The sequence below is a fragment of the Pleurodeles waltl genome, chromosome 10 (genome assembly GCF_031143425.1).
Source record: "Pleurodeles waltl isolate 20211129_DDA chromosome 10, aPleWal1.hap1.20221129, whole genome shotgun sequence".
In the NCBI taxonomy this organism is placed as follows: domain Eukaryota; kingdom Metazoa; phylum Chordata; class Amphibia; order Caudata; family Salamandridae; genus Pleurodeles; species Pleurodeles waltl.
This window is the reverse complement of record NC_090449.1, coordinates 356,326,617-356,398,705: the sequence shown is the minus strand read 5'-3', so window position 1 is coordinate 356,398,705 and position 72,089 is coordinate 356,326,617.

The window sequence follows — 72,089 nt, the reverse complement described above, 5'->3', positions numbered from 1 at the left end:
GCATGCATTGATTCTTTCTCTGCTGGGTAAGTGATGAATAGATTCTTACCTCTCAGGGAAGGGATGTGTCGATTTCCAGACAAGCAGCCTCGAGTCTGTGTGGTGATGTTGAAGATTTTGAAGCCCCAGGGACAATGCATGGAAAATCCGGATGCATGGCAATGATGAATCCGCCCTGAGCTGGCGATGTGTTGAATTCACCAGTGTCAATTTTTCTGCCACAATGCAGGTGCTGCATTAATTTTTCTGCTGCTCGGCTCCTGTGTGCAGATTTTCTCACAGGTTCTGCCAGCCTCTCCTTCCAGAAGCCCGAGGACTGGATGTGGCATCACTTGGCAAGTCTGATGGTCCCAGCAAGAGAGCCCTGGTGCTGGCAGATGAAATCTTTGATGTCCCCGAGACTTCTTAACAGTAGACAAGCTCAGTCCAAGCCCTTGGAGTAACTTCACAAGCAGGATACACAGCAAAGTCCAGTCTTTGTCCTATTTCAGGCAGAAGCACCAACTGCAGGCCATCCCAGCAAAACACACACAGAAAAGGAGCAGTACTCTTCCTCACAGCTCTTCAGCTCTTCTCCTTGGCAGAGGTCCTCTTGTTACAGAAGTGTTCTAAAGTTGTTGGTACAGCAGTCCAATATTCATACTCATTTCTGCCTTTGAGTAAGACAAACTTCAAAGGAAAATCTTTGTAGTGCACAAGTCCCTCCCTCTTCCTTGCCTTGCGCCAGCCACACTCTGGGGGTTGGAGACTGCATTGTGCGTGCTCAGGCACAGCACTTTCAAATGCAGTTGCCACATCCTCCCTCCCACTCTAGCTCAGGAAGACCCATTCTGATATGCAGGCTACACCCCAGCTCCTGGACTAGAGTGAATTCACAAACAGCCCAACTGTCAGTCTGACGCAGACGTGGATTCAGCAACCAAGCAGAGGCACAGAATGGTTAAGCAAGAAAATGCCAACTTTCTAAAAGTAGCATTTTGAAACAGACAATCTAAAGACCAACTTTTCCAAAAAATTTATTTTTAAATTGTGAGTTCAGAGACCCCAAACTGCACATCTCTATCTGCTCCCATTGGGAAATTACACTTAAATGATATTTAAAAGCAATCCAACCGTTAACCATAAGGGATTGATAGCCCTTGAAATAGTGAAAACCGAATTTAGCAGTATTTCACCATCAGGACATGTAAAACACACCACTACATGTCCTACATTTTAAATACACTGCATCCTGCCCACCTAGGACCTACCCTAGGGGTGACTTACACGAAGTAAAAGGGAAGGTTTGGGCCTGGCAAGTGAATACACTTTCCAGGTCGAATTGGCAGTGCAAAATTGCACACACGGACACTCCAGTGGAAGGTCTGACCCATGTTTACAGGACTACTCATGTGAGTGGCACAATCAGTGCTGCAGGCCCACTAATAGCATTTGATCTACAGTCCCTTGGCACCTCTAGTACACTTTACTAGGGAGTTACTAGTAAATCAAATATGCCAATCATGGATACAAAATCATAATCACAATTTACACATGGAACACTTGCAATTTAGCACAGGTCGGCAGTGGAAAACTACACAGAGTACCAAAACAGCAAAAATGAAACTCAGCACAAGTCAAAAATACAAGAAGCAGAGACAAATAAACGGGGGAAACCACACCAAGGATGCTATGTCTAACAGCTGGGCTTTCTGTTTTCCTCCTAGACAGTCACACACAATGGGGGCTTAGGAGTGACCTGATGGTTCTTGATAGGCCATCCTGGACAGGAAGGGAGGGAGGAGCTGGCCACAGCCTCACTCATACCTGAATATGCTGTGTCCTGTCCGCATACAACTGTCTAAATAACCCCCTTTGGTGAGTCTGGAGCCATGGCAGGAAGGGCAGGGACACTGTGCACTTCAAAGGCATGTCTTTGAAGTCTCCATCACTTCAAAGGCCCAACTGGCTATAAGTACTGGAACTTTGATACCATCACATCAGTACTCTTCTGGACCTGTGGATACTCTGCCAGGAAAAAGGACTGCTGTTTTGCTGAAGGACTGCCAATCTGCTGGACTGCTACTCTGACTTCTGATTTTCTGCGCTGACCTGAAGCCCTCTCACCTGGGACTGAGAAGGACTGAACCTGCATCTCTCCAACCCAGAACCTAGAGTGACTTCAAGGGCTAGTTGGCTGGCCTACTAATCCTAAGTCTCAGGGACATAAAGGACTTCCAACCACCCTGCTTTCACATCTGGACTCTGCCATCTGTGGGTCTGCCCTGCCAAATGGTGCCACCCCAGTCGTGGACCCTTGAAAGTGGGGCTAAGGTGTTTGCTCTAGGAGAACTAAACCAACCTCTGCAGCAGGAGCAGAACCGATGCTTCCCCAATGGTGCATAGAACAGAACCAATGCATCACTGCTACTGCGTGGGTCAGAACTGACACAACAGACATGCACCACTGCACCTTGGGACTGGGCCATCACCTTCAAAACCTCCACTACACAACACTTTCCCTGGCACAAGCTCCTCGCATCCCTTGTCAATGGCAGCCTCGATGAAGACACAGAACCTCCACATTGCTGCCACTACGTGGATTGGATCCAACACATAGGCCCTCATTCCAACCCTGACGGTCATAGACCGCCAGGGTGGCTGTCCACGGAAGCACCGCCAACAGGCTGGCGGTGCTTCATGTGGTGTCGCCCAGCCGGGTCCGGCGGTTTCCTGCCGGATTAGCCCCAGCTGGGAGAATCCTTCATGGCGGCGCTGCAAGCAGCGCCGCCATGGGGATTCCGACCCCCTTCCCGCCAGCCTGTTTCTGGCGGTTTTCACCGCCAGAAACAGGATGGTGGGAACGGGTGTCCTGGGGCCCCTGGGGGCCCCTACACTGCCCATGCCACTGGCATGGGCAGTGCAGGGGCCACCTAACAGGGCCCCAGCATGATTTTCACTGTCTGCATAGCAGACAGTGAAAATCGCGACGGGTGCAACTGCACCCGTCGCACCCCTGCAACACCTCCGGCTCCATTCGGAGCTGGCTTCTGTGTTGCAGGGCCTTTCCCGCTGGGCCGGCGGGCGATCTCTTGGCGGGCGCCCGCCGGCCCAGCGGGAAAGTCTGAATGGCCCCCACGGTCATTTGACCGCCGAGTGGTCATTTGGCGGCGTAAGTTTGGCGGGCGGCGACCGCCACCCGCCAAACTTAGAATGACCCCCATAATCTTGTTTGCACAACACATCCTCGACACTGGTCTTCACATTATAACCCTTGTCACCAGGATCCTTGAAGTCAATGCATCAGGATCTCACACCACAGCCTTGCTGTATCTCTGAACTGACGCATCGCTCTGGTTGTATGACACATCTGTGTTTTAGACCCATGCAACTCTTTGTAACCTGGACTTAAAGTACATTGGTTCAGTTGGTCTAAATGGGTCCCTGTAGCTGGCCTGTGCTCTATTGTGGTTGGCCTGATTTTTTTTACCTTTTTCCGGTCTGACACAATCACATATCCAAGGTTTGGCACTTATTGCTTCTAAGCTCTGTTTGTCAGTTTATTTTTTAATAATTAATAGCTCAAGTTCTACTTATTGGATTTTTTGTCATTTTGGTCTTGCTTTATTTATTCATTCAAGTTCTACTTTTATAGCCTGAGGTGGAATACTTTTTGTGTGGTGTTTTCACTGCTTTACTGTTTTAAGTGTTGCAAAAATACTTTACACATTGCCTTCAAGTTAAACCTGACTGGTTTGTGCCAAGCTACCAAAGGGTGATCATTGGTGTAATAAATGGGTTTTTTAGTTGTCAGAGTATGCATATGGGTAAGTCAGATACAGTCTAAAAGGTAACCAGTATGCACCCTCTAGTAGCTTGGCACAGAGCAGTCAGGCTTATCTAAAGAAGCAAGATGTACAGTATTTGTGCAACACACACAGAAGGTAACACAATGAAAATACCACAAAAAGACTCCAGACTGATGTAGAAATATATAGAAATAAATAATCAAGACCACAATGACAAAAGAGTAATAAGTAGAAGTTGCGTTATGAGTTTTTAAAGAATAAAAAGAGTTGTAGTGCTTAGAAGCAAATATCGCTTTATGAATTACTTGAGGTTGCGCTGAACCTGGGCAAAGTCAACAGTTCAAGACAACCTCGATGGAGTGCTGGCCGAGGACAGGAGCTATGCAGGTCTGGGGACCAGAGTACCTTGATCTTAGTTGTAAATACAAAATGCGTCAATTTACCTCACATAGTGCTGGTGAAGCGTCAGTCCTGAAGGCGAAGCGCTAGTGCTGTGATGTGTCGGTTTTGAAGCCGATGACCCAGGTTTCTTCGCGCAGTGAAGGGATGCGTTGAGGTTCCTTTAGGATTGGTGGCAAGGTGATGGTTCCATTGTAGTGCCGATGTGATAGTTCCAAAGAAGATGTGCTGTATTTATCCACGCAGTGAAGAGATGTGCAGTTCATGCTCCAGCAGTGGGGTCATTTTGGTGGTGCCGATGTGGTGACAAACTACTAGTGAAGCACTGGATCCAAGTGTGATGTACCAGTTCTGCTCCCATAACAGGGTTGATGCATCAATGAAGGCTTCCAGCAGGCAGGAGATGTGTTGACTTCCCTGGTGCAAGCATCTGGATCTACTTCCAGTTAACCAAGCAGAGGAGCAAGGTTATAGACTTTGATCCCCATGAGTCTTTAGCAATAGGAGCGCTTGGCAATCACTTGGGGTGCAAGGCAGAGACCATGTCTCCCTCAGCAAGGTTGGAGAGCAACAGGCAGCAGGGCAGCACAGCAGAAAGTAGTCCTTCCAGGTCAGCAGACCAGCAGAGTGACAGTCTTTGATGCAGTACAGCTGTTCTTCTGACAGAGTACAGTTGTAGGTCCAGAAGTGTCTGATTTGGTGGGGTCAGAGACCCAGCACTTTTACCCAAAAGTGCCTTTGAAGTGGGAGTGACTTTAAAGAAGTGACTTTGAAGTTCACAAGTATCCTCAGACCTGGCTCCAGACTATCCAAAGGGGTAATCAGCCTTTTGTGTGGCAACAGGCACTGTCTATTTAGGTATACGTGTCATCCCCTCCTACATTTCCTGCACAGGAAGAGGCATCAGAATGCAGATGACTGCAGATGAGCAGTTAGACATATCTATCCTTCCTGGGGTGAGTGACGGTGTAGCTGTCACTCACCCCTGACATGTATTGGAGACAGGCTGCAGGCACACAGAGTTGTAGGAGCAGAAAATTGCCCAGTTCCCAAAAACATTACTAAAATACTTAATCTGACTTTACTAGCAAAGAGGATTTATCATTGGCATTCCAAAGATATGAAACATTACACAGCTGCTCCTTTCTAATCAGGAATTACAGCTTAACAGGATCTCAAGGAATTCCAAATGTTAACCTATGAGAGGAGTGGGCCTCATAGTAGTGAAAAACAACTTTGGGAGTTTTCAACTACCAGGACATGTAAAACTTAAAAGTATATGTCCTACCATTTAGTAACAAAGCACCCTGCCCTATAGGCCACCTAGTGCCCAACTTAGGGGTGATGTGTATCTAGTAAAAAAAAAAGTGTAGGGCTTAGCAAGGGGTTTTCAATGGCAAGTCAAAGTGGCAGTTAAACTGCACACAAAGGCTCTCAGGTGGCAGGCCTGAGAAATGTTTAAAGAGCTATTTCATCAAGTGTCATAATCAATGCTGCAGGGGCACTAGTAGCACTTAATGTACAGGCCCTGGGTACAATGTATGCCACTTTACAAGGGATGTACACGTATATTAAATATGCCAGTGTTGTATACATCAATGTTACCATGTTTAAGAGAGAAGCATTTGAACTTTAGCACTGGGCAGCAGTTGTAAAGTGCTCAAAGTCCTAAGGCCAACAAAAAGAATCAGCAATAATTTGAAGGAAGTAGGCAAAATGTTTGGATGAAGACCATCCTAAAAATGAGAGGTCTAAAAACAGGTTAATTTACTGTTTGCCTTTACCTTACCATGACAAGAATTTTGGTTGCTACTTGACCAAGACTCACATCCCAGTCAACCAAGAACCCGATTTCTCAGAGCATTATCAAATCTCATAATGTCGCTCAATGTATTCCTATAGAACTGCCACTCTTGCTTCTGTGATAATAGCTTTGGGTCTTTTTCATTACAAGGACATGTTCGACATTAAATTCTTATTTGTCCTTCTTTTAAATGCCAGGCTCTCTACCCTATGGACAATAAGGCCCACAAAGCGGTAACTCACCTAGTTAAAAGGAAGGTATTGACAAGGGTGAGTGTAACTCATGTAATTCTCCGTAGTTTAATTTGGTGAAATTATAGTGCAATTATGTGGAATCATGCAAGGAACGTAAACCTGCATTTAGAGCTATTTCTTTTAGCTCAAATGCACCTAATGATGCACTTTGCACTAAGAAAATAGCACTTAATTCAACAGCACAGGAACAGCAGTAGACAGCAGCTTCTTGCTCTCTGTTCCTGTACTCTTGGGAAGGCATTTTTGATTGACATTAAGACATGTTAGACAAACAGCTGTACTTGTGTTTTTTTTCTTCATTTTTGCATTACAAAAGTAATGATAAATCAAGGGAATTATTCCCTTAACTCCAGCATAATTAAAATTTCACCTAAACCCGGTTTAGACCTCTCAATATTCGTTGTTCTGTCAGGTTGAATGTGCGGTTTAAAATTGTAACAGCCAGGCTACATATGTCCTTGGCCAGCTGTCATGTTTCATTGTCACTGTAGTTGGTGGCACAATGGGTGCTGAAGTCCACTACTGGAAGATTAACTTACAGACACAGGTACATTTTTGGCCATATACTAGGGACGTACAGGCTTGTTATATATGCCTATTAGGTGTACACCAATTTTATTGTGAATGAAAGGAGAGCACAGACACTTTTATTAATTCTTTTTGTTAAGCTTTCCAACATGAAACAAGAAAGCATGGTACCAGAACAGCAACACCATTCACATCAAACATTTTTGGTGATAAGTCTGAATCATGAATACAAAATGGTGTATACTATTGTACCATACAATAATAAATGTCAGTAAGCAATTCCGGCACAACAGTAGGTGTCTGACATTGATCATCTCTGTGAGGGTGAGGAAGGACCATGTGTCAATTTGCTGGATACAGGGGAGGGTGGGACAAGGGTTGAGGAGTGGCAGTGTCCTTGAGTGTCTGGTGATTCATTGTCTGTGAGCGATAATACATAAGCAGGGAGTGGCTGCCAGATATCCCTCGGGTCCGAGGTAGGTGGCTGTAAAGAGGCATATATTTCACTAGTCGTGCCATAAAATACTAGGCTTCTAAGCCATGCCTGTGCTGTGGGAGAAGCCCCAGAGCTCCAGAGTAGGGCTATTTCTCATTTAGCCAATAGGAGTGCTATGGCCGCGTAATTCCACAGAGGTTTGGCCACTGACTCCACATGACCTAGTAGAGCCATTAGGTGATCCGAGGGGATCTGGATGTCAAGCATTGATGAAAGGTTAGTAAAGTCTTTGCACCAGTATGTTGATATTTGGGCACATGGCCATGTCATGTGTACAGAGTCTGTGTCGTTGGCAGCACATTTCAAACATGTGGAGGGTTGCGGGGGTCAACTTTGGCCCGGGAACTATGTGTCATATAAATTCTGCATGTGATTATGGGATACCATGTGCGTCTGGGAGCAAAAAGCATATCAGACTTTGTCGGGTAACAGATGACCCAGCTCCACCTCCTATGCCTCTTGCAGCCTTCCATCCCGAACTGGAAGGAAAGTAAGGCAAGTGTGATATAACTTAGAAATTGTTATGACTGGAGTCGGAAGTGATGATTAGAGTAAGGGGTGTAAAGTCTGCCGGTGCAAGCGGGTAGGTGGGAAGGACCACTTAGTGCAATGTTCAGGTGGCTGAGTACGAATTGGCCCATGTTAGTCACGGTGTGGAAACGGACATCTTCGGTCCATGAGAACACATGGCCATCAGGAAAAATGATTGCCCATAGTGATTAGGTTATGAGAGTGGAGGGTGGAGTGCACTTTTTTTTTTTCTCGTGCGAATGGAAGACACAGGTTGTCCTCGAGAGGGAGGGCTGATGAGTAGAGCAAGGTGCATGCTAGCAAGTGCACGATTCGGCGCCATGCCCAGCAAGCTGTAGCAAGTGGTTGAACATCTGTGGGGTCCAGTGAGATGCCAGATGGGAGCAGAGATCTCAGGCACATGGAAACACTAGGGGCCAGATTTATGTAGTCCTTGCATTGCTCCAACGCCACATTAGCGTAATTTTACGCAAATGTTGTGTTGGAAGGGGAAAAACGCATTGCTCCACTTTGTAACGCATTGTGCCACAATATGCCTGCGCCAGGCATAATGTATGCAAGGGGGGAATACCAGCACTATGGGGGGCTAGAAAAATGGTGGAAAGGAATCTATGAGATTCCTTTACGTAATTTTTAGCAGCATTTTTTAGCACCTGCTAAGTGCAGGCATTAGAAAGAGGCTCCTATTGATTACAATGGGCCTCTGAGCGCTTTGCAGGATTAGCGCTATCATTTTTGACGCTAGTCCTGCAAAGCGCTGGACTAGCATCAAAGATTATAATGCTAATCATCCTAACTACCGCCATGGTGCACCATATTATAAATACAGCGCTACCATGGTGGTGTTAGAGGGACGCTACGGGGCGCAACAAAAGTGGCACTGCACTAGGTGCAGCACCACTTTTCATAAAGATGCCCAGAGGTCTCTCTCTGGGATAGTGTATGCCAGTCCTGCATCAGGGTGGTACCAATAATATGCGTAATGGCACTGGGTGGTTTAGTAGTGTAATTGAAAATAAGGAATACCAAAACCCTCACGCTCATACGGTAGTGTCAGTATGTCTCAGCGAACGTGAATGCGTTTACCAGCCCAGAAGCAGAGACAACCAGTTAGCAAAAAGCTTTGCCAGAATTTTGTTCTCAAAATTTAGTAGGGAACAAGGGTCTATATGAGCCACAAAGTTTGGAGGCTGTACCCAGTTTCAGAAACAGTGAGATCACCGCTTCCCAGAGTGTGTGTGGTAGCACCCCGAATTCCATGGCTTCTTGATGCATTTCGAGAAGGTGTGGACCAGGAAGCTTTTGTAAGTTTTATCGAAGATACTGATGAACCTGTCCGACCCCGCCAATAGTGAGCAGGACCTCCTGTTCAGTAAAGGATTCACTAACGTATTGTTCCTGTGCTGCACTCAGCCACACCATGGCCACCTCCTCAAGGTAGTGTAACAGCTTGGGAGTGCATGAAGGGACTCAGTATAGAGTTGAGTGTAGTATTTGAGAATATGTGCGTGCACGTCAGAGGCCCCCCAGGCTGTAGTGCCATTGGGCAACCGCACTTCGGGAATGAACGAGAGCGATTTTGGGGGGTCAGAGTTGGCATGCCAATGTGCAGCTAGTCCTCTCGTCCTCGCTGTACTTAAGCGCCCTGGCATATTTGCCCCAAAATTTAGTTCCACTTTCCGCAAGTTCCCGGAACTTGTCCATGAGTTGGGACCGCACCTGCAGAGATGCTCCCTCAACCCGCACGGCATCCCCACAATCCAGATTGGCCAGTGCCACCTCCACTCGGGCAATGTCGTCCCTAATGGAGCATATGACCCTCAAGTGCTTAGATATGACTATCCCTCTTAGGTAGGGCATTAAAGGCCTCCCAGAGCACCACTTTAAAGGTCGCCGTGGTCTTGTTAGTAGTGAAGTATTGCGTAATGGTGGTGGGACTGTCCGATTGAAAGACGTCATCATGGAGGACCATGGCATGGAAGCTCCAGGGACGCTCCATGTAGTCCAAGCACAGTATGCGTAGCGTAAGGCGGAAGAGAAATGGTCAGACACAGTGCATGGAAGATGTGGTATGACCAATCTATGGAAATATCGACAGCGATAAAAGCCAAAAATCGATCCATGACCAGGGGTTGTGTGGGGCAGAGTAGAATGTGTATAGTATTGTTGCTGTGGGAGATAGGTGACAGGGATCGCGCAGTGAGTGTACTTCACAAATATCTCAGAATATTAGTCAGGAATGTATTTTGGTGGGTGGGTGTGTTTATGTAGTATTCAGGCCCACTTCCATGAATAAATTGAAGGACACCCCACGTATAAAATGATCAGCTGGTCCTCTGTCAATGTGGGTTTGGATTGTGCAAAAGAATTCAGGGATGCCGATGTTAGGGGCGCATATATTGAGTAAACCAGCCTGGCGGCCCCCCAAAATGATCCTCACAAGTAGAAATCTGACATCGGGTTCTGCGATAGTGTGCTGGTGGTGGAAGGGTATGTTCCTATGGATGAGAGTGCAAACCCCATGGGAATAAAAAGCTATAATTGGAGAAATAGCGGTGGGGTATTGTTCCCCAGGTTTTAGCAAATGTACAGTTGGAGGTGTGAAGTATGTAGGTCTCCTTCAAAAAAATGATCTGTGAGTTCGGTCTAGTCAGATATTGTAAAACGTGTTTCCCCTTGTGTAGGTTATTGAGTCCTTTGATGTTCCAAGATAGGAGTGTAACATCCAGGGTCAGTTGTGGTTTCAGCTGTGTGTCAGACATGCGGTCAGTGACGGGTGGGCATGTATGAACAATGAAAAAATTAACAAACATTATGAGAACTATTGATATACAATTAATTCCATACCCCCCTCCCACACCTAGCAAAAAAGATTCAGGTGATACCCAGAGCAATGCAAAACAGAATAAACCCCAAACATCATGTAAGGGTGACAATGCTGCAGTGGATGGTTTCCAAGTCCAATACATGTATGGAAATGTAAGGTGTATTTGAAGAGAAGCCCAGATAGGGCATTCAGACTGATTGTGTCAAACAACGTCTACTGAGGCGCAGCAGGAAGATATGTACCCAGTGGCAGGCCCCCCACGGAGTGTGGGGGTGAACTGCCAGTCCAGCATGTTCTGAGTCTCCGAGTTAAGTTCATGGCCTGGAAAAGAGCTCCTGGCTAGAAGTGAGGTGGATGTGTGTCAGGAAGTAAGTAGTCTAGCACCAACAGGTCTGCTTGAACAGATGAACTGGAGTATTTCTTGCAGAAGTCTATCACGTCAGCAGGTTTAAAAAAAACAACACGGTTTGACTTGGACATCAATGCGCAGGCTAGCAGGGTATAGCTTCCCATAGCAGAGTCCATGGTTCCTGAGAGCAGCTTTAACGCCTGGATTTTCCACTTTGCTTTTTGCAACGATACGGTGTAGTAGGAGTAGATGGAAAGTGAGGTACCCTGATACCACAGAGGTGCCCATTGGTGTGCCAGGCATAATACTTGTTGCGATCTCTGGAATTCAGAAGGAAAGCGATAATTGAGTGAGGCGGGTTCCTGGCAGCGAGCGTGTCATCAGTGAATGGTAGGCACACTCCACCACAAATCTGGATGTGAAGTTGAATCGCTCAAACAGGTCAGTAAGCAGATGTTCAACAAAATAGTCCATGAGTCCTCTATTTGTTGATTAAGGAACCCCCAAGGATACAGATGTTATTGGTACGACTGTGTTAATCAAGGTTCACGCTTTTAATTGCAACTGTTCACAGACAGGATTTCAAGACCTCCACTCTGCGGACAAGGGTTGTGGCGGCATCCTCCATTTCAGATATCTGGTCTTCTGCATGTTCTATCTGCGTATCCTGTTTGTCAAGGCATTCACCATGCGGTCAAGATGGCTAGCTATGGTGTAGAGCCTGGCATCTTTTGCCTTAAAGCCAGCACCAAGTTTCAGTATTATTGTGGTAGTTCTAATGGACAGATCAGTGCCCTCACCCCTGTGGGCCTCCATCTCAATCACCATGGATGATCCCTGCTGTGGTGGTTGCCTCTGCTTGTCAAAAGTGAATTTTTTCCTGTTTGGGATCCCCTCTTCCCATTAATTATGTGTTATTGGTGGAGTGGCATATGCATGACCTGTGTTTGTGTGAAACAGCTAGTGGTAGGGGTCCCCAGGCTATCACGATGTTCCACAGTGCCCCCTGTGAGTTGACACAATCACAGGCCCCACCAAGGGTTGCAACGCTGGCCCTGTGGGACACAGCCAACAGCCAATCAGGTCCCCCCGGTTCAGTAATGTTCCAGGTTGTGATCCCTATTGTATTTGTGTGCCTGGTACTGGCACGGTAGATCAGCCACACAAATCCCTCCGCAGCAGGGTGTATGCAAGGGAGGTGCACAAACAAGGAAATCCTTGTAGGGGCCAATAAGCCAGCACCCAAGATGCTCCTGGGAGTGCTGTGCCATTACCATAGACATGATGACAGCCCCCCACAAGGGGGTTCAAGTGAAAAGTCCATATCTGGCATTGTGGATGTCTGCAGGGCAGGCTCCAGCTGTTCTGCAAGGCCAGGGGGACATATCACAGCAGGGTAGGCACAGAAGATGCCATGGGTGGTAGAGGGCCCTCACCGGCCCCACCAGAAGACAGGTGCTGCCGCAGGCCCGCCTGTACCACCGGTGTGCATGAATGCCGGCATGTTGGGAGGAAGGGATGTGAGGAGTGAGAGGAGCCACACAGCCCAGCTCCTGCAGCCCACTCCCCAAGCCCGCCTGCAGCCCCTGTTGTTTCAGGGCTTCCAAGGCACTGGGCCAGGTGGTGGACTCCAAGCCTATTTCGGGGTACCCAGTTAATGATGGGTGCTCTCCCAGCACCATCCCCCCATCAGGTGGGCAGGAACCAGGCCAGATCACTAGGTGGGCATTATCAAAGCAGGGTTGCAGGGCACCACCGAGGTTGGGATCTGATCCAGCGGGAGCTCTAACGCTGAGAGACCTATATTATCAGGGGTAAAGTGCCCAGTTCTTTAGCCAACAAAATCAGTCAAGGCAAAAATCTGGGGGCATACCATCCAAATGATGGTTAAATGCTACAACATGCATGTTGAATGAATTACTGGCAGGCATTTTAACACACCTTTCACAATTAATATTGGCTCTTATTAAGTGCCACACAATATGTGTGAAGGCCCACTATCTGGACATATTACCAATTGTACCTATTGTGAGTTTCTTAGTAAAACAAATGTATACTACGTTTTTAACCACCTCTGTGACAAGGTAACATTTTGTAGCGAAAAGGAAAACTATCCACACATTACTATCTGCAGGTGACTGTGGTAAATGTTGGGGGAAGAATGTATAAATGTTTGTAATACTGATATTTTGTGTTGTGCCTCATTTTTTATTCCTAAAATGCTAAATTCAAAGGCAAAGGCCAAAAGAAATTTTATTTTCACTGTCTTGTTTTACATCTTGGCTCAGCAACACGGTCCACATGAGCCCCACTGTGCATTTATTTTTTAACGTTGTAATTATGGATGTTCCATTCATAGTAAATCATTCAATATATATTGTTTTGAGCAAATGTTTTTGGCTTTGCTTTCTTTTTTAAAACGTTGTGAAATTTGCACAGAAGGTCAGTTAACTAATTGAACTACTATACCACTAAAATACCCTTAATCATTGTTTGAGAGATGACACCTGTTACTACAATCCTATGTTTCGATGTTGCAAGTAGAGTTTCAGAACTGTAAGAGGTACAAAACTCTGTATGCAGTTCTAGACTCAGTCTTCCTAAAAATAAATAAAGCAAATCTGTGCCACTATTTTATAATTTAGTTATGGTCATTTAAATAATTATTTCTTTAAATCAATCATAGTAAAAATGAGGTGACCTCAAGTTCATAGCAGAGCCTCAAGAATTGATGCAACGGGACTCAAAGCTACATCAATCAACTAAAATACATTTATCACATCTCTGCGGAAGATGGAAAGGCTCTGAAAATCCATGTCAGGTTGGGTTCATATCTCTTTAGCAGGAATGTAGTGTTTTGTAACTTAGAGATGATGGGACCCTTTTGGTTCTTGATAGACTCTGGACATCTGTGATGTAAGCGTTCAGGTGTGATTAATAGAATTCATGATGTAGAAAGCTGTAATATGTGGAAGTGAATTTCTTATGTAAGTAGGGGCATAAGTGTTATTTAATGTTTGTTGCTTTAAGGAATGTAGAGTATAGAATTCTGACTAGGTCATGAGAGAATGTTTGGGTTTGATTTAACTACTGACTGGTGTGCTGGAAGAAGAAGGTCGTGGGTCTTGTCATTGAATAAACTTCTACTTTCTTCAAAGAGATAATTCTCTTAATTTTATTGGATGCGCGATTACTACAATTTATGGTGACGATCTTAAACTTAGACCCACCGACAGTGAGGATTTAATCCTCATCAAGAGTGCTGATCGCCGTTGGTGCATGTGTTTTGGGACCTGTGTGTCGGATTGAAGACAACTCGTGCTGGAACTACATAGGGAAGAAACGGAGTAATATACGAGTCAAGTGAGAGCTTGAAGGCCTCCAACGGTTGCACCAACAACGAAGGGAGCAGCATTGTTCGAAGTGGGCGCAGAGTTCCAGGCAGTAACACGCTCTTCGTGAGGATCACAGCGCCCTGAATGACGCATGCAATCTCGCTCTGGTGCATAGCGTGGTATGTCATCACAGTGGTTGATGTTGCGTGTCTCCATTTTGGATGTGTTGGTGCAGGTTGCCTAGCAACAAGTTAAAGCAAGTGAGACATGGAGATCGTACACGGAAAGTGACTGTGTTTTCATGATTTTTCATCGTGCATGCATCCAAGACGATAGAAAGCACACAAGTGAGGAGGAGATTTAAAAAATGTCATATTATTTGTTCAAGAAATATTAAAGGATGGCCAATAATAGTAATTCAAATGCCATGCAACCACCTCCTTTTTTGGAACTTCCTGGAAAACCTAGTAAACCGTGGCATAAATGGCTAAGAATTTTTGAGAATTATCTGGAAGCCATTGATGGTTTAAAATATTCACCTGCTCGCAAAAAAGCCATTCTATTTAATCTTTTGGGTAATGCGGGACAAGATGTTTACGATAATTTACCTGTGGTTTCTGCACCTACGCGAGATGACTCTTGGGATGTTTATAAGGAAGCCCTGGCATGTATGGGAAGGCAGTACGTGGATGAACCTTCAGTAATGGTGGAAAGACACACATTTTTTAAACGCAAACAATCTGCGGATGAATCTATTGAAGATTATTTGGCTGTTTTGCGTGTATTAGCATCTAAATGTGTTTTTGGGAATTATCTTGACACTGCCTTACGCGATCAATTACTTTTTAACTGCTTTAACAAAAAGATTCAAGAACGCATCTTAACGTGTAAGAATCCATCTTTAGATGAGGTTATGGATATAGCAAGAAGTATAGAGCGTTCTGTGGTTTCATCAAAAATTTTATCGGAGTCTAGTATCAGTGTGTCCTCTGACATTGCTAAAGTTTCCGCTGTTGAGGTTACACCTGTTAGTAATGAGGCTAATATACATTTGGTTACACATAAGGGTAGTGTGAGAAGGAATGTTGACAAGAGGGTGAGTGGAGCATGCTACAGATGTGGGTCGAGATTCCATTTAGGGAATTTTCAAAATTGTCCAGCTCAAGGCAAGAGATGCAATAATTGCAAGAAAATTGGACATTTCTACAATGTATGTCATGCTAGTAAAACAAGAGTCAAGGTTAGTCAACTTGATGTTGAGAATGACATATTGGCTGAAGCGATTAACAATGTATCGGTGTCATCACTAGAAATTAGTGCATTAGGTGAATGTGGAAAAAGATGTAAAGGTCCTATGTGTGACGTTAAAATTGGAGCAATTGACTTAAATGTGATGGCGGATTCTGGATCTCCAATTACAATTTTAGCGGAGAACACATTTCACAAATTTTGGTCTGAAAAATTACGGAAATCTACAACTATTAATCCCAAGGCTTTTGGGGAGTTTGACATAATCATGAGGGGATACTTTGAGGATAGTGTTTTGTTTAAGGGGAGGAACATTTTTACTAAAATTTATGTAGCTGTTAACGGACGGGATATTTTAGGTTGGCAGGACCAAGCTAAGTTGGGCATTATGTTACGACCAGGTCATGAGGAGCCAGTCACTTTAGGTGACATGCCCATTTTAATGATTCAAGAAAAAAACATATGTGACAATTTCATTAAGATGCTGCAAGATAAATTTCCTCAAGTGTTTTCTAGCAAGATAGGAGTTATTAAAAATTTTGAACATGAGATTGTACTCAAGAGTAATGCGGTTCCAGTGATACAAAAAGTAAGACCTGTTCCTTTGTCAGCCAGAGATGATCTGAAGAAATTACTTAATGATATGTGTAATCAAGGCATTATTAAACGTGTGGAAGCATTAGAATGGGTTTCTGCGGCAGTTGTCGCACGAAAAGGTAACGGGGATATACGCCTGTGTGCTGATCTAAGAGTTCTTAATAGAAATATCCTTGTTAATTGTCATCCCCTCCCACGTATTCATGAAATGCTGGCCAGATTAGGTGGTTGTAAATATTTTTCTACAATTGATTTACGCTCAGCGTACCATCAGATTCCATTGGCTAAAAATTCACAACATTTGACTACGTTTGTGACACCTTTTGGCTTGGCGTCTGCTGCCAGCGTTTTTCAACGATTGATGGATCAAATGTTTGGAGATCTTGGAGGTGTACAAACTTTCCAAGATTATATTTTAGTTCACACGGAAAGCCTAGATGAACACATTGTACTTTTAGAAGAGGTCTTAGGTAGATTGGGTGCGTGGGGTATGACAGTAAATTTTGAAAAATGTTAATTTTTAGTACAACAGGTTAATTATTTAGGACACAACATTTCAGGTGATGGTATCAGACCCAAAGAATCTTTGTTAAAAGGTATACATGAAGCGGCAGTTCCGGGTGACAAAGATTCCCTTAGGGCTTTTTTAGGCTTGAGTGAGTACTACGCACGTTTTGTGCAAGGTTATGCAGTAGTTGTGCAGCCGTTAAGGAATCTCTTGAAAAAAAATGAGAAATTCATATGGTCCAAGGATTGTCAGGAGGCGTTTGTGGCTGTAAAAAAATTAATCACGTCTGCTTCTGCAATTAAGCCATTTATATATGGGGCGAAGTGCATAATTACAGTTGATGCCAGTGGAAGAGGTTTAGGGGCAGTCCTCAGTCAAATGGTTAATGGTCAGGAACGTACCATTGCATTTGCCTCACGTACCTTGAATGTGGCTGAGAAAAACTATAGTACGATTGAAAGGGAAGCATTAGCGTGCTCTTGGGCCTCTGAAAAATTTAAAATGTACATTTGGGGGAACAAATTTGAATTGCATATGGATCATAAACCCTTAATATACATGTTGGGAGATAGTTGTTCGAATAAAGCTTCATCTAGACTGATTAGATTGTTGGCTAGGTTACAGGAATTCAACTTTGACATAAAATACATTCCCGGTGGGAAAAATGTTAGAGCGGACTGTTTGTCACGCCTGCCTGTTGAATGTGATGAGGTGGTGGATGTCAAGGATAAAAAATGGGAAGGATTGGAGTACGTGTTTACCATTGGAGATGTAAATGAACAATTTCAGATTTCTGAGAAAGAATGGGTTGAGAATTGTGACAAAGATGAGTGTATGACTCAAGTGAAGAAATTTTTAATTGATGGTTGGCCCAATGAAAGATCTATGTCAATGGAGTTGAGATGTTTTCATCAGGTGGCTTCAGAAATGTCAATTGTTAATGATATCTTGGTTCGACAAGATTTGTTTGTTCCTCCCAGTGTTTTACGTCCAAAAATGATTGCTCTGGCACATGAGGGACATTTAGGTATTTCGGCAACGTCTAAGAAAATAAAACAAATCTATTGGTGGCCAGGTATTGATGGGCAAGTTAGAAGATTTGTTGATTCTTGCACGGAATGCTTGTGTTCAGACAAGCATTGGAAGACTTCTACGGTTCCTTTATGTCCGGTTACTTGGCCCAACAATGCTTGGAAAAAATTGGGTTAGATTTTTCGGGCCCTATTAACATGCCGGGTTGTGATGAAAAGTTTTTGATTGTGGCTATTGATTATTTTTCAAAATGGTTGTACTTTTCTTTTGTTAAGTCTGCTGATTCTGCGTCTGTCATAACATTTTTGAAACATCTGTTTTACATAGAGGGGAGAGTTAAGGAGATTGTGACGGATAATGGCTCCCATTTTATTTCTGAATTGTTCACCAGTTTTCTGGTTAAAAATTATGTAAAACACATAAGGGTACCTTTATATAGTCCCTCTTCCAATGGTTTAGTTGAAAGGGCAAATAGATTAATTAAGGATGGTGTTCAAACTGCAATTGCTAATAACCTTGATGTCAGAGATTACTTACAGTTCAAGGTGTGGAATTATAATATTACACCACAGAGTACAACAGATGTTGCTCCTTTCATTTTGTTGAGAGGTAGGAAACCTATTACGGCCATTAGTCCAAATTGGTTATTGGATAAAGTGGAACGTTATCAAAAAGTAGACTTACAAAGTCTCAGAGAACATGTCCGTGAAAAACAAGATTGTTATGAGAAAAACTATGATTCCAGGATGCGTGTTAAGGAGGGAACGTTGTGTGTGGGAGATTGGGTTAGTAAGGGGCAGTCTAAATTCTCTGAACCTGTAAAAGTTGTAAGGATGAACAGGACAGCAGTTCTATTGCAAGATAGGGGGTGGTGGAATTGTAATGTTTTAGTCAAAATTACTCCTAAGCAAGCTGGCATCATTTTTGAAAGGGTGAAGGCACATGGTAGCAAGGTAAGACAGGATTGGTTTGATTTAGATGCTCATACATGTGCGGGCCGCAGTAGGGAGTTGCATGATAATTTGAATCAAGGAGATGGTATGGGGAGCAGTGACAATACGGGGAGCAGCGACAATATAGTTGTTCCTTCTCCGCCATCTAGTTTCCAGTCTACAGGTGGTGGAGATGCTTCAATCAGGAGTAGTTCTAGAATGAGATCTGCTCCTACTCATTCAAGGGACTTTGTATATTATTAATGATTTGTAAATATGTATATTTCCTCTGTTTGATTTTCCTTTATCAATTTTAGAGTCGATGTATTTTGTGTGCATTTTTATTGTATATTTGTATATATATTTTATGTTATTGCTTTAATTTCTTATTTGATTTATGGAAAGGGGGATGTGTAATATGTGGAAGTGAATTTCTTATGTAAGTAGGGGCATAAGTGTTATTTAATGTTTGTTGCTTTAAGGAATGTAGAGTATAGAATTCTGACTAGGTCATGAGAGAATGTTTGGGTTTGATTTGACTACTGACTGGTGTGCTGGAAGAAGAAGGTCGTGGGTCTTGTCATTGAATAAACTTCTACTTTCTTCAAAGAGATAATTCTCCTAATTTTATTGGATGCGCGATTACTACAAAAGCTGAGTTAGCAGTTACCCACTGACGAATAAAGACATATAATACCAAGCTCCGTATGTGGCGTTATCATTTAAATATACTGATGTTGGAGATGACGCTACAAGTGACAATGAGATAGGAGATATGTAACCCAAAGAAATTATAGCGCTCACCCAGAGAGTTTGCCCGTGGTCCAGCAAACTGCTTGTACATGCCCCACGTGCCTCAAAGTGAAGATTGACGTTTGGTGTATGTGGAGTCAAAGCGTCACTCCAGTCAGTGCCAAGGTTTCAAAGAAGACGAGGGTCTTGCACAGAAATGTGTGTATTATTGTCCAGGACCCTGCTGCTGAGGCTGTGAAGTTACTGCACCACAATGCAACACAGAGTGATAAGTTATATTGAATTATAATGCTAAAGACAGAAACAATATAGTACAGAAAAGCGTTGAAAGCAGCGATAGCTGAGTACAGAGAAGCACTAGAAGTAGTGATAGCCTGATACAGAGAAACGCTAAAGGCAGTGAAAGCCAGGTACAATGCAGAAGGGTGAGAATGGTTATGAACAGGTGCATGAGTAAAACCAAGTACTTACTTTAAAAGACGAAGAAGGTGCAGTGCTTCCGGTAAGCGGCCCGATGATCCAAGTTCAAATGCTGAGCTTTTACCTCCAGAAGGTGAGAAGACAGGTGCACATCAACTGCTGTCTGAACAGCACATACTTTCACAGACTGGAGAAAGAGGCATGAAATACAAAGCCTCTGCCTTTTTTATATTACTAAATTGCATACGCAACAAGCCTTACAATAATATAAAAGTACACATCAAAAAGACTAAAAATTCAGAAGAGACCCATTATCGCGATTTAAAACTTAGTAGCAGTAATGACTTCATTCATAAAAATAATCACATATCCCTAAACAATTAAATATAAATAATTAATTTAAAAACAGCTACCCCCCCTCCTCATCTTGGAAGAGGGGCATCCCTTTATCACTGCCTATCCTCTACTCGGGGGGATCCCGTGGGCAAAGTGCTTATGCTCACAACATTTTATATTAGCGGCAATAACTCACATGGTTACGGGGTCTTGTTGGAGCGAAGAAAGGGACCCCAACGTTAGCGTGGGGCGAACCATTATTTCATCTTACCATTAACTCCTAGGCCCCTATTGGGTCTTGTCAAATGTTATAAATCAGCCATCCCTAGTTTGGCTGGCAAGTCCTTTAGCCTGGGCCAAGTGGCCCATATATACGAAGCGATCAAGTTATTTTCCCTCCTAATGCCCGGCCTTGCGCAAAGTGTGAGTGCAGTTTTAGTGCAATTTGCTCTACTAGACTTAAAAAGAGGGAGGAGCCACCAACGCCTTGCCTCATCAAATTTCATACAGGCTAAGGTGAAGTGAGCTGTGTTATCCACCTCCCCAGGGGAGCAGTCACAAAACTCCAAACCTACCACCAGCCTGCGAGTACGGACCAGGTAGCCTCTTAGGGGTGGCACTCCCAGCTTGTATTTCATATGGAGAGTCTGCTTCAATTCAGGGTACAACATATCCAAATAAGCCTGGGGAGCTGGATCATAGACATTGTTAAAATAATAGTGCATAATTAAATCAGGCCTGAGTTCCTGGTACACCCTCATCTTATTGAATTCCCAGTATCGTTCTTTTACCAGGCCCACCATACTCTTGGTAACTCTACCCGGATCCACCCATAGGTCCTCCAGCTGAAGGTTCCCTAGGGCCTTTTTAACATAAGCTCCCCAAGAACACCCCCCAGAACGACCACAAGTGGTGGCTTCTTCCAAAGTTTCTAAGTACACTACTGCCCTAGGGTTACACACTAGCCTCACCCAATACAATATTGGCCTCAGAGCTGCTAGTTTCGAAATCGATGTCAAGTTTAGTTCTGCAAAGAGAGCTTTCATGGGGGTTCCCGGCCCCAGCCCCAATAAAGTTCTCGGAAAATTGTTCTCGGCAACCTGCAGCACTCTACATTCGTATAACCCCAAAGTTCTGCACCACAGAGTGCCACAGCCACTGCTTTTCAAGCATATATCTCCAGTATAATGCTAACACTCCGGTTCAAAGCCTTATACTTAAATCTCAGTATTGCCCCAGCCGCTTGTTTTACGGGCTATGGCTGCCTTCCGAACTTGGCAGTCCTAACTTAAGTTCTCCGAGAACCGCACCCCTAGATAATCAAAGTGCTTGGTAACCTCAATTTGGGCATGGTTAATCGTTAGCTTCCTCCGTAGATTAGGAAAGGGCTGCAAGGTCATCCCCATAGTCTTCATGCAATTAATGGTTAATGATTTCTCCTCACAGTATTTCACAAAGCGGGCAAGGAGCCTATGGACCTCATTTTCAGTGTGTGCCATAAGAACTGCATCGTCCGCAAACAATAATATTGGCACCCTCCTACCCGCTGCAAGGGGGACATCGAACTGCTCCCCTAAGAGGAATTGAGTAACATCATTCAAAAAAAGGCTGAAGAGTAGGGATGCCAGGATGCAGCCGTGCTGAACGCCTTTTTGCACGTGGAAGGGGTCTGTGCATTCCCTACCCATCCATACCTTACTCCAGCTGTGATGTCCGTATGCAGTGATGATATAGCTTTCACTAGGTAGGCATCAACCCCTAGACTTAACAGTGACCTCCATAGTTCACGCCTGTCTACTGAATCAAAGGCGGCTTTCAGATCTATGAAGACCAGGTACAGCGAACACTTCTTGATTACAGTAAATTTATATGAAATCAGGTAGAGACAAATGATCTGGTCGATGGTTCCAATTCAGGGATGAAAGCCCGCTTGCACTTCTGTTAACACAACCTGGGTGCCGACCCACCCCTGGAGGCAGTTAACCAGAACTTCCCCTAGGACCTTCCTGGCCCTGTCCAACAAAGAGATCGGCTGGTAGTTAGCAGGGCATCCTCGATCGCCCTTCTTATAAATCAGAACAATGACGGAAGAGCGCCAAGAGTGCAGTACTATGTTCCCCTCAAGGGCTGCATTGAACACCTTGGTGAGTATCTTGGCCCAATAAGGAAATGCCTCACAATAAAGGTCCACCAGCACCATGTCTGGGCCCGGAGCCTTATTCCTCTTCATTGCTCCCAATGCTCTAGTTACCCCTGGGATTGAAATTCCTGTCTCACAGGGGACAATAGGAGGGATATCGACTGTGGGGGTACTATATAATGTACTAAAATGATCAACCCAGGCAAGGGGCCCTATGTTAGTTTCTACTTCAGTCGCTGCCCCCTTTCCCACTCTTGCCACCAATGCCCAGAATCTTTTTGGGTCACGGTCAGTGGTAGTTTCTTTAGGTTCAGCCCAGAGTGTACTTTGGTACAGCCACTTCTTAATTGCAAATAGGTACTTATAGCCCTTTCTATGTGCTCTAAATTTCTCTTCACTGACAGGACCATCATGGCGCGGGAATAGGGCAAGCGAGACCTCTCTTTTTGCCTTTATACACTCCTCAACAACCAGCCTTTACAACCCCCCTGCCCTTTTCTACTGTTGTCAACTGGCTTGGGTGTTACAGGTTTAGACCACAAGGCCGTCAACTATGTCGTATGCTGCAAGGATTGGGGGTCTGGCAATGGGTGAAGTAGCTGTAATGAACTGGCCTTAGTTAGCCATTATGGATTTCAGTTCTGAGAGATCCTGCAGGTACTTTTCCCCATCCCACCGTGTTCTCTTTCTGCAGTTAGTCAGGAATATCTCCCTCTCGTATAACCCCGGTGCCTGCTCTATCATATTTCCAAACCCCAGAACATTTGGCCTCATATTGACAGCAAGTGGGTTGTGATCGTTTTCTATCCTACTAACCACAGTCATATCAAGAATAGCTGGCCAAGCTTCCACATTAACAATAACGTAGTAAATGACTGATTGAAATCTGCCATTGTCGAAGGTTGCCTTTGCAGCACCACCAGACTTGGAACGGCCATTAACAAAGTGGAGGCCGTTACTGAGCATAAGGTCAGTGAAGGCCTCGGCTTTTTTTGTAGACTTTGGGCAATTCATCGTTGTCTCCGGGATTCCCATACTCTGATCTTCTGTCATAATTTCACTGTTATTGATGGCATCACAGGCCAATGTGTTAAAGTCTCCACTTACCAGTATCACATCCCTGTCTCTATCATGGCCCCTTGATGTTTTATCATTTACAGTGCCTCTTCTAATTTTGCAAATGTATGAGGAGCATTCTTTCCAGATTACCGGTACCCCCGGGGACCATCTTGGCTGAATGTATACATTCATAATTTCCATTACTCCCTTTTTACCCCTTCCTGCCCAAAGTCTCACATGCTGGACATTAGCATGAGCTAGCAGGTGTGGCACATCTATTTGCTCTATTTTGCAGTTTAACCTGCACGAGACCCAGATTGAAATACCACCAGATTGGCGTCCCTTCCTAGACCAGATGACCAACATGTCAATTCCCAGGGACCTATTAGTACACGTTCTTTACACATCCCAAGTTTCTTGAAAACAGCCGATATCGTACAAACTAACAAATTGTAGCCAGTCATTATCTTCCAACTTGCTAGCCATACCAGCAATGTTCCAGGACAGAATTTGCTGGAATCCCACCTTCAAATTGTTACATGGAGTCAGTGTAGGGGAGAGCATGTTGGGACAATAGTAGAGTTCCTTATCGTTCAATCACTCTTGTTTTGAAGCTCCCTGCCAATGCCGCTGCTACCTGTGACCAGTCCTCGTAATTGTCCCCTCTAACCCTCTCATCGTGGATGGGGATCCTAATTTGCCCACAGATCTTATGAGTAGTAATGGTCAATGTTTATCGCACTTAACTGTCCTTGGCTAGGGTTTTCTTCTTTTTTTGACATAGTATAGGTCCATACCTGGGAGAACTCTCAGTCCTTAGCATGTCTAGATTATTTCCACACTGTTTGTCCCACCTAGGTTCCTCCTGGTTAAAATTGGGGCATGGCTGCACATCAACCCCCATTATGTGAAGACAATCTGCATGGTTAAGAATTAGGCTGGCTGTCCCTGGTGAAGCAAATTTGACCAGAGCTGAAGGGCAGTACTGGGCTCGATCACCTCGAGTGGTTTCAGGACGCCCCCTACAATAGTCAATCTGTGTATGCTTGCATCCCAGTTCTACTAGTCTCATATCACTGGAAGAGAGGACTCTCAGCTCAGGCACATCGTAAAAGAGGCAGAGTAGTTGTGATCTATTTAGAGGTAGATTGAGACCCACATCTGGAAATAGATCTACAAACTACAGGCAGTGTCCGCTATATCTTCTCACTGGCACAGTACCAAGAGTGGTGACAGTGTCAGTATGATATGCATGGCGAGCATCCACACTATCCGTGAAACTGGTTCCTGGGGGCACTTAGAATAGTACAGCATCAAGGTTCAAGTTTGAGTCAGGGTGAACCCTCAGTTCACCAGATGTTTGCAAATCACCCTGTTCAATTGGGATTATCACAATCTCCTGGGTGCGAGGCAGAGAACTACCTGCCTCAATCATTCTCTGTGCACCCATCCCTACCATCATCCTTTTTCTCATCCTCTTTATGGTGCCTTTCTTCTTCTTCCTAGGCTTCCCTAACCCCTTGAGGGTGAACTTTGCAATCAACATCTTCTGTTGCATCACCCTCATGCTGTATAGTCTCATGGTGTAGGAGTTGGGTGGATCGCGGGGTGGCTGTTTCACCCCAATGTCTAGCAGCCTAGCAGAGAGCATTATCAAGCATGGGGACGACTGAGTTGCTGGTGTCAATATTCTCCCCCCTTGAGGCATCTTTAGAGTTTGCGGTTGGAGTTGTCCAACTGTCTGCATCATCCCTGGGATTAGAGAATAGCCATTTGAGGGAATACGCTGGAAATGGTATAGATCTTTTTCCATTTTTTTTCCATTTCCTTTCTTCTTGGTATCCCTACTCGGGTTTACACCTATTCCATCTAGGGCTTCACCTTGCAGCCCCCCAGAGCCCACTGTTAGATCCTTAGGCTCAGTGGGTGTGGGTGTAGCTCTTTCTCCAGGGTTAGCCTGATGCTCTTCTACAGAGGGGCTATCCATCCCTGCTTGAACAGACCCAATACATCTTTGTTGCTGTGAGCAGAGTCACCATGTGAATAAGCCATAGTCATAGGCCCACTGATCAGTGATATACTCTCGGTTTGGACAGTATTGTGATCTACAGTTTGCGTATGCACAGTACTCCTTGTGGGCTGGGGGAGATTGGATTGCCTATAGCTAGCATACCGAGAAGACTGATGAGAAATATTCTGGTTCGCCCCCTCTGTTCTTTCACCCAGGACTAAAGTCTGTAATATCACAGTTAAAAACGACTCTGTATGCTCTGATCCCCCAAGAAATTTCTCCAATAGTGCAAGAATCGATGCTAGAATATATTTTAATGCAATCATGGCTTCTGAGATTATAAACCCTTGTGGGGACTCTGTAGGTACAGAATTAGCCCTTTGGTGCGGGCAGGGAGAGAGGTGCAAGTATATAGAATCAATCGAGCAGAATCCCCGGCTAGGGGAGGAACTAGTGTTGGTAAACTTGAAATCAGGGGTGGCCTCCGCCAAACTTTCACCAGATGCCAGCTGAGCATTAGATGGTTTGCAGGGTCCCATTGCATTCTCAGTTGGTGCTCAGCTACACAGTATGTTGGTAGGTGTAAAATCTAAAAACATCAAGGAACTTTCGCTAAGATAGCTGTTTTTCACTCTTAGGATGCCATCAGCTCCGATCGGCGGATCAGCTACTTGATGGCAGCAGATTGCTGACAGAACGATAATAGGACGGGGGCTCGAATATACCACCACAGTCCTCCGTTCCTTGTGAAACCCTGGACCTACACCCCTGCCTCGGGGACCCCGGTACACTAAGTTGGCTCCTTGATGTAGGGCATAAATTCCTACAAGTTTGCTCCTCAACCACCTTTGCCTCCTCATCCACTGGCACAATCCCGAATGGCCGGGTCTGGTGGCTTAGTGGACTAATGCGTCCACTGTAAAAACCTGTGTTTGACCTCATGCTCACAGGTTCAAATCCCAGCAGGTCCACTCAGCCTTTCATCCAAAACTCTGAGCTCAATAAAATGAGCACCATTGAGTTGGGTAAAAATAAGACATCTGTTATTTAGTGCCTAGATACTTACAGGTTATGTGCACTTTACAAAGACGATTGTTGTGGTCCAGCCAGGGTAAATTCAGTGCTTTCAGCAGCTCTTATCTCGCTGTCTCTCTCAAGCATTCGTCGGACTCTCCATCCCCATCAACCCGTCGCTGTGGTCATTAATGTTATCATTTTAATTTTTCTCCAGGGCACTTCCGTACCCTTAGCCCCTCCTTCTCCTTCTACTTCTCGTTGCTCTGCTGCAGCAATGATGCCTTGTCCACCTTCTGGTAGAAGCTGGTTATTAACTTCTTGGAGGTCTGCAGACTGTCCTATTACTGGCCTCACTGCTGGCTCTAGCCAGGGGTATAGGGGACATGGAAGGTGCAACAGGAGAGGGCCGAGATCCTGCAAACATAGAACCATGGGAGCACTGGAGGAGAAGTGGAGTCGATGGCCGACCTGCGCCTGGGGCTTTACACCCAAATCCTTTTACCTTGGGGTGCATCATAACTAGTCTATTAAATACTCTCATTGAGCACCTAGGTACTGTCTGTCTTGCATTGAGACTCTGTTTGTTTTTCAGCATCATTCTCTGTTGCTTTCAACCAGAAGCCAGTTAGTTTGTCGTCAGATTTATTGTCAAATAGCAGCGTACTGGGATGGCTTGGGCTATGCTTCAACGATCACAATGTCTATGGTGGTCGCAGTGTGTGATGTGCGATATGCGATGTGCGACTGCTTCTCGTGACCAGTCCAGGCGGCAGGGAAGCACACAGAGTGGAGCAAACCACACCAAACCTAGTCCGCCTGCTTCTGCCCCTCTCGGCTCAACCCTAGGGCCCTGTCTCTATTGCCACAACCACACCCCCCCCTACGCCGCTTGTTTGATCGTCTCAGATCTTGGTCTTATTGTCTGCTGTCTTGCCTGCCAAGGGTTAAGGTAGGGGAAGGTAGAGGGCAGGGGGATTAAGGAGTGGACCACAAATATCTCAATGACTCCCCCACCGGGGTAGCACGTACTTCCTTGCCCCCAGAACAGATTCAATCAGCCCTCCACCACCACCACTGCCGCCACCTTACTCCAGCCACAGTCGCCAGAAACCCACTGATGATCATCCATTAGCCTCCCTGGCCACTTAGTATCTTGGCTCAAGCTCCAAGCTACAACTCTGGCGCGCCACACCATGCCATGGTCAGGGCCGGGGCTGGCCGGGAGCGGCCTCAGCAGAGCCTCTGATCACCGGAGGCCTTCACCCGCAAACAGACTTCAATGATCCGACCACGCCCAGGGCCGCCCGGGGGACGCTTCAACAGAGCCTCCCATCACTGATCAGGCTTCAGTGGTGCAGCAGCTGGCACGCTCCTCCAGCAGCGTCTGCACCGCACTTCACTGCTGGTGGCGTCTACGACTCTCTGTCTCCGTCTGCCTTGCGTGTCGTGTGATGTGCGTTTCCTCATGCGTTCCGTGTATCCTCATCAGCACCCGCTTCTCCTCCAATCTGCAATCTACGATAAGTTGCATGGGCTGAAAAGCGGATCCACAGGCTCGTAGGCCTCTACCTTCTTGAAACCCACCGCTTCCATTCAGTACAGCAGAATATCAGTACCAGATGGACTATCTGGATAGAAACGTTTGATGAGTTAATCGATGCACTAGAAGAAGCAGTTAATGACAAAGTCTCATACCATCATATCAAAGAAGTGCTAAATATCAACTTCAAACCAATGCCGAATGTTGATTATGAAAGATATCTTTGAAACCAGAAAAGACAGAGAGCTGGTGAATCAATTGTCAAATTTGTTGAAAGACTTCATATGTTGATCAAACATTGCAAGTTCAATGAATTCCATGATAGAGAAGCCATACATCTCAGAGTTATAGATGATTGTTTGTCAGATTCATTCAGAGAATGAATGCTTAGAGAAACATTATGGGCCTCATTATGAGTTTGGCAGTCTCAGGACCGTCATGTTGGCAGTGGGGATCGTACAGCCATCAGGCTGGTGGGGAAGACTGCCGAATTATGACTTTGGCAGTATTCAGTACAGAACACAGCCAAATCACTGCCGGTACCGCCACTGCGGTCTGGCCACCCCAGATGATAGTAGCCACCTGCAGGCCAACAGAGACCATGTTTTGTTTCCTCCTCACAGATTACGAGGCTACACACCACCAAGATTTCCACTGCGGTCACATCACCACAGAAACCCAGGCGGAAACCAACTGCATAAAAGGAGACACTCACCATCAGGAAGCCATACTCGTCCAGAGCCGCCATGGAACCTGAACTAGCCGCTCGCCCAACTACTCCGGAATCTGCGTCTACAACGACAGCAACCATAAGTACAAACACTTACCTGGCACTGTTGTAGATTGTCAATTTTTGTACACTCATACAACATACATTTGGGAAGGGGGTGGGAGGGCGGGACTAACACGTAACAGCACACTAACATGCAGAGTCACATACAGCCACACACACACTTGCATATGCACAACAATCACAGCATGGCCCCAACACACACACACAAACACACACATACACATGTCACAAACACACACAGGTACGCACGTAAACACTGCACAGGCACACACTCACATAGTACCCCACATCACCACAATACCTCACAACCACAACACAACCATGCCATCTCCAGTCTCGTGGTAGGGAACTACAGGGGACGCTACCCAAGGACACATCACACATACATCACAACGTAACACCAAGAGGCAAAAAAACCACACATGTACACAACCATACTATTTACCGATTAACTTACACAGAACATCGTATGTAAGATACCATGCACAAAACACGCACGCACACAGTCAAAGCAAACAAAGCCACACAACACATCAACAAACACATCTCAACACAAACAACACTCATTATTAACACTACAAAAAATCACAAATACACATTTGTCAATCACACAACACACACCCTACTACTTCCAGACAAAATCACAGCACACAACCTCACATACTGGCTAAGCACACACACACACACATAGCTAATGTTAGCCAGGAAGAACTCCTTACTAGGGAAATAAATGTATGACAAAGATTTAAGCAGGAAACCAACAATAGGTTGGCTCAAATTATTATTACATTCCAATAAATTTGGAAAAATAAGGGCCATAGGCCAGTCCATAAATAACAATCTCAATGCCACAGTACACATATGTGTACGCCGAACTTGACTCCTGACTGCCATGTAACCTCCACAGGTAGGGGCATCTATGGGGCAGGCAGGCACCTCAGGGGTTATCTGAGGGGTGGCAGGGGGTGTTGGGTTTAGGTTTTGGAGAGGGGGCTTTGGGATCTGGTTTGGGGGGGTCTTGGCTTATTCTTAGGTTTAGGGAAGGGTTTTTTTTTTTTTTAGAAGGGGTAGACTTCTTGGCCGGGGAGGGGCATGAGTACTTGCAGATGGGGCAGAGGAGGTTTTGGGGGTAATGGGGCCATACTTGGGGAGGGACACAGTATGTCTAATGGTATCATTGGGTGGGAGGGGAGTAGGGAAAAGAGCAAACTCCACAATGAAAGCTTTTTTACACACACTGCGACAGTCATAGCAAAAGGGTTTGGGTGGGGAGGGAGAAGGAGTGGTTGTCTGAGGTGTTGTGGATGAAATGAGTGCATATTTGTGCGAGGTATGTTTGTGGGTGGTGGTTGTCTGTTGGCTGGGTGAGTGCAGGTATTTAAGTTTCATGGGATGAGGGAGGTGGAGGTGCTGGGGATGCCATGATGGGTGGGTGAATGTGTGTTGAGGTGGTGACTGCAGGTATGGTGGGTGTGCTGCATGTAAGTATGTCAGTGTTTGTGGTGTCTGTGGGTATGGTGACTGAGGTGGATGTCTGAGGATCTGCTCAAGGACTGTCTGTGGGTAAGATTGGTTTGGTGGCTGGATCTGTGAATTTTGGTGTAGTGTCTCCAGGTGTGTCAGGTTTGCTGTCAGTGATGCTGGGGGTGGGGGGTGTCAGGACAGATTGTGACTGTTGCTGTGTGTGCATCTGAATGTTGCTTGTGTACATGCCGGTGGTGTGTCTTGTGATGCTTGTGTTTTTCAAGCTACTTTTGGATGTTGAGGTGGATGCATGCCTGTCTGTCTGTGTGCTTTGGCTAGGTCGGGGAAGATTGGTTTGGGATTGGGAAGAGGAAGCTGGAGGGGTGACGGGAGATAAAGGGTGACTGGCCGCCATCAGAGTGGAGGCCCTAGCCTAAAAGGATCTCTGTAGCACTGTGAATGCCCTCCAGGAACTCATTATTCTGTTGGTCCCTGGTTGGCTTCACAATGGTTAACTGACCCACAGAGATGAACCTCAGGAGGTCAATAGCCTCCTCACTGAGGGCAGCAGGGCTGGCAGGGGCAGGGGCGGAGGTGCCTGTGGCAAAGGAGACGCCCACCCTCCTGGGTGAGCATGTTCGTCCATCTGAGTGGGGAGCTACAGGGAGGACGGTGATAGTAAGGAGGGTGGGGGACTGAGATGGTACTGGGTTGGTCCCAGATGGGTCAGACACCACCAGGGAGTACCCACTGGAGGAGGATTCCAAAGATGTAGAACTGGATCCTATCTCCCCCATGGCACTCCCTTCGCCCTACTGGCCATTGGGTCCCGCGGTGTCAGTGCTATCAAGACTTCGGGCCCCAGGGTCAGTAGCTTCCCCACTCAGCTGTGTCCCATCACCTTCACCTGCCGAGGCTATGCAGAGAAACAGAGAGAGAGGTAGGGTCATCACATTGTTTACTTACCACACACATTACACCATACACTACAGTAACATCACATCGGTGGAAACCATTTTGAGCCGTCATGTTCCAACAACAAAATACATTCTACAACCTCATATTACAACAATGTCACACCCAACATAAGCCTCCTATCTGACCACTACATCACCATTCTATCAGCACAGCTAAAACATAAATTCCATACTATTCCTGAACAAGATGATTTGTCAACACAAAAAGTGTGTCCTTAAACAGAGCATCACTGTGAAACAACAATCCATCAATGGAAATCAGTGTTCACTTTGATTTCAAATTCATACCTACTCTAAATCTACACTTGCTTAGTCCATTGTACGACTACATGTTCTATGAAAGTTACCTCAACACATTCCAATTGCAACACATCATGTTGCTTAGCTATCACATCTCTAAAGCGTAACTGTGTTCAAAACATTCACAATGGCAAATAACTCAGATGCATCTACACCATTTGCCATATCCAATTTAGAAGTATAATAGACTCCCAAACTATTTCTCCAACATATATATCAACTGTGTTTTTGCAAAGGATTACACAGACATTCAGGACCTACTCATCTTAGTCATTCTCACATAGAAAACAAAGTAATGTACAGCAATAGGGGTCTACTTAGTACACAGGATACACCCACAGACAACCAACACCTTCAATACAATGGACACCTGTTACATGCATGAATGCCACATACAATTCCACTAATTATGCTGAGAGGCAACCTCAAGTTTATTTGACCAGATCAAATAACCAACATCACTATCAACACTTCATACATGAGTCACCTTACATCTTTGGAGCACAGTTGCACTGACATAAACCACTTTTATAGTAACTAAGATTGAGACATACAGCTAGAGTCCAGCAATTTGAATGACAACATATACCATTCCACCAACATGTAACTGTCAACTGCAACACCTGCAACACTATGAAGTCATGGTTAAATTAGCGCATCCATACCAAAATAATTCAAAACAGATTCAGAATGCAAAAGTAAGTATGCCAAACCTAAATCTTAAAATCTTAAAAATGGCATGATGTACCAATGTACACATGATGTTGGCAAAAAACAGTGGATGTTATACATACATAGGAGATGGTCTACCCTATGTATCATGGGCATAATAAATTGGCTGAGTGAATAACAGGCTTGCCATTTACCTTCTCAATAACACTTACATGACAGATAGTCTGAACTCACATGTCAATTATATGACTAGGAATGTATAATTAACACCATGCTTTTCATCATGTAGGATGTCCACCTTAATCAAACATCACATTTGCCAATGTACAGTCCAACTTAACAATGGGGTTACCTCCTCACACCTCTGAGTAAGTGTAGCAAGTATGCCATGTGAAATATCTGAATGAGATAAAAACCTCACATTATGTTGACATCTATTTCATAACTCAGGAATATTTGGCCAGTTTCTCACCTATGGAACCCTATTTTGGACATAGAGATAGACCCAGTGGAATAGGAATGTGTTAGACCTGTCAGCCTTAGGGTGGTCACCCCTAACTTTTTGTCTGCCTCCCTCCACTTTTTGAACACTGGTGTTGCTGGATTTTAGACTCTGCACACTTTACCACTGCTAACCAGTGCTAAAGTGCAAATGCTCTCTCCCTTTAAACATGGTAACATTGTATCATACCCAATTGGACTATTTAAAATATTTATAAGTCCCTAGTAGAGTGCACTATATGTGCCCAGGGCCTGTAGATTAAATGCTACTAGTGGGCCTGCAGCACTGATTGTGCCACCCACTTAAGTAGCCCCTTAACCTTGTCTCAGGCCTGCCATTGCAAGGCCTGTGTGTGCAGTTTCACTGCCAATTCGACTTAGCATTTAAAAGTACTTGCAGAGCCTAAAACTCCCCTTTTTCTACATATAAGACACCCCTATGGTATGCCCTAGGTAACTCATAGGGCAGGGGGCGAAAGGCGGGACATGTACCTATGTAGTTTACATGCCCTGGTAGTGTAAAACTCCTAAATTTGTTTTTACACTGCTGTGAGGCCTGCTCCCTTCATAGGCTAACATTGGGGCTGCCCTCATACATTGTTTGAGTGGTAGCTGCTGATCTGGAAGGAGTAGGAAGGTCATATTTAGTATGGCCAGAATGGTGATATAAATCCTGCTGGCTGACTGGTGAGGTTGGATTTAATATTACTATTTTAGAAATGTTACTTTTAGAAAGAGAGCATTTCTCTGCACTTAAATCTTTCTGTGCCTTACAATCCGCGTCTGGCTCGGTTTAGTTGACAGCTCCTTGTGCATTCACTCAGACACACCCCAAACACATGATAGACAGCCTCACTTGCATACATCTGCATTTTGAATGCGTCTTCCTGGGCTGGGAGGGTGGAGGGCTTGCTCTCACACAAAGGACTACCACACCCCCTACTGGGACCCTGACAGACCTGATTGAACTGAAAGGGGACCTGGTGCACTTCTAAGCCACTCTTTGAAGTCTCCCCCACTTCAAAGGCACATTTGGGTATATAAACAGGGCCTCTGCCCCTTCCAACTCAGACACTTCCTGGAGAAGAAACTTGTAACCAGAACCTGCATCCTGACAAGAACCGCCTGGCTGTACAAAGGACTCACCTAACTGCTTTCTGTGAAGGACTGCTGCCTTGCTGTTGCCCTGCTGCCTTGCTGCTCTCTGGCTGTGGTGAAGAAGTGCTCTTCTAGGGCTTGGATAGAGCTTGCCTCCTGTTCCCTGTAGTCTCAGGACCAAAAATACTTCATCTCTTCAAGAAGGACTCCTTGTGCGGCGAAATTCAACGCACAGCCTGCCAGAAACGACACACAGCCTGCACCATGGTGAAAATTTCACCATACGCCGAACCGGAATGACGCAGCCTGACTTCACAATGAGAAGATTTACGCAGCACCAACGTAGCGACCAGAAATTTGACACACGGCCCACTGGATCGACGCATAGCAGAGCCGGAATGATGCAGCCCGACTTCCAGAGAGGGATCGATGCAGCGCCTGCTGTGCAGACGAAAATTCGACGCAACGCCCCCCGGATCGACGCAGCTCCTGTAACTTTGTCCTGCCAGCACAGGAAATCCACGCATCGCCCCTGGGGCATCTGATAAACCCACAACCTGAAGAGGATCCACGACCGAGCACCTGAAATCAACACACAGCCGTCCCTATGTGGAAACTAAACGATGCATCGCCGTGTGTGGCCCGAGAAATCAACGCACACCCCTTTGTTTCCACGCTTCTCCTCCTATGCGGCCCTTTGCAGAGATTTTTCACACAAACCAGGTACTTTGTGCTTGAAAGAGACTTTGTTTGCTTTAAAAAGACTTAAGACACTTAGGGGGTCATTACAACCTCGGTGGTCTTTTTACAAGACCGCCGAGGGACCGCCATGCAGAAGACCGCCAGTAGTGGCGGTTTGCCGCTCGGCGTATTATGACAGTTGGCTGCTCTCCGTCCTTTTTCCGATGGAGAGCCACCAACAGCCATAGTGGCGGGCGGCGGGGAAGTGGAGGTTGCTCCACCGCCACGCCAACAGAACACCGCCTAGCGAATCACGTCCTGTGATTCGGCGCGGCGGTGTTCTGTTGGTGGTGTGGTGTCGGCGGAGCAGCCCCCATGGCTCCTGTCTCCTCCCGGAGGATCGACGGAACAGGTAAGTTGATCGTCCGTTAGGGGAGGGGGGTGGGGGGGTGTTGTGTGTTGTGTGGGTGCATGGGGGTGTGAGTCTGTGTATGTAGAGGGGGTGTGTGAGTGCGTGTATGCTTGCGGGGGTGTTGCGTGTTTTGGGAATGAGTGTGTGTATGTCTGTATGTATGTCTGTATGGATGTGTGCGTGTATGTCTGTATATGGGTGTGCGTGTCTGACTGAGTGTGTGGATGTAGGCATGTATGTTGGTGTGTGTGCTTGTGTGTGTTGGTGGTGCCTGCATGCGTGTTGTGTGTGTGTGAGCCCTTTGGGGGTGGCAGGGGTGGTGGGGGGTGTAGGGGAGGGAGTCGGGGTGGGGGTCGGGGGTGGTGGAGACCCCTATCATTGCCAGGGAAGGAATTACCTGGCACTGATAGTGCGTACCGCGATGGATTTCATGGCGGTTCCTACCGCTGGAAATCCACGGCGGTAAGCCGGGTCAAAATACCGGCAGTGGTATTGTGACGGCGCCGGCCTGGAGACCCAGATCTTCAGCCCAGTGGTCGTCTCCGCCCTGGCGGGCGGAACGGAGAAGCGGCGGATGACCATGGCGGTAACCGCCATGGTCATAATACTAAAAAAAGACCGCCAGCCTGTTGGCGGTCTTACCGCTGCTTTAACACCGTCCGCCAGGGTTGTAATGACCCCCTTTATATCACTTTTCAGTGATACCTCTACATTTACTTATTGCATCTTTGATCGGTTTGACATGCATTTATCCAGATAAATATTATATATTTTTCTAACCACTGTGTGGTATATTTATGTGGTGCTACATGGTGTTATTGTATGATTTATTGCACAAATACTTTACACATGTCTTCTAAGTTAAGTCTGACTGCTCAGTGCCAAGCTACCAGAGGGTGGGCACAGGATAATTTGGATTGTATGTGACTTACTCTGACTAGAGTGAGGGTCCTTGTTTGGACAGGTGGTAACTTGACTGCCAACCAAAGACCCCATTTCTAACAGAATGGATTGAGACCAAGGAGCTGGACAACTTACCAACAGGACTTCTGGACTATAGATCAGTAGGAGGGAAGGATGGCACAGCTGGTTACACATATGTATTGCACTGTAGAGGTACACATATGACACAGTCACATGTGCATCACCACATGTTGTCATACAATAGGCTTAACATAGGTGAGTTACATTTCCCTATACACAATACCATGTGCACACCTGTGTAGAAATGGTACCAACTGTACTTCTATAGGTTCCTTGGAGACCCTTTACTTTTAGCACTTACCACATTCTTACAGTTTAGATGCTTACTCAGAGGGGTTTCAATGTCTATAGTCAGCACTTACCCCTTTGTGGCTGCTGTACTGCCCTCAAACGGCCATCCAACTCAGGATAGGCCACCTCCAAAATGCGGGCCATTAGGTGGGTCAAGGTCCAAAGTGCACCCCTCCCTCGTTGGGAGGACATCCCCAGCTGGGTCTCTGCGGTCTTCTGGGCCCAGCATCTCTGGTCCTCCCACCGCTTCCTACCTGCTGTGGACTCCCAGGGCACTTGCTTGACGTTGGAACGCTATACTTTTTTTTATAAGCCTTGACCTACATGGATGACACAGACAAAAGGAGAAAGTTATGTCCACATGCACCATACAAACACAAACACAATTGGTCAGAACACCTCAGTCACAGCAAGTAGGCAACATTCCCATCCTCTAAGTTCAAACTCTTTCACAATTTAACATCTGCAGGCAGCCCATGTGTTAAGTGGAGTGTCCCATACAACATGCATGATCAGTACCTGGTATTGATTGCACAAGTATGACCAGGCCAGGTGATTGTCCATAACATGGAATATCTACAAAAACATTTCTCACTTCATCATTGTTGTCCATGCTGCAATCAATGCTGTCTGTGTATGAAGGAAATTACATTACACACTATCCATCATGTGACACTATTTTATGTCTACCTGTTAGACCTTGTATTCTTGCTATAGTCTCCTGTGTCATTTTTTGCCTCTGCTTCCCATGTTTTGACTGTGTGCTGGACTCTGTTTTTGCTGATTTTGTTACTCCAGGCACTTTATCACTACTGATCAGTGCTAAAGTGCAAGTGCTCTCTGTGTAAAATGTGTGTGTAATTATAAAGTTGTACTTTGATGAAGATTTACCAGGCTTTAAAATGAGTGAAATAGTAGCCTCATACCAAGAGGCTGGCAGAACACCTCTGCCCTCAAAAATCTCTGAGAACAATTGCAAGAAAAAGAGGGACTATAGAGTCCCCGTCTTATAGACCTATTTCCTTGTTAAATACTGACTATAAGCTCTTTGCCACGATAATGGCGAATAGGTTAAGTACTGTGGTGAGCGATCTGGTCCATTTCGATCAGAGAGTATTTATTTGGGATAGATTCCTACATGATCAGACATTTAATTTAATGGGGGCTATTGAGTTAGCTACTACTTATCAGGATCCCTTGGCAGTTATAGCAGTAGATGCAAAGAAAGCTCTTGATTGAGTAAACTGGAAATATCTTCATAAGGTTCTTGACCGCTGTAATTTGGGGCATAAGTTTTGTCAATTAATTAGTTCCATCTACCGGGCACCTGAAGCTAGGTTGTTAGTTAATGGTAGGTTAATAGATGCGTTTAAGATCACTAGGGGCACTAGACAGGGCTGTCCTCTTTCCCCTCTGATATTTAATTTGTATATTGAACCCTTGGCAAGGAGAATTAGGCAGGATTCGAGAATTTCTCCCTTTAGGAGCAAGGGTTGGGTGAAGAAAGTAGCTTTGTTTTCAGATGATCTTCTTATTTATACTTCTGATTTGTCACCAATGCCTGCCTTGTTGAATATTACAGAACAATTTGGGAGGATTTCAGGCTACTGTATTAATTCGGACATGACCGAAATAATGGCCTGGAATTTGAATAGTGCACATTGGCGTACTGCGACTTGTATGAGGTATCTGGGGTTGTCAATTGTTCATGATTTAAAACAAATACCCGTAATAAACATTAGGGCGGTCATAACAGAGTGTAATAAGTTAATGATCAGCTGGTCACATCTGCCGCTCACAATCTTTGGGAGGGTAAATCTGATTAAAATGATAATATTGCCTAAATTGAATTACCTCTTTAATTCCATTCCTTTGTGTATGGATAAAAAACTATTGGTTGTCTGTCAACAGAAAATAACCTCCTTTATATGGGCACATAAGGTTCCCAGGATAGCTTGGAAGAAATTGCGTTGAAGAAAAGAGAAGGGTGACCTGACGCTCCCGGATGTTCAATATTATGAGTGGGTGTTTCATCTCAAGAATATTAGGATCTTGTTTGCTTCTCCAGATTTGTCAGTAGTGGGCACAATGTTTAACTCTATGGTTGCGACTGAATAAGGTGGTGCAACATTTTTTTTATACAAGTTTGGCGATCCCAAATTGTTCAAGAAAGTGAAATTGAAAATACTACAAGATGCTGCAAAGGGCTGGGTTGAGATGCGTTGAGTGGCAAAAATAAAGTACTATAAACTGGGGGATTCGGTTTGGGATTCCCCAGGCACTCCTGAATGTTTAACAGATGTGTTGGCTTGGCTCTCAAGAGGGCAGGAATCTAAGTCTGGGGGGATTTGATTATTGCGGGGGCCTTTCTATCTTGGGATGAGCTTATGGAAATAACAAAGGGATCTCTTTCAAGGTTGAAATATGTGCAAATAATGAATTGGTCTGGTGAGTCTACAATTATTTTAGGTCGCATGAATCAATTAGAAGAGAATTTGGTAAGGAACCATGCACAATTACAAAAAGTCTCAAAATGGTATTGGGGAATAATAGATGTCCTAGAGGGTGACTTTAGACTGCCAGGAGACCTTTGGGGGGAAGAGGTCACTCTTGGGCAGGTGCAAATGTGGTGGGAATCTTCAATGCGAAGGGTATTCAAAATTGTTAAACCAGCCTCATTGAGGAGGAATCATCTTTATACGTTGCATAGGGCCTTTTTCTCTCCTAATAGGCTCTCCAAGATGAGGGGAGGCGAGGAAGTGTTATGTGCAAAATGTGGCTTGTCAGGTGCTTCCGATACTCATATGTTTTTCGAGTGCCCAGTAGTGTTTTGTTTCTGGTGGGAAGTGTGTATAACTCTCTCTGCTATTATTCTGCAAAATATTTGTCCAACCCTATCATTAGTTATCTTTTTGGTTCAGGATGGCAAAATAATTAATAAAGATATTAGTACAATATTGTTTTATTCATTACTCTTGGCTAGAAGGGAGATTTGCAGGAAGTGGAAGGTATCTTCCTTCCCTTCGTATATTGACTGGCTTAATGCTTTGATCGCTACTTCAAGATTAGATATGGGAATGAGTAAATTGAATAAGGAAAATAAAATAAAGATCTGGTCATGTTTATGGAACTGGAAGGACACAGTAGTATAAGGTATTTTGTATTCATTCATAATGGTGTCGTATGATTGTGAACTCAGTTACTCTTGTGTCATGGACATCGAATTTGGTCGAGGTCTGAATGAGAGAGCTTGGTTCTCCCTGGCATCAGTTATCTCCATATATGGCGAATAGTGTACGGGTAATATGGAGTGGTTTAAAGGCCAGAGGTGTACGAGGACAAAAACAAATGTGTGTGTAATTGGCTTTTCCATGATTAACACATTTGATTTACTAGTAAGTCCCTAGGAAAGTGCACTAGAGGTTTCCAGGGCTTATAAATCAAACGCTACTATTGGGACTGCAACACTGATTTTGCCATCAATGTGTAAACATGGCTCAGACCTGCCACTACAGTGTCTTTGTGTGCAGTTTTGAACTGCCAATTCGACCTGGCAAGTGCACCCACTTGCCAGGCCCAAACCTTCCCTTTTTATGCATGTAAGGCACCCCTAAGGTAGGCCCTAGGTAGCCCCATGGGTAGGGTGCAGGGTATGTTAAAGGTGGGACATGTACTGATGTGTTTTACATGTCCTTACAGTAAAACACTGTCAAATTCGGCTTTCACTGTTGCAAGGCCTACCTGTCTCATAGGTTACAATGGGGGTGCCTTTAAATATCTTTTTAGTGCAGTTTCCCTTTTGGAGCAGATGAAGATTTGGAGTTTGGGGTCTCTGAACTCCCATTTTATAAATACACATTTTGGTAAAGTTGGTTTTTTGATTGTCAGGTTGAAAATGCCACTTTTAGAAAGTGGGCATTGTCTTGCTTAAACCATTCTAGGACTCTGCCTGCCTGTGTATTCCCTGTCTGGGTCAGACTGACAGGTGGGCTGTTTGTGAATCTCCACTTGACAGTGACACAAAGGGAGCTAGGGTGTAGCCTGCATATCTGGATGGGCCATCTGGGCTAGAGTGGAGGGAGGAGTGGTCACTTACACCTGAAAGGGCTGTGCCTGGCCTCACACAATGCAGTCTCCAACCCCCACGTGTGTGTCTGTGGCCAGGCCTGGGCAAGGTAGGATCTTGTGAACAACAAAGACTTTCCTTTGAAGCTTGCCTACTTCAAAGGCAGAAAGGGGTGCAAGTAGTGGACCCAAAACTTCAGATTTTTGCATCACTTCAAGGATTCAAGAGGAACCTTCTGCCTGAGAAAGAGGACAAATATTCGACTTTGTGGTATGTTCCTGCTTCTGCGATGTCTCCAAGGGCTTGGACTGAGCTTGCCCCTGTTCTGAAGTCTCTGGACCATTAAAGACTTCCCCTACCAGTATCTGGACTCTCTGCTGAGACTCCTTGTCTGCAAGTGGGGCCTAATCCAGTCCATGGGCCCTTGAAAGGAGAAGCTGGTGAAAAACAAAGAAGAACCAAATGCACTGACGTTGGATGACTCTGGACTGATGTTGCCGAATTCTGCGATGCCGCCTGCAACTGAAGCCGTGGTCCTTGCTGGAGTGTGATGACCCCGCAGGACCAATGCACCCACAGCCTCTCTGAAGTTCATGACGCTGTGAGCCCCAAAGTACTGTGTCACTGACGTTCGTGACACCTAACTTTGCTACACCACACCGTGACCGCCAGATATCGACCTCGCCGGAAGTGCGAGGATCCAACGCTTCACACCGATGTCGCCTCACCTCCAAAGCTGCACAGCAAATATCCAACTCCTTGCACCGACGCCTCCACTCCTTTGCTCAGCAGCACAAGAACCAAAGCCACACTGGATCCAGCAACACCTCAATCCCCGACTCTGTGCTTGTTTCCTCATTTTCACAAGGTACTGCACCTGGAGGTCCGTTTGACTCAGTGACTGGCTCAATTAGTGTCCGTTTGTTGGGAACCACCCTGTCAAGGCACCATGATATCACTAATTCGAAGCATTTGTGTTTGTAGGCACTATGTCAAAGTTTTATCATTAAAAAATCATAACTTTGCTTATGTATGTTGGATTATTGTCGTTTTGGTCTTGTTTTACTCAGGTACATATTGGCTAATATTCTAATCTGGTATTGAGTCCTTTGTTGGTGTTTTCACAGGGTTAATGTGTGTGATTGTACAAATACTTTACACTTTGCCTTTGGGATAACCCTGACTGCTTGTGCCAAGCTACCAAGGGTGTGAGCAGGGGTTATGCAAATGTGTATCTCCTGTGCCCTGATTAGTGAGGGTTCCTGCTTGGACAGAGTGCAGACTGACTTCCAACCAGAGACCCCATTTGTAACACTGCCTATGCACATGTAAATATTTCCATAAACCCAGGCACCAGTTTTGAAACCTTCACTACTTCACATTTCATGTACACCATTATACACTCCAACTTTCACACATTGGTATATCAATGAACTCTTCTGCTCCTCTCGTGCACCATATAGCTGTTCATTCAGGGGTAGGACCTCCTCCACAAGCTTGTCCAGCTCTTTTGGGTTGAAGGCTGGGGCCCTATCACCAGCAGGGCTTTGCATGATAGCTCCCAGAGGCAGTACACTGCAGCTAAGGTAGTGGAGGTCTTGCTGGCAGCAGTGTCAGGAGTCAAGTGAGCAATACTGCAGAAGATGGTGGTCACTTCCACGACGTACAGGACCATCAGAGCCTGTGGACATCGCCACTGGCCCAAGTACACCAAAGGCAGCAATTTGTTCCAATGGCAATGTCCACCGTACTTGTAACCTTCTACCGCCATGAGGACATCCGCCAGTGTAGTGAGGTCACTTCCTCATGTACAGTACAGTAGGTCAGACAGCTGCCATTTTGATGCAATAATATGTATTGAGTAGCATTAGAATCTGCGTCATTAACAATTCCCTATATTGTTTAAAATATCAGTGAGCACTGCCTTCCCGTTTAGTCCTCTTATTGTGCATGTGACTAGTAAAAGCTGTATGACTGAGGGAATGGTGTAAATGGAAATGTACACCTATTTTCAACATCCTATGTGCTTTGGTAATATAGCACAGGTGCAAGAAATATGTTTCACATGTACACTAAGTTGGACTATCAGACAGTGACAGTCACAGATAAATATGCATATATAATACATTAGAGGATTCAGGTAATGTGAACCGAGGGGAGTATGATAGGATGCATAGCACAATGCTGTACTTCAGATATCATATGTTGTATCTGACATCAACAGCAGATATGCCCGACTTGTATATGAACATAGTTATTATGGGTACATTGTAAAATTCACATACAAATTGATTTTCCACATAGTGATCCTGGCATGAGGCGAGGAAGATGACCTCCAGTTTACCGCCCACTAGTGGACCTGCACACCATGGATGACAGACATATAATACAGATCGATCACCTGAATAGGCAGACAATTATGGATCTTTGTGATCAGTTGTAGCCAGATCTGCTGTCTGCCATTTGCAATCCCAATGGCATACCTCCCATCATTCAAATCATGTCAGTTCTACACTTTCTGGCCACTGGATCCTTTCAGAATATAGTGCCTCTAACTTCAGGTATGCCTCAGCCCATGTTCAGTCTACTTCTGAAGGATGTACTGTGTGCATTGTTGAAATACCTGGACAGGTACATCAGGTTCCCGAATCTGCAGATTTTGCCCATGTGAATGCAGAATTCTATGCAATGGGACACATTCCACTTGCGGTTGGAGCCATAGATGGCACTCATGTTGCTTTGGTTCCCCCCAGTGCCAATAAACAGGTATACAGGAAAAGGAAACACTACCACTCCATCAACGTCCAAGTGGTGTGTTTGGCAGAGCAGTACATTGCACAAGTCTGTGCAAAGTATCCCAGACCAGTCCATTATTCCTTCATCATGTGCAACAGCAATATCCCACTACAGATGACATGACTCTACACAGAGAGGACCCAGCTGATTGGTGAGTAACATTTGACGTGTGTTTGCTGAGTTTATCTTTGCTATCACAAATGTGAATGTCCTAGATGTATGTTTGTGTCATTATATCTATTCTCTAAACAGAATCCAAACCGTCCTTGGTTGTTGACACCAGTGAGGTACCCAACCATGCCAGGGTAAGTCCACTACAATGAGGCCCACAGAAGGACAATGCGTGTCATTGACCGGACCTTTTGGCTCCTGAAGGCAAGATTTTGCTGCCTGGACATATCTGGAGGAGCCCTCCTCTCCTCACCCATCAAGGTATGTCAAATAATTGTTGCCTGCTGCATGCTTCACAGACACCCACAACACTCCCCCACCTCCTCTCCTGTCGGACGCCCAACTTACCTTACCTTACAGGGGTCATCTGGCAGGGAACGGGAAGGGGCACTGCTACCGCCAGCAGCGCTCCGCCAGCAGAACACCACCAGGCCATATTTCTGCTCAAAATATGGCTGGCGGGGTGGTGCTGGTGTTGGCAGCGCCCCTTCCCATTCCCTGTTGGACGACCTCCTCACTCAAGGTAAGTAATGTGTCATGCTGAGAAAACACAAAGGATGCCCGAATCATCCAGAAGCAAAGTTCTACTCATGCCCACAAGGCCAAGCGGCAACATCTGCAGAGATAAATTGACACTGAACAAAGTAGAAAGTCATTTAAATCTTTGTCGAAGAGTTCTTTGGTGTCATTGTCACGTGACAGTGAAGTATATGGATGTGCAATGTCGATGTTCGCCTCAGACAAACGTGTGCATGTCAGGCTGGCCGCTTGCAAGGAAAAAGACAAGTCAAAGAAAAGTCAACAAGTGAGATCACCAAAGTCATTCACACATTGTCCTAAAAGTAGTCTAAAGGCAAATGGTTGTTCAATACCTTTTAGTATAGCAGTCAGTAGTGCGTCGATGCCTGAGAAAAAGCACCACAAAATGTCTCCAATGCCCTGTCTCACAACGTCAGACTGAAGTGTTTACATGGGCTGTATCAACACCATTAAAAAGTCAGAGTTCATGCGTAGCAATCATGAAACACAAAAACACAAAGGTACAAGCACCCATTCACTTGCTTCACGGAACTATATCAAGTGCCTATTTACTTCAATACTGCTGCTGAAATTGGACTAATATCTAAAGTACAACATAAATGATCATCACAAAAAAGTGAGTCAGTTCCATCTTTTTTTCATGAATTAAGAGAACTTAAGACCATAAAAGTGCGACTGTATTTTCGTTTGCCATTGCTCCAAGACATTGTCGAACTACATTTCATTTACTGGAAGCTGTTGAAAAAAAACGTAAGACATTACTAAAGCATGGTATATTTGAGTGATCTACTGGTCTGACACCATGGGTTTCACCCATAATGGTCATGCCCAAAAAGGACCATGAAGGAGCATGAAGGAGCCATACACATCTATGTTGATATGCCTCAAGCTAACAAGGCAATTAAAAAAGAACTACATCCAGGTCTGCACACTGCCAACATGATCACGCAACTAAATGGTTCCAAAGTCTTCTTTGGCATTGATCCGAACAAAGGGTATCATTAATTGGAACTTGAGGAAAATTGCAGGTACATTTCTAACTTTTCAACTAACATTGGTTTGATCAGATATCAAAGATTGAGTTTTGGTGTGTCATCAGCTGCAGAACGTTTTCAAGATGTCATTTGACGTATAATGCAGCCTGTCACGAATGCTTTCAATTATAGTGATTAATTATTCGCCTTTTGGGCCATACGAAAAAGAACATGATCAAACTCTTACACAAGTTTTGTGATTACTTGCTGATGCAGGGCAAACCTTGAATGCAGAGAAGTGTGAGTTCCAAAAAACAAAACTAAATTTCTTTGGCTATATTTTCTTTGATGGGGAATGACTCCAGATCCAGCTAAAATACAGGCATTGTCAGTGACCTGTCCCCTACAAGATATTACCATATACACTCCTTTCTTGCCATGGCCAGTTACTGTTCTAGGTACATAAGTGAGTTTGCTACGGTAAGTGCTACCTTAAAATATACTTAACAAAACAAAATGTTCCATTCCACTGGTCACATGAGTGTGACCAAAGTTTTGAGAAAATGAAACATGCAATTGAGAACCCCACTGAAATGGCTTACTTTGAGCCAAAGCTTGATACAGAGGTTGTTGTTGATGCAAGCCTGGTCGTGTTAGGAATATTCCTTACCCAAAACAATTACTCAAAGACATATTGAGGCCTTTGCTGGCAGACATTTGTCACAAAATGAACATGCCCAATCATAACCTGAAAAAGAAGGTTTAGCAGTGGGGTGGGCTTCTCAATATTACCATGTATTTTTAATTGGAAAGCATTTCACTCTTGTTACAGATCGTCAATCATTGCTTACCATCTTTGACAATCCGAAAGCCAGGATGCTTCCTCATATTGAATGTTGGGGTTTGCATCTACAAGAATATGAATACACTATTGTGCACTGAACAGGGGAAGATTAAAACCTTGCTGGCTATTTTTCACAAGTGCCAGTACAGTGTGCATGTACCGCTTCCAAAGCAGCTGAGGCAAACATTAACTTCACCGTAAAGCCCAGTACAACTGACAGTATTTCATTGGAAGACATCATTACTTCCATGACCACAGATAGTGACATGCCAATACGTAAAGACATTATTACACATTACTCTTGGAAACAGCAAACCCAACCTCTTAGAAATGGCAGTGAATATCATAAATTCAAAAATGTGAAAAATGAACTGTCCATTACTCTGGAAGGTATTGTCGTATGAGGTTCAAGAATTGCCATACTATAGAGTCTGCAACAACAAGTAATTGAAGTGGCTCATGAAGGACATTGTGAAATTGTCACCACTAAACAAGCTCCCTGAGACCAAATCTGGTTTCTTCATCTTGACGAGAGAGTTGCAAAGGAATGAAAGACCTGCCATTTGTGCAACTGCTTAGCTTCTGAAAATCCGAGCATCTATTGAACATGTCTGATCTTCTGAAACATGTGTGGGATAAATCACTGTTGACTTCTTTGGACTCCTTGACAATGAACATCACCTAATGGTGGCTATTGATGAGTACTCCTATTTTCCTTTGAAAGAAGACCTCTCATCGATCACTCAGGAAAAAGTTATAGAGAGGTGAGAAGGCATTTTTCCATTGGGTTGTTTCTTCAATTCTAAAGTCTGATTATTTCAGCAGTCAAGAATTCAGAGACTTTCTTAATCATCTCAATGTTAAGTATCAGAAAGGCACACTTCTTTGGCCACAAGCAAATGGCATTGTCAAACATTTTATGAGCACACTCAAGACCATTGAGCATGTTGCATTGGAGAAGCTTGATCTCAAATCAGCTCTTCATTCTGCTCTTCGTGCCTATCAGTTGATTCCCCATTCAATGACAGGTGAATGTCCTGCCACCCTGAAATTTGAGAGAGCCATGACAAACAAGCTACCATAATGGACCAATGAAAGATCAACAAATGATGGTAAACTTTGTCACAACAAATTGGTGTTACAAGCACAAGATGAAAATCTACTCAGACAAATGCCGATGTACTAAGAACACTGTGTTTACAGAAGGAGATCGAGTCCTAGTAAGGCAAAGGAGAAAACACAAGTTTGATGCTCCCTTTGATGCTGGCCCCTTTAAAGTTGTGGCTAGTAATGGACACATGGGGCCTGCTTACAATTGTGGGAAATCTGTCACAAGAGATTCTCTTCATTTCAAGCAACTGTCTCATCATTCACCAATTCCAGATGTCAGAAATGAGCCTGTTTCAACTGAGCCTTCTGAGAACCACTGAGTGCACCTGTCTCTGTCTCATAAGTGCCAGCCTTGGAGACATCTATCTCTTCACAGCCTCACAGGACACATTCTTGAGGGGGATTGATTCAAGCCCCATGACGACTTACTGAAGAGTTGTGATGTATATATGTAATATTTGTAATTTCTTATTTAACAAAAGGGGAAGTGTAGTGTCCTGATGGACTCCGTAGTATTGTGATGTAAGTGTTCAGTAGTGGTTAATAGAATTATTCATTTTGAATGTTGAGTTAGTGGTTACATGCTGAGGAATAAAGATGTGTATTCACAAGCTCCATGTGTGGCATAATCATTTACATCTACAAAGGCTGGGGAAGATGCTACAAATACCATCCGCTATACTCACGCTCACCTTTGCAAGTGCTAGCCGTCTGTGTGCAGCGGGGATAATTGCATAATTTTGCCTCTCAGCATTTGGTGAAATACTGCAAGGGCTGTGCTCTTTGACTTTTCCCATTTTTAGCACTTTCGTAGATATGGTTGCCAGAGCACTTTCGGGCATATTTAAGAGCCCCTAGCGCCATTTTAACACCACATTAGCATAATTGTTTTAACGCTAATGTGGCATTAGGCCAAAAATGCAGTACCTTATTTACAAAGTGGCACAATGCATGCAATGCACCACTTTGTAACCCTTTTCACTACTTTATGCCTGCTCCAGGGATAATGTGTACAAAGGAGGCATTCCCCATTTAGGGGGGCCAACAAAATGGTGCAAAGAAATCTAAGAGATTTCTTTGCATCATTTATTTAGGCACTTTTAATGAATAGTAGAATGAGTAGAAGCCTAATTATTCAGCACCCATTCAGGATACAAACGACCGTTATCCAGCTCTTTCTAGATAAACATTTAATAATTCATTAGGGATAGAATAGAAAGATATGTACATGGAGGATGCTCTGTACTAGTGTACACGAACAGCCTAATACAAGGAAGTAATACACAATCTTTTATTGTATTAAACCACAAACATAATTCAACGTCTTATTGGTTCTTTGGCTTTGACGTATGATTGAGGTATGACTACTTCTCCATTATGGCTGAGGTAGTTTTTCCTATCATACCATATATAGTAACAAAAAGCATAGAAAAGGATTTTACACAGGGTGGCCTACATACCTAATATCACATGGTCCATCTTGTGACAGAACTTGAGAACATCACGTACTCAGACTGGTACTTTCCAGAAGGGAGATTGCTTCAGCTAGCATGCAATGACGATGATATTTCATGATGGCTGTTCAGAGAGCAAGCCTTGCAACATAATGCGTTCATAGCAGTAGCGAATTACATTTGTAGGCCTCTTTACTTAATGGCAGGCCTGTGCAGAGATTGTCATTGTGTATCACAGGGGCCACTAGGCATAGCATACCTAAGAACTGTAAAATGCGATTCCACATTCCGCCCTCTGATACTCAATGACAAATCAAAGGGTCATGGTGTATTGCTCTCATTTATACCTCTTGCTCATCCCTGTTGTCATCCTTATATATTTTTCTTTGATAATGTGTGTGTTTCTGGTGACAGTTTTTTTTTTTTTTTTTTTTCAAGAGTAGGGCCAGGAAGGATTGACAAACTGGTATGAGCACACATATCGTTATCAGTGCCACGATCCCTATCGCTAGTATCTCTACCAACCAGGTACCCCAACCCCTGAACCATGCTGCTATTCGATCCAGCATTCCTCCGACGTCTGTCCCATCTGCCACTTTCCCAGCTCCTTCTTCTACCTTTTTTATATCCTCTATTTCCTTTCTTATATTCCACACGTTGGTGTCCTCTTCCTGCGCACCCCGCCAAGTGTTCTCTTTTCCCCCTTCTGTAATTCTGTTCTATGCGCCATTTTTGATAGCACGAATGCTAGGTAGCAGGTACCTTGCCAACCTGCTGGCAATTTAAAAAAATGCAGATGTCCCACATGTAATAAATATTCCTTTGGGAGGTGTCAGGCCTATGGACAAGCCTGTTGTGTCATTTCTTTTGTAGTCCAGGCTCAATGTTGTATTGCAAATACTATGTCCCGCATCAATTCCGTTTTTGCTAGTGTCTGCGTTACCTCTTGAGCATTTGAAACACCATGGTGCCTTTATTTCTGTATCTATGGCCAGGCATGGTATTCGTTGTTCTGAGTCATGATCCCTTGCAGTGTAACCCTTCCCTCTTTCTGTTGTAAATGCATTCAATAAATTCTCTTCTTCTTTCTTCGGATCTAATCTCCTACACTTCTTTCTTCTCCTTCTATCTTCTTCCTTCAATTTATTTTACACTCTTTCTACCTATTTTCCTTGCATTTCACCTACATAAGGTTCATCTTCCAAACCATAGTCATCCCTTTTTCTCCTCATTTCTCCTTTGTTTATATTTTCTCTTATTCTCTCCTTTTTTCTTTTCCCTGTTCTCATTCCTTTTAAATTTCCCCCTAACATATTATCTAATATGTTACATGCCACGAATTCTGTGAGGGGCATTTAAGTGTAATTTCTTTTCTCCTAGCTAGTGGTCGGTAGGTGGGTACATATATAACAATCAGACACATTTGCTAGTTCTTTGTACATTGATACCATTTGCACAAATGTATTGTCCTTATAATCTTCTCCATCTTCTTTCCATTTTGTATATTTCACCCATTTTGTTTTATCCTCCACCCTCTCATGTTGTTTTGAGATATTGTTGTTCTCAGCACCGGTTGCTACTTCACCTTGGCCACTTTTGGGGATGTAGTGTTCCTGGTCAAGCCATGAAATATGTATGTCGTCTTTATATACTATCAGTACTGTTGTTAGTACTATAGCTGCTACCGGGGTGAGTAATGCTTTGAACACCAAGGGCCACTTCTTCTGCTCCTTTTTCTTACGTTGTAATCTGAAATCCATGTCGCCTTATAGGGTGTGGTCGGATGTGGCTGGCACTTAAAACCAGTTCTATTGGTATGTAACCTTTGGTACCTCCTTATTCCTGTAGGAGTGCCACACGAGTAGTCTATTCCTTCTGTATATTTTCGGGGCGAAGTTGAATGCTATTTGACACTTGTAGTTATGCAGAGTATAAAGGGATGAATCCCAATGTCCAGTTCTAAGGGAGTTGGGTGCGATAGTCCACTGACCCGAGGGATGGCCCTTTTGTCCTATTTTTGCTATATTCCTAATTGGAAGAGGCACCTCCCAATGGGGCTACAAGCCGCACTGATCGTAGTGACCAGCCGCTTCCGTAGGACTGGGATCTGTACCTCTTGGCGCAAATTTTTCTAGCGGACTTTAAGTATTCTGTTCGTTTATATCCTGATGTCTTTAATACTTAAGTGGTCTTGCTTGACTCTCCGACTCCTGTGGAGAGTAGCACGAGCAGTTTCTGAAAGAGTATCCTGGTGTCTTGAAGGTCCCGCTTGCACCCTCCGACTCCTGTGGGGTTGCAGCACGAGCAGTCCAAGAACAATGCTCTGGTGTACTGGGGAACCCGCTTACACTCTCAGACTCCTGTGGGAGTGTAGCACGAGCAGTTCCGTCAGTGTTGGCTGGTGGCGCTTGTTGAACGAAGGTTGTACCGCTGTGGTGAAGGTGGCATTACTCTCATCGGCAACTTTGTTGGCGGCTGGTCGTCCTTTGGTCCAGCGGCCTTCTTGGTGTGTGAGATATGGACCCAGGATGTGATGCCCTCACACTTGACTGCTGTGGCTGTTGTCAACAGGACTTGGTGTGGTCCCTTCCACCGTGGTTGAAGGCAGTAACATCTGGTGTGTCCTTTACCCACACCCAGTCTCCAGGATGCAGTCGTGTTCCGGTGGTGTACCGTCTTGGTGTAATAGCTGTGGATCCAGGAGGTCAGTCCCTCCAACTTTTCAGGTGACCCAAGCCCAATCTCCCTGTTGGAGATCATGTCCAGGTAGTGTTGTCCAGCCAGGAAGGGCCTGCAGCACCTAATGCTGAAGGTAAGGCAAACTGCTGTCAAAATGTCTTATCAGATAATAACTTCTCAGCACCAGACATGTTCATAGGCCAGTCAAACAGTATCTCAGTCGGTGCTCACTTTGACAACTTTGTCAAGGGTGCCTTTCTTGACCAATGAAGCAAGCGGTAGTGCATCAATCTAGAACCGCTCAGCAGATGCACAAAATCTTATAAAGGGACATATCTGACTGGTTTATGGGGTAACTAGCACACTCTTAAACTGAAATCAACACTCAAAAAATAAATAACAATTACACTCAGTAACAGTGGAATATTCACACAAACTATTTCATCAAACAAATGGTGATCCAAAGGTCAGGAGAAAACACATGTTACACTGGTATACAGCCAGTATTTATTTTTAACATAGCATTGTATCCTATTATTCTATTTCAACACCCTGAATATCTGCATCAATGCTGGAAGGGTTGGGACTTTGCAGGCATCACCGCCATCAGAAGTCACTTCCCCTTTCTTGTACAAGTGTGATGTTCTGAAATGCTGATATTCCTTTAAGATATTATATTTATTTTATTTATTTATATTTGGCACCCTCATCATCAGAAGTATATTACTCATAGCCGTATTGCAGTACTACATAGCACATCCTAAGGTAGTAATAACTCTATCCTAATATAGGTATTTTCAATACCCAAAACCAGTTTGGAGAATATTTAGTTGCAATCTACCAACACATGAAGGCAATCCATGTCACTGTGCACATTAACATGTACCACCGAAGACTCCCATTAATTATGAAAACATAAAACGTAACATAGACAGATGGATACAGAAACCACATCTTCTCGTCCATGTTCTGAAACCTAGGAAAAAACATGGATAGAAAAATACTCCTCCTGCCGCCAATTATATGCACATATATAAACGTAGATACATACATCCTGCGTCCAGGGTGTATATAAAAAAAATCCTATAAACTTTAAAATTAACTAACATTCAGCTGTACATTTATTCTACAATTCTACTTGGTCCGTCATGGTAACATATCGCAACAATCCGTGGCTTTGCCCTTGGAGCCATGCCCAGAGTCTGTGGTTTTCAGAAATGGGGAAGGTAATCTTAACTGCCACAATTTAATACAAGGACGGGACCTCGCAGATAAATGCATAAAATAAAATACAATAAAAATAAAACACATTTGTGACAAATGTGCTGCATTTTTACCCATTCATTGCCCTTTTGACACCCTGGTTGTACTCACATGACTTCAACATACTACATGTACTGCAGATGCAGATGTTTAAACATCCACTTGTGTTTTTTTCTTTTAGCCTCTTATTAAGTGAAATCTATCAGTCACTAACACATCATGTGTAATCATTATTACTGCACTAATGTGTTTATTTTAAATATCAATACACCTTAGTAGAAGTTTGTTATCACATAATTAACTCACTCTACACCCCAACAACAACCCACATTTTTATATATCTATTATTTCCTTATATTATTTACAATTCATCACATTTTAACTCTTCTGTTAATTTCTATATCTCTTCTGTCATTGAACATGACTAAATTATTAGTATGTACTCTATAGAGCTATGAAGAAATACACAACCAGGGGTATGGAATTACCGTAAACAAATGCCCAGCACAATTCTTCCAGAATGCTCTCTCATCAGATGCAAATATCTGCAGAAACTTGAAAGCAAAATTTGCTATTCCCTGCTTTCAAAATATCTTCCCAAACAATGTAACTAGGAAAGAAACATTCTGCTAAACTACCATGATATTTTAGGTGTCATTTCTTTGAAGCATCATTTAGTAAAATGTGCGGCTGCATGGTGGTATTTCCAAAATTTATATTCATAACAGGAAAAATCAATGTAACCTTTTCATCAAAGTTACACATTGCCATAGTAGTTCCTGGCATGAACAAAACTACTTTGTGCCAAAACTACTTTGTGCCAATATTCTTCGTATGGAAGAGCAGAATGGTGTCACTACCACTGAAGCCAGTCAATAAACAGAGAGACAGAATTCAAATAACAAAAGGTCTGTGATAACCAGTTTATGGCAGAATTCTTAAAGAAAATCACAAAGTGCACCCATGGTATCTGTTCCTGCATTAGATTTAATGAGGCAGACCAGGAAATCGAACTCCTAGACAATATTTGTAAACACCATTTTAGCAGGAGGAAAATATGCATGTGTTTTTACAGGACAAGTAGACTGATGACACAAACTGTCCCATGGACAATTAGACATTTTATAAAATTCCACACTCCTGACAACATATTGTTAACTGCTGCAAATGAATCCTCTGTTCCCTCAAGACTAAATTTGTTCACTGTAAGAATTTTGGCAACCTTTGCATCGGTCAAATATTTTTAAATGTAATCCCTAAATAAGAAAGTTCTTATTTGTTGTACACCTGTGGTTCCTAACCTTTTTACTCCTGGGGACCACCAGTGAAACATTACTGGAAACCAGGTACCCCCAAGCAATTTGCACAATTTAAATTTCAAACATGAAATAATTCTTTTACATTAAAAAAAATGCAAAAATCGAAACATTTTATTGGAAATGTTGGTGCTGCATCTCGGCGACTAACTCTTCAATTTTTAGTTTTATTTAGGAAAGGTGAATCCTTCGGGCAATTTTTTAAAATTATTTCCGGGGCTATTTCTGTTGTTATTTTTAGGTACATAAGATCTAAGAAAGCTTTTATACATAAATATGTGGTGGGGAAAGGAAGTAAACCATAAGTGTTTCTCTTCTCTCCCTATCCTTTTTGTCACATGTAATTAATTTTTATTATAGCATCTCTCATACCAGTGTAGGTGTTGGAGCACTTTACAGCACTTCAAAATGAAAGACTGGGAAAAAACAGCTTTCTAATTTGTGCTATGCAGTTGGCATGCAGCTCCTTAATTGCAGTTTATAGCTCACTGTGCTAGATTAGTATTATGAACTGTACAGTAACTAAAGAATCTCTGTGACAAAAGCAGTAACCCACTGTGCCATCCACATAAAATACTGTTCTTTTCATGATACACATCCTTTGCAGCCTGCATATTAACCATCTGCACTATCTTTCAGTCAAAAATGCCACTGTCCAAAACTCTCATTCCTCCCCAGCAGGTACATTAATCACTGGAGTTATCTTGACGCTTTTATTTTCGCTGTACAATGCTCTTTGCAGTGCTTTTAAAGCCATTAACAAGTAATAAAGTCTGAATTTTGTGTCTTATTACGTGTGATAACTTAACAATTGAACTTAAATTTTCTACAGTGTGTAAGCATGTTACAGCCATCCCTTGTCTACTTGCAAACCTTTCCCATACTCAGTCTAGTGCCAAATGATAGTGTAGTAATTGGAGTAGTGGTCACATATTTTAGGCCAGTGTATCGCCTTCTTACAATCCTCCCACAAATCTCATGGTACAATAATGCTAAACAATGTATCCAGATCCTTCCAAAGCAGCCCTTCCCATGGCTATTATTCTGTTTAACTCTGTACATTTTTATGTACGTCGAGAGACTGTGTCTTGTGATCTCCAGCTGTGTGTTTCTATTGCTGAGCACCTCCTTCCACATCTTGATGTTATGGATTGTGTGATGTGCATACATGGACATATCCCATAGTAAATTGTGTGATCCCTCTCGCCCCTTGCCAATACACCTTTCCATTTAATTTGATATCTGTTTGTACTTCTGTTCATGTTTTCTAATTGCGTTAGCCACTTCCTCTTTACCCTGGTTATGGAATAACTGTCTAATTCTTTCACAAGGTCTCTTACGTTTTGCTTTTATTTTTCACTTCCTCATCCATCAAACGCCATGCCAGGGTGCGGCTTTCAAGTTCCGTCTCTGCCTGCTTATGTAGAGGCAGCTCAGAGTGTCTGGTCCCTGTTGTGGTGCCCTCAGGCTGTAGTGTATTTCCCAAATGTCTTCAAACAAAATCGATGTTTTGTTCCTGTGACTGTGCACTCGCCACAGGAAGAGAGCTTGACAAGCCCCTATTATCTTCCCTGCCCTTGTCAGCCCCCCACCATGTGGAGGAAACCATTCTTCAGTGCAGTTTTTTTTTTTTTATCCTCCACATACAGGACAGCCCCACATTCAAGGGAAATCCCATATGCTACTAGTATGTAGGCAGCATTGTAAAGCACCACACATGTCCGCAAAGCCACAGAAACACTATTGTCAGTTTCCTTGCAAAGTCAAAGTCTAAGTACAGTAGTGCCTATAGGCCTTCTTTCGCCTCTATTTGGTACGCTGGACTGTCCTTGGGGCTATGTTGATGTGTCTCTAGTTTGTCTTTACTTAGAGGGTTCCTCGTGACTGTCTTACCCTAGCTGTTTGTTACATAACACGAAGACAATTACAATCGCTCCAGAAAACAGTAGGATGTCGGTGTATTTTTTTACACCGCTCATACCCCATGACACAGAAGGGATAACAATGGGTACATTCACGCATGCAGCCTCTCTCTGCCAGCGCAATTATTTATTAGTAAAAGCAGGAAGCAAGCCGGTCTGCATTCATGCCACAATTTCAGCCAGCCATGTCCACCTTAGCTCACACAAAGTTTGAAATCAGACAGTACCCAAGGTGCTAGTGATGGCGTCCACACTGACGTCCTTTGGGGCGAATCAAGAGATGACAGAATAGTCAGGAGGGAAAGATAAAAAAAAATCCTTTCCTGCCCTGGGGCAGGGTGCGGCTGTATGATATTGGAAACTGGACCAGATCCTTGGCCAGTGACACACAGATAATGCAATAGCGGTGAACAAGTCAGGCAACCACATGTGACGGCAGAACCATAGACAAGGGTCACAGTACAACTAGCCCTGTGGGGTGATCCTATTCCCACCCCTTGTATCAAATATGTAGTGAGTGCAGGGCGGTGTTTGTACTGTGTGATGTTTGCAGATTAAATCAGTCAATTGCCAGAAAAATCCATATTATGTCGCCCAGGAGTCCACCCACCTAGTCTTAAATTTTCTAAAAATTCTTATCATAAATCGCAAATGCATGCAGTCAAAATAAATCACAGTACACCACCTTGTGGTGAACCCTTCCTTCGTGAATCAAAAAACCACTTTCGCACACACACGTATTTATAGCTCAAAAACCACTTTCACACACACACGTATCTATAGCTCAAAAACCACTTTCACACACACACGTAATCAAACCAGCATCTATAGTTTACACCATTTCACATGAGTAGCAGATAGTTCAATATGCCATAAGCATTGTTCAAAGAGCTGCAATATCACAGGAAACAGATAACATAACTATTCTTTAACACGACAAACAGAGCCTGCCTGCTCCACTGGAATGAACAACTATCATCCAGTTACTGAAATGAACCACTATCACTCCTATACACACAAGGACGCTGACAACACCTGCCAGTTCCTCTTAAATGGACACATAGACCCTGGAACGGACCACTACCATTCCATTTCACATCTGGGCAATGCCCTTTTAACCTGGGGTTGGCTTGGCGCCTACAACACCCTCTCTGGCCAGAGTTATCCGCCCCAGCCCCTCCGGCTGGGTACTGCAAACAGCGACTCGCGCTGTGTTCTGAAGCAACACCGCTAGTTGCCTCTATTCCTCGGACTTCGTTTTTAACGGTAACAAGCTACATGAAATACAGGAAGCTATTCTAAGTATACAGCTGCAGCGCAGGGAGGAAGGAAATGGTGTAATACAATGGAAGGACCAAATTAACACAGAATGCTAGCAGCCGGCGGACGGCTATAGTTAACTATCTGAATGTTTTCACAAGGTGCATTATCGGAGCCCGCAACAGAGGACAACAGAGGAAGAAATGCCCTTGGCATGCCACCGGAGACAGAGAAAAAAAAATGTCATTATAAAGAAGCTGGCTAAGGGGTACGGCAAATAGAAATATTAACCATAAATGCATAACCACTCTATGCAGGAAACATATTAACGAAACACCCCAGTTACCTCCCTGTTTCGCAATATTTACACCAAAAATACAGTAGAGCAAACAGCGAGAGCAGGACCACGAAGCAGCAATAGATACTCACGACAGCTCCAGCCTCCGTCGCAGGAGGGGCCCTGTCCAATGGGTCAGCTGTCGCCCCAACCGAAACAGGAGCCGGGCTGAAGGAAGCTATTCGCTGAATGAGACCGCAATTCTTCCATTCTCCACCAAATGTAGAAGCCTAATTATTCAGCACCCATTCAGGATACAAACGACCGTTAGCCAGCTCTTTCTAGATAAACATTTAATAATTCATTAGGGATAGAATAGAAAGACATGTACATGGAGGATGCTCTGTACTAGTGTACACGAACAGCCTAATACAAGGAAGTAATACACAATCTTTTATAGTATTAAGCCACAAACATAATTCAACGTCTTATTGGTTCTTTGGCTTTGACGTATGATTGACGTATGACTACTTCTCCATTATGGCTGAGGTAGTTTTTCCTATCAAACCATATATAGTAACAAAAAGCATAGAAAAGGATTTTACACAAGGTGGCCTACGTGCCTAATATCACATGGTCCATCTTGTGACAGAACTTGAGAACATCACGTACTCAGACTGGTACTTTCCAGAAGGGAGATTGCTTCAGCTAGCATGCAATGACGATGATATTTCATGATGGCTGTTCAGAGAGCAAGCCTTGCAACATAATGCGTTCCTAGCAGTAGCGAATTACATTTGTAGGCCTCTTTACTTAATGACAGGCCTGTGCAGAGATTGTCATTGTGTATCACAGGGGCCACTAGGCATAGCATACCTAAGAACTGTAAAATGCGATTCCACACTTTATGCCTGCTCCAGGGATAATGTGTGCAAAGGAGGCATTCCCCATTTAGGGGGGCCAACAAAATGGTGCAAAGAAATCTAAGAGATTTCTTTGCATCATTTATTTAGGCACTTTTAATGAATATTCAGAGCAGGCGTTAAAAGGAGGCTTCCATGGGCCTCTCAGTGTTTTGCGGGATTAGTGTCAACATTATTTACACTAATCCCGCAAAGCGCCAGACTAGAGTAACATATTCTGATGCTAGTCCCCTAACAACTGCCATGGTGCTCCATAATTTAATTATGTTGCATGCATGCTGGTGCTGACGGGGGGAGCGCTAAGGGGCACAAGAAACTTTCCTTAAATATACCCCTTAATTTCTACAGGAACACTGTTTACTGCTATGTTCTTTTTGCTAACAAATAATTATCTTTACAAGATTTGTAAAAGAATCAACTGGAAATAGTGACCCATATGGACATTGACTGACGTTGAAATCCATGATAATGAGGAGAAGGCATATTTTATCCAAATCTGATTTGTTTAGATCCTGTCGCTAACCCAGCATCCAATGTGTTTAGCTTTGACCTAATATTTTGAAACTATAAAAGCATGCCATGGTTATGAGTGGTACAGTCCAATTACTGAGAAGCATGATGGTTGTCATCTTTTGCCAGGTGGGCTTCATCTCTGATGACTGATGACAGCAATTGTCTGGCACAACAGACCTTCTTGTGTGTTTTCCTTTGCAATAAAACAGCATTTTTGGCATATACTTATTTTACTGACAGCTTCTTTTGTGGAGCAATGTTGTATTTCAGAATGAAACAAGTTCTTAAATTAGTGATGGAAATATAAATATTTTGCAAACGATGTAGGAGTAATGGCACTACTGCAAACTTGTCCACAATCCCTAAAGAAATTGTAATTGCCATTCTTTCTGTTGTTTTGAAACAGGTACTATTCTCTCATTCTATGCTATGAAATAAAGAGCGATACAGACAAAATGTGATAGGAAAAATCTTCCAGTCCTACTATTATATAAAAATTCCTTTAAGGAGCAGTCAATTAATGTCCTAATTTTACAAACCAGTGTAGAAGACTGTCCTGGTTTGTAGTGGGTACATAAGGTACTTACACCTTATACCAGGCCCAGTTATCCTTTATTAGTAAAATGTAGTCAGTGTCTAGAAGTCAAGCTTTCTAGAAGTAGCTGTAGGCAGAGCAGCCACGGCTGAACTATGAGACATGCAAAGCTCTTGCAATACCACTGTTGTCACACAGTACTTACACACAACAAAGACAATACTCAGTGTTACCAAAAATAAAGGCACTTAATTTTAGTGAAACAAGGCCAAAAATACTTTGGAGACTATACTCCCTTAGGAGGAAAATAAATTACACAATATATACACTAATAACCAAAAACAGGTAAGTAAAAAGTCATAAAATAGTGCAAATACTGAAAATCACCATAGGTTGCAATGGGCCTAAGGGGAACACAAACCATATTCTAAAATAGCGGAATTCTAAATTCAGTTCCCAAGCTGGGTAAGTGTAGTGTGTAGAGGGGTGCTGGGAGTGTAAGAAAATACCAACGGTAAGTAAAATACCCCACCCCAGAGCCCAGGAAAGCAGGAGTAAAGCACAGCAAGTTCCTAACACAAACTAGAAGTTGTGGTAGAAGACAGTGCAAGAACCAGATGAGACTGCAAGACACCAATGATGGATTCCTGGACCTGAAGACCTGGGAAAGAAGGGGATCAAGTCCAAGAATTAGTGAAGAGTCCAGGGAGAACAGGAGCCCCTGCTAATTCGGATGAAGGTGCAAATGGAGAACCACCGGTGAGAAGACAATGTCAGTATTGCACCAAAGAAATTAGATGTGGATTCCTGGTTGGTGCAGAAGATGTCACATGCCGGATGGATGAACACAGTCTGGTTTGCATTGCGGGATTCCACCAACAAGCCTTGGTAGATTCAAAATTTGCGTTTTATGAAAAATGGTGCTGCCTGGGCCCAGGAAGGACCAGTATGACTCTACACAGGAGGGGGAGACAGAGGGGGCTCTCAGCAACTTAGAGAGCCCTCTCAAGACCAGGCATCATGCACAGGAGTCTCACAGCATGGGGAAAAAAGAGATGAAAATGGCAGTCATCGCAGCACTACACAAAGGGATCCCACACCTCAGGAGAACAACTCAGGGATCTGAGCATCACGCTGGGGAACTGGGCTACGCTGTGCACAAAGGATTCCTTGGAAAAGCACACAGAAGCCCATGGAGCTGCAAAACACGCAGTGCATAGGGGAATTGTCTGGCTCAGAGAGGCAAGCTCTTACTTCCACAAAATTTGGACAGTTGGACCTTGGACAGTCTGATTCACTTCAGTCCACCACCTGTGTTCCAGGGTCCATGCTCGTCATCAGGAGAGGGGTCCCAGAGTACTGGTCATTGCTGCAGAGAGGTGCCTGCTGAAGCAGGGAAGTGACTCTGTCACTCCACATGAGATTCCTTCTGTCCTTCTGGTGCGGGGTGAAGACAGGCAGTCCTCGGAGTGTGCACGACCTGGAAACTATTGCAGTTGCTGGCAGGAGCTAAAGTTACAGAGTTGCAGTAGCCTTCTTGGATACTGTGTTGCAGTTGTAGAGTTCCTGGAGCAGTTCTGTGGTTGATCCGATGGTAGAAGGTGAAGCAGAGGTTGCAGAGGATTTCTGCTGGAGTTTTGCAAAACCGATTCTGTGGAAAGACCCACAGGAGAGACACTAAATAGCCATCAGAGAGGGATTGGTCAACTAACCAGGTATGGAAATATCAGGAGGGGTCACTGATGTCACCTGCTGGCACTGGCCACTCAGATGCTCCCAAAGTTCCCTGACCATCCTGACATCAAGATGGCCGAACCCAAGGACACTCTGGAGGAGCTCTGGGCACCACCCTGGGATGGTGATGGACAGGGGATTTGTCAATCCCCTTTCCTTTGTCCAGTTTCATGCCAGAGCAGGGAATGGGGGTCCCTTAACTTGTGTAGACTGGATTATGCAAGGAGAGCACCATCTGTGCCCTTCAAAGCATTTCCAGAGGCTCTGGGACAATACCCCTCCCCCTGCCAGTAACATCTATTTCCAAAGGGAGAGGGTGTAACATCCCTCTCCTAAGGGAAATACATTGTTGTGCCTTCCTGTGATTGAAGTGCGCAATCCCCAGGAGGACAGAAGCCTGTCTGTGAGGTGGCAGCAGCTGGGGCTGGAGTGAAAACCTCGGAAGGCTGGTATGGCAGTACTGGGGGGCCATGGTGGACCCCCTAGAGTGCATGGGATTGTGCAACCAACACTGGAATCAGTATTGGGGTACAGTACCCAGTTGTTAGACACCTCACATGGTCATATTTGAAGTTACCACTGTAAAGCTATATAGATATTGACCTATACATAGTGCACACATATGATGGCGTCCCCGCACTCACGAAGTCCAGGAAAATGGGCTTGGATGACATGGGGCACCTCTGCTGCAATGGCAGTTGTGAAGAAGTCTTTGTATGAGTTCCTTATGGGTGGCAAAGGAAATGCTGCAGCCCATAAGGATCCCCTGGAACCCCAATGCCCTATGTACCTAGGTACCATATACTAGGGACTTATAAGGGGGGCCCATTATACCAATTTGAAGCGGAATACTGGGTTACCAGTATGTAAATACAAATTTGGAATCAGAGAGAGCATGAGCCCTGGAGTTCTGGTTAGCAGGACTCCAGTGACACAGTCAAGCATACTGACAAAACAGTAAAACCTACTGACATGTAGGCCGCAAACTATAAGCAATGGTGTCCTCACTAGCAGAATCCCAGTGAAACAGTAAAAAAACACTGACAAACTCTGACAAACAGGCCAAAAATGGGGGTAACCATGCTAAAAAGAGGCTACTTTCTCAGAACCAGTGAAGAGGTTTAGTGATGGTGAGTAATAATATCCAAGCAAGCAAAGCTCAATATTCAGGATTCAGATTGAGTCCATCAGACTTAGGGGCATGTTTACAAGCCCCTAATGCCTTCTTGCACCATATTTGTGTCATTTTATGATGCTAATGTGGTGTTAGGAAGGCATTTTTGCCACACCAGAATTCCAAAGTGGCTCACTGCATGCATTTCGCACTTTGCACCCCCTTGTGCCACATTATGCCTGCACCAGACATAATCTATGCAAAGGGGTCATTCCAGCACAGGGAGGGCCGAAAAAACAGTGCAGTGAACTCTACAAGATTTCACTGAGAAATTGTTTCCATCATTTTTAAAGCCTGCTAAGAGCAGGCATTAAATTTGCCTACCCATTGAAATTAATGGGCCTCCCTGCACTTTGCTGCACTCGCGTAAACATTTTTGACGCTAGTGCAGCAAAGCCCTACAATAGCATCAACAGTTTTGACGCTATTGTCCTAACAACTGCTGTGGATGATGCTAATGTCCTAATGACTGCCATGGGGAAGCGCTGTGACCGGAGGAGGGGCAGGAGCCCTTTAAATCTGTAACGCGCTCCCGCCGTCGCGGGAAGCGCTGTGACCGGAGGAGGGGCAGGAGCCCTTTAAATCTGTAACGCGCTCCCGCCGTCGCGGGAAGCGCTGTGACCGGAGGAGGGGCAGGAGCCCTTTAAATCTGTAACGCGCTCCCACCGTCGCGGGAAGCGCTGTGACCGGAGGAGGGGCAGGAGCCCTTTAATTCTGTAGATCGCGCTCCCGCCGTCGCGGGAAGCGCTGTGACTGGAGGAGGGGCAGGAGCCCTTTAAATCTGTAACGCGCTCCCGCCGTCGCGGGAAGCGCTGTGACCGGAGGAGGGGCAGGAGCCCTTTAAATCTGTAACGCGCTCCCGCCGTCGCGGGAAGTGCTGTGACCGGAGGAGGGGCAGGAGCCCTTTAAATCTGTAACGCGCTCCCGCCGTCGCGGGAAGCGCTGTGACCGGAGGAGGGGCAGGAGCCCTTTAATTCTGTAGATCGCGCTCCCGCCGTCGCGGGAAGCGCTGTGACTGGAGGAGGGGCAGGAGCCCTTTAAATCTGTAACGCGCTCCCGCCGTCGCGGGAAGCGCTGTGACCGGAGGAGGGGCAGGAGCCCTTTAAATCTGTAACGCGCTCCCGCCGTCGCGGGAAGCGCTGTGACCGGAGGAGGGGCAGGAGCCCTTTAAATCTGTAACGCGCTCCCGCCGTCGCGGGAAGCGCTGTGACCGGAGGAGGGGCAGGAGCCCTTTAAATCTGTAACGCGCTCCCGCCGTCGCGGGAAGCGCTGTGACCGGAGGAGGGGCAGGAGCCCTTTAATTCTGTAGATCGCGCTCCCGCCGTCGCGGGAAGCGCTGTGACTGGAGGAGGGGCAGGAGCCCTTTAAATCTGTAACGCGCTCCCGCCGTCGCGGCAAGCGCTGTGACCGGAGGAGGGGCAGGAGCCCTTTAAATCTGTAACGCGCTCCCGCCGTCGCGGGAAGCGCTGTGACCGGAGGAGGGGCAGGAGCCCTTTAAATCTGTAACGCGCTCCCGCCGTCGCGGGAAGCGCTGTGACCGGAGGAGGGGCAGGAGCCCTTTAATTCTGTAGATCGCGCTCCCGCCGTCGCGGGAAGCGCTGTGACCGGAGGAGGGGCAGGAGCCCTTTAAATCTGTAACGCGCTCCCGCCGTCGCGGGAAGCGCTGTGACCGGAGGAGGGGCAGGAGCCCTTTAAATCTGTAACGCGCTCCCGCCGTCGCGGGAAGCGCTGTGACCGGAGGAGGGGCAGGAGCCCTTTAAATCTGTAACGCGCTCCCGCCGTCGCGGGAAGCGCTGTGACCGGAGGAGGGGCAGGAGCCCTTTAAATCTGTAACGCGCTCCCGCCGTCGCAGGAAGCGCTGTGACCGGAGGAGGGGCAGGAGCCCTTTAAATCTGTAACGCGCTCCCGCCGTCGCGGGAAGCGCTGTGACCGGAGGAGGGGCAGGAGCCCTTTAATTTTGTAGATCGCGCTCCCGCTGCGCGGGACGCGCGCGGGCGGCGCCCGGGCGAAGCCCGGGCCAAGGGCGGGCCCGTCCTTCGCCCGTCATCGACCGGAAGAGGCTGGGCTGGGCCCCCCCCCTAACGTCTACTTCTTCTGCCTGTGAATCTCCATCAGGGTGCTGTACCAGATATTGTGTGAGTTTGTTACCAAATATGGGGAAAAGAAAGTCTAATGTTCAGAAGGGGGAAGCCGGGTCCAGCTCCCTTCAGTCCTCCATTACTAGTTATTTATCCTCTGTGATGGGGGCCATTGAATCCGAACTTGAACATGTAGAAGAAAGGATTGGGGCTGTCCAAAGTACTGTTCAACACCCCCCCTTGGAACCTACCATCCATATTTCCACCTTTCCAAGGACTGGTCCTTCATCACTGATCTCGCCTCTGAATACCAGCCAGTTGGGCGCCGATATACTCCCCACAACCGACCAAATTAATTCTTCTCTCCTTTTAGCTATTCCTCCTCCTAAAAGCTCTTGCTCTCAGGCCGATTCTCCCCCTTTGAAGAAGAGGAGAGCCGGGAAAAAGCTCAAAAATACAAAAAAGGCCCTGGGCCCCAATAAGAATCTACCTACCTCCCTGGCCCATAGTGACCAACCACCAATCCCCCTGGTCTCCTTCCCCGAATGCCCTCCGAGTAAGGATGCTCCTGAAGATCTTTCTAGTTTTATTGACTTGACACTCAAATCCTTTTGTGCAACTCTTGAGGCAAAAATTTCCACCTTGATCGCTAGGAAGCTCGATTGCTTTTGTAACGATGTGACCAGGTTTTTATCTAGTTTTTTAAAACCAGGTCCTTTATGCACGGGAATACTTCATAGCCCCGAACCAGCACATCAGTCTACTCCTCCCCCTACTTTGGTATCCCAAGGAGTAAGCAATTTTTTGCCTGATCCACGAACCATCTCTGGTCAAGGACCTTTCGCTGACAACCCTGCATCAGGGTCGATAAGGGAAGTTTATTCCTCTAGATCACATCACAAAGTTCCTACTAAACTTACTAACCATGCAGACTTTTTACATTTACCACCTGCCTGCAACCCGTACGTTCTGGTTCTTTCAAATGTTCCTCCTCTGGAGTGCTCCAAACAAGAAGATACCCACTCCCTAATTAGAAAAGCTGGTCACTGGTTGAACTTCAATTTCAAATCCAATTGTTTCCACAATGATAAGATTCTCATGGCCCGAAGAGTGAGGAGGGTAGGACACTCCAAAGTATTGGAGGAGGGAGACTATGTTGTTTTAAATTTTGCTAATCCTCGTTCAGTAGACTATTTTTTGACCAATTTGGACTACTCTAAAATGTCAACTAACAGGATTCAAATACATCCCCTGTATCATTTTTACGACCCTGTGCTCCTACCAAACCGCATTGTCACTAATTCTAGTATTCGCAGACCAGATTTTGAAAGGCTTAATTTACAGGTAAATGTACCCTCTAGCAACCGGTTCTCGACTCTCAGTCACCTTGACGTGAACGATTGACTATCGGTGACCCACCCCTGCTCTTCTAAAAAGGAGAGTCCAAAGGCTGGGAATGTCCACGCTGATTGTATCTGGGACACAGGAAAGCCTGTTTTGGACCTGAAAGCTCCTATAAATACTAAAGTTCTAATGTCATGTCCTGTGTCTAGACCACTAACTCTGCTTAGCTGGAACATAGCAGGGCTGCGATCTAAATCTGACAATTCAGACTGGAAGAGCTTCATTTCCTCCTACGATATAATCTGTCTACAGGAGACCTGGTCCAAAGATACGTTCCTCCTGAACGGTTTCACCTCTTTGTGTCAGCCGGCATTAACCTCCCAGATGGGGAGAGCTAGTGGCGGCCTCTTAGTTCTCGTTTCCGTACATCTCCCACTTTTAAAAGTGTCTTTAATCTGGTCTTCCCTTTATTTTATGGTTGTCCTTGTCTCTATCTGTGGCCAAAAGGATATCCTTATTTTAAACTTTTATAACAATATTCCACGGGGCCTCCTTATGGGTCATTTGGAAGAGGTAACGGATTTTATAGATTCTTCACATGCTTTGCAGAATAGTGACCTAATTATTTTATGGGTGGGCGATTTCAACACTACTCTGTGCAGCAAAGAACACATGGACCTGTGTGCCTTTCCTGCTGAGGGCAGAGAGTCAGTATTTCATTTTAACCATACATCTGAAGGAGATGCCTTAAACCTTTTTACTTGTAAATTTGACTTGGTCCATGTTACCGAGAAATTGGCCCCTGACGCCTGCAATATACCAACCTTTACAGGGAATTTGAGGGGGAGTATTATCGATTTCATACTTATCAGCTCCTCTGATTTTTACGTAATTCAAGAATTCAAGATTACGCCCCACTGTGCGAGTGATCATAACCCCCTTAGTATTATATTGGACCTAAAAATTATTCAGGCACCCAATAATAAAAGCTTGAGCGCTGCTACTGTTTATAATCCAAACTGTGGCATACGTTTAAAATGGGACAAAATAGATCCAAAACTTTTTAACCAGGAAATTGTTAGAAGTAGGTCGGACTTGATTCAGATGTGTCTCTCCCAGCAGTTAGATTCTGACCGCATAGTGCGTGAATTTGAATTTTTAAGCACTGACATTTCACGCGCCTTGGCGGTGGACAGGCCTGCGAAGGGGCCGGCGGCCCACAGATGGTTCGATTCCGCGTGTTCATCTGCCCACAAAAAACTCAAAGATGCACTTAAAGCAGTTCCTCTCTCCCGCCAATTAGTTAAAATAGCCAGAGTTGATTATAAGGCTGCCATTGACAAACGGAAATCAGAAATTAGGTCCAGGGCCTGGGGCGATCTTTTGGCTGCATCTGAGCAGAAGGACACTTCTAAATTTTGGAAAGTGATTAATCACTCATACTTTTCTGGTCACCACTCTTTGGCCGATGACTGTCTTATTACTGAGGATGTCTGGTTAACTCATTTTAGGAAAGTCTTCTGTTCAGCAACCTATGAGAATTCGCTTGTAAATTCTTCTGCACTTTTCAATTTAGATTCCAAAACTAAGGCCCCAAACATTATTTTTGACCTCCACGAGGTCAAAAATGCTATTAATAGATCAAGGCAGGGAAAAGCTCCGGGCCCTGATGGGGTTCCCGCTGACCTTTTTAAATCAGAAATTGATCTTTGGGGTCCGCTAGTTACAAATGTTTTGAATAGTGTGGTAAACAGTAACGTGCCCCTTTCATGGAAATCGGCCAATATTGTTCCTATCTTTAAAAAAGGTAATAGACAAGATCCTTCCTGTTACAGACCAATCTCTCTTATTGATTCGACGGCAAAGATTTTAGGTAGAGTGATCTTGTCCCGGTTAGAAGACTGGGTGTCCGAGGCCCATATTTTATCCCCTATTCAATTTGGTTTTAGACCTGGTGTAGGCACAGTTGAGCAAGTTTTAAACTTGCAGCTGATACTCAGCAAATATGTGACAGTCAAAAAAGAGTCTATTCACATGGCTTTCATTGATCTAACCAGTGCCTTTGATATGGTTAATAGGTCAAAGTTATGGCAAATTTTGGAAGCCTTAGGCTGTGATCCGCCTCTATTGGAGCTTATTAAACGCCTACACACAGACCTAACAATTTCTGTTCAGGTCGGCTCACATGGGCAGAGAACCTCCCCCATCCCGTCAACTAGGGGCGTAAGGCAGGGATGTATCTTAGCCCCTTTTCTCTTTCTGATTTATATAAATGGGCTCTATGATTCACTTTTAAAACATGCAAAGGACATACCGAAGATGGGTCAGAGACACCTTCCAGTTTTATTATACGCTGACGATGCAGTTTTAATTGCCCGTACTGCAAACGGTTTACAGGGACTACTGGATGTATTTTACGATTTTATGCTGAATCTGGATCTGAAAGTAAATTACCCAAAGACTTTTGTTATGACTTGTGGCCCACGCAACACTAAGTCTAAACTATTTTCTATGGGAGGGCACACTCTTAATAAGGTCAAAGAATTTTGTTATCTAGGCATGTACATGAGTTCTTCTTTGTCCTGGAAGACACACATTAATTTTAAGCTCCATCAGTTGATAAGGAATAATGAAGCAATTTTTCGCTTTTCAAATAAACTAGGTCACAGACCCCCTGCTCAGTTGAAAACTCTTTACAATTCCAAATGCACTGCATCAGTCCTTTATGGGGCAGGCGTCTGGGGCTATAATAAAATACCGTCTCTTCAGAGTGTAGAAAATAAATTCCTGCGCAGATTATTGTTGGTTCCAAAATGCACCGCAAACATAATCTGCCATGAAGAACTGGGTCAGTGCTTTTTGGAGGACAGGGTCTTTATGGCTCCCCTACTGCTGTGGATCAAATGTTGGTCAAATCCTATGGCAAGTTTGGTCCAAGACTGTATCACTGATTGTCTTCAATTGGAATACTCAAATAGGATTCCCTGGCTTATGTTTCTGCAAAACTCCTTTGAGAACCTAGGGCTTAGATATATGTTTGATGATCCCCATCTATTAACCACAAACTCTAGGTCTGTTTTGAAGTCTACCTATTCCAAGCACATATCAGAGCTGAGATTTTATAGTTCCCTGAAATTGAAATCTTTTGATTCTTATTCTCGGATTGTGACTGTTCCATGCCTTGAACCCTATTTGTCTTGGTTTTCAAGTTTTAAAATAATTTCCTTTTTAACACTTTTTAGACTTAATCTAATTCATTTTAAGGTAGCTTTCCCTGAACCATGTTTCTGGAAAAAGGATTTACCGCTTTGTCCCTGTGACTCCAAATCAACCCAGAGCACTTTGCATTTTTTTCTTTTTTGCCCTTTATATGCTGCACCTAGAGGGGCCTTTATTTTACCCACGTTACGTCTTTTTAGACATATTCATTATAAGGAAGCCCTGCTATACCTTCAGAGGTTGCCTAATATCCAAATTTGTCACCATGTATTAGACTTTGTCACAGCTTCTTTACGCATTAGGAAAAGGCCTATTCCTTTTTAAATATTTTATGTACATATAGTATATCTTTTTAACGCCAACATTTGTACTTTTCTGACTTTGTGATTTTAATCATGTCTAGTATATCTATGTATGTCAAGGGGTTTCAGTTTGGATGTTCATCTGGTGCTTCCAGTAATGGTTTTTAAGTTCTATTTTACTATTTATAGATTGGGAAATGTGTCTTGGTTTGTACTTTTATGGCAATTGCCGAATAAAGTTATTTGACTGACTGACTGACTGCCATGGAGTGCCGTATTTCATTCCATTCCATTCATTCACATGATAATGCACAAATCTTGTGGCTAGGTTGGGTCTCACTTTCACTCTGGATTGTCAAGGACTCCTCTATGTATGTCAAGGGGTTTCAGTTTGGATGTTCATCTGGTGCTTCCAGTAATGGTTTTTAAGTTCTATTTTACTATTTATAGATTGGGAAATGTGTCTTGGTTTGTACTTTTATGGCAATTGCCGAATAAAGTTATTTGACTGACTGACTGACTGCCATGGAGTGCCGTATTTCATTCCATTCCATTCATTCACATGATAATGCACAAATCTTGTGGCTAGGTTGGGTCTCACTTTCACTCTGGATTGTCAAGGAGTCATCTAACTGTCACTGGCGCCTATCTAGGAATAACCCAGGCCCTGCTGCTTCACTCTGAACTAAAGGAATGTAAAAGAATGGGCTATTAGTTGTGGGGTGTTAGCCCCGTCAGGCCTCAACCACAATCCTTGCGAGGGTGCACCTCAAAAGTCACTAAATACACCTGTGCTTAGCCCTCTGGTATCTTGGTATAAATGCAATCAGCCTTAAGTTAGAGGTAATGTGTAAAGTAGTTATGCAGAATTAAACAGAAATCCAATCAACAGAGCCAGAATTAAGCATTTTTTACATTTTAGTTGAAAATAGCATCAAAAAGCATAAAGTGCCACTAGCGGACATCTGCCTGTGCTGGAACAGGTCAAAGTCACAAGTTCAGGCCCACCTCAATGGTGCATATATTGACTAGGGGAGCCAGGATTGCCCTGGTGGAAATTTTTATCTTCCCAGAATTCAAGAGAGGTGCTGCAGCTGGAGCTTCAGATTGGAGGTGACTATGAGGAGGAAGTTGCTAGTCTGAAGAGCAGGTTGCTGAAGGAGCTTCGTGTTGGCACCTGATGTGAGAGGTTGTTGTTTGTTTTGAGGTGCAACTTGTCAGTGGAGCTTTGTGTTGGCTGTAGATGTGGCAATTGTTGTGGCACAGGTAGCTGATGAACCTTTACAGTGGTGGCCAATGCGATCAGTCACTGTTTGATGTGAAGATTAGATCTTCGCTGGAGACTGGCATTGGCAGACGGTCATGGGGAGGCCCAAACTTCTGGATTTTTAGCTGGAGTTCAGGAGGAGTGAACTCTGATGTCACCCATGGGTTCAGGATCTGGGGGACATATTTTGGGGATCCATAGTTACTTCTGCAGAGGCTAGCAGCAGGGCTTAAACAGGTCCAGTTGATGCTGGTCAGTTGGGCAGTTGCGGAGAAGGCCTCCAGAACTTCTTGTGTCCTTGTAGCTCAAACAGGTCATGCAACTGACCCTTGGACTCACTTCTGGGGTACCTAGGTTCAAGCCAAGCTGATCTAATTTTTCTTTGCACAGCAGGGCAGTCCTTCTTCTTGATAATCCACAGGTCCAAGAGTGTGCTCATGAGAAGGTCTGAAGGTGCCACTTTTAACCCCAGTGGCAACCCCTGTGCATAGGTAAATCCCCTGTTGTCTAACTTTCCCAGTTCCCTGAGTTCGGCTCCTATCTATCCAGGGTAACAAAGGATAGACACCCTGAAGTGTGTAAACATGGCTCAGACCTGCCACTACAGTGTCTTTGTGTGCAGTTTTGAATTGCCATTTCGACCTGGCAAGTGCACCCACTTGCCAGGCCCAAACCTTCCCTTTTTATGCATGTAAGGCACCCCTAAGGTAGGCCCTAGGTAGCCCCATGGGTAGGGTGCAGGGTAGGTGGGACATGTACTGATGTGTTTTACATGTCCTTACAGTAAAACACTGTCAAATTCGGCTTTCACTGTTACAAGGCCTACCTGTCTCATAGGTTACAATGGGGGTGCCTTTAAATATCTTTTTAGTGCAGTTTCCCTTTTGGAGCAGATGAAGGTTTGGAGTTTGGGGTCTCTGAACTCCCAATTTATAAATACACATTTTGGTAAAGTTGGTTTTTTGATTGTCAGTTTGAAAATGCCACTTTTAGAAAGTAGGCATTGTCTTGCTTAAACCATTCTAGGACTCTGCCTGCCTGTGTATTCCCTGTCTGGGTCAGACTGACAGGTGGGCTGTTTGTGAATCTCCACTTGACAGTGACACAAAGGGAGCTAGGGTGTAGCCTGCATATCTTGATGGGCCATCTGGGCTAGAGTGGAGGGAGGAGTGGTCACTTACACCTGAAAGGGCTGTGCCTGGCCTCACACAATGCAGTCTCCAACCCCCACGTGTGTGTCTGTGGCCAGGCCTGGGCAAGGTAGGATCTTGTGAACAACAAAGACTTTCCTTTGAAGCTTGCCTACTTCAAAGGCAGAAAGGGATGCAAGTAGTGGACCCAAAACTTCAGATTTTTGAATCACTTCAAGGATTCAAGAGGAACCTTCTGCCTGAGATAGGGGACAAAGATTTGACTTTGTGGTATGTTCCTGCTTCTGCGATGTCTCCAAGGGCTTGGACTGAGCTTGCCCCTGTTCTGAAGTCTCTGGACCATTAAAGACTTCCCCTACCAGTATCTGGACTCTCTGCTGAGACTCCTTGTCTGCAAGTGGGGCCTAATCCAGTCCATGGGCCCTTGAAAGGAGAAGCTGGTGAAAAACAAAGAAGAACCAAATGCACTGACTTTGGACGTCTCTGGACTGATGTTGCCAAATTCTGCGACGCCGCCTGCAACTGATGCCGTGGTCCTTGGTGGAGTGTGATGACCCCGCAGGACCAATGCACCCACAGCCTCTCTGAAGTTCATGACGCTGTGAGCCCCAAAGTACTGTGTCACTGATGTTCGTGACACCTGACTTTGCTACACCACACCGTGACTTCCAGATATCGACCCCGCCATAAGTGCGAGGATCCAATGCTTCACACCGATGCCGCCTCACCTCCAAAGCTGCACAGCAAAGATCCAACTCCTTGCACCGACCCCTCCGCTCCTTTGCTCGGCAGCACAAGAACCAAAGCCACACTGGATCCAGCAACACCTCAATCCCCGACTCCGTGCTTGTTTCCTCATTTTCACAAGGTACTGCACCTGGAGGTCCGTTTGACTCAGTGACTGGCTCAATTAGTGTCCGTTTTTCGGGAACCACCCTGTCAAGGCACCATGATATCACTAATTCGAAGCATTTGTGTTTGTAGGCACTATATCAAAGTTTCGTCTTTAAAAAATCATAACTTTGCTTATGTATGTTGGATTATTGTTGTTTTGGTCTTGTTTTACTCAGATACATATTGGCTATTATTCTAATCTGGTA